Below are 64,489 nucleotides of genomic sequence, written 5' to 3' on the forward strand. Positions count from 1 at the left end.
TCTCAGGCATTAATTTCACTTTCTGTACTCCATCATCTGCCCTTCCTCACTGCTACCACTTAACGTATAAAATTTGAAATAATTAAAAATATTACTGAATAGTGATAAAAGTATTTGTTTAGTAACGTCATTGAGAAAAATTGTAATGCTCCTAAGTGAACACATTTCCATTATATACTGAAATCTGATCCATGTAGAGGAGCAAGAAACTTCATTGGCCTTACATGAGCATTTGAAAAGAAATACTTAGATGTGATTCATGAAAATAGTTGCTTTCTTCCCTCATTTCAGATACCCAGAGACAGAATGAAGTGTTTGGAAATCAGAAAAGTCGAGAATTAAACTTCAGGTAAGTTGTAATCATCAAAAAACAATGTGATAACCCATAAACGTTTAATTATCCAAAATGCATAATTTAAGCACTGGCCATATTTGAAACTGCTAACATGAATGGAAATTGTATGAGAGAAACTTGAGTATAATTTATTTCAAAATGTGCTTTTCTTCTAGGAAACTTAATGAGATGTCATTTGGGGAGAAGCATGATGCCTCTGCTGTACCTGGGAGCAGATGCCAATGTAAGGAAAATCAGAGTCAGCATGACAAGATACACACTGGTCACCAGTTTATTGAACACACTGGGAAAGAGAAAACTTCCTGCAGGAGGAAGACAGTTCTTCCATGTAAGGGGCTTTGTGTCAAGGACACCTGTCGTAAGCCACCTGTTCTTGTGGAAGCAGCTATGCAAGTTGAAGAGAAAACCTTCATTAAAAATCTCTACTTCAGTAAACATCAGCAAACACATTCAGCAGAGAAACAAAATGAGCATTGTAGGAGTGAAATATCTGTTACTTACAAAACAGATCTTAGAGTAAACCAGGTAATGCATTCATCAAAAAGCCACTACACATGTAGTTACTGCAACAAACTTTTCAGTTGGGAATCTTGCATCAAACACAGAACATACATAGGAGAAAATCTTGATGTATGCAATGAATGTACAAAAAGCATTTACCAGAAGACAAACCTCACTAGAAATCACATAATTCACACTGGAGAGAGAGCATATGAATGTAATGAACGTGGAAACACCTTTTGTAGAAATTCAGTCCTCCATACATATCAGATAGATCACCAAGGGAAGAAACCTTATGAATGCAACGTATGTGAAAAATCATTTTCCAGAAAGTCATTTCTGATTACACATCAGAGAATTCACACTGGGGAAAAACCATTTGAATGTAAAGTGTGTGGGAAAGCCTTTTCTCACAAATCAGCTTTCAATAGGCATCAGGGAATTCACACAGGGGTGAAATCTTACAAATGCAGTGAGTGTGGAAAAGCATTTCGCCAGAGTTCAAGTCTCATTGCACATCAGAGTATTCACACTGGGGAAAAGCCATTTAAATGTGAAGAGTGTGGGAAAACATTTTGCTGGCAATCACACCTAATCACACATCACAGAATTCACACCGGAGAGAAACCTTATAAATGTGAAGAGTGTGGGAAAGCCTTTTGTGACAAATCAACTCTTGTTACGCATCAGGCAATTCACACTGGGGAGAAACCTTATGCATGTAGTGACTGTGGAAAAGCATTCCGTCAAAGATCCAGTCTCATTACCCATCAGAGAATTCACACAGGGGAAAAGCCTTTTCAGTGTAGAGAGTGCGGAAAGGCCTTTTGTGACAAATCAACCCTTGTTAGACATCAGATAGTTCACACAGGACAGAAACCATATGAATGTGAACAGTGTGGAAAAGCCTTTTATGATAGGTCATCTCTTGTTAGACATCAGGCTATTCACACTGGGGAGAAACCTTTTGAGTGCAGTAAGTGTGGGAAAGCTTTTAGCCGGCAGTCAAACCTAATTACACATCAAAGAATTCATACAGGAGAAAAGCCTTATGAATGTAAAGAGTGTGGAAGAGCCTTTTATGATAAGTCATCTCATATTAGACATCAGGCAGTTCACACTGGAGAGAAACCTTTTGAGTGCAATAAATGTGGAAAGGCTTTTGGCAGGCAGTCAAACCTAATGACACATCAAAGAATTCACACAGGGGAAAAACCCTATGAGTGTAAAGAATGTGGGAAAGCCTTTTGTAACAAGTCATACCTCATTAAACATCAGGCAGTTCACACAGGAGAGAGACCTTATGAATGTAAAGAGTGCGGAAGAGCCTTCTATGATAAGTCATCTCTCATTGCACATCAGAGAATTCACACAGGGGAGAAACCTTTTCAGTGTAGAAAGTGTGGAAAAGGTTTTTGCCGGCAGTCAAACCTAGTGACACACGAAAGAATTCACACTGGGGAGAAACCTTACGAATGTCAAGAGTGTGGAAAGGCATTTTATGACAAGTCATCTCTCATTAGACATCAGGCAGTTCACACTGGAGAGAAACCTTTTGAGTGTAAGAAGTGTGGGAAAGCTTTTGGCCGGCAATCAAACCTAATCACGCATCAAAGAATTCATACAGGGGAAAAACCTTATGAATGTAAAGAGTGTGGGAAAACCTTCTGTAATAAGTCATATCTCATTAAACATCAAAGAATTCATACAGGAGAAATCCTATGAATTTCAGGAGTGTGAAAAGCGTTTTTGCAGAATTGACAGTTAATCAAGCACTTCAGAATTTGCACCAGAGAAACCTTACCATGTAGAGAGTTAGGAAAATTCTTTGCCAACAGACTGTCCTATGTATCGTAAGACAGATGTATCAAATACATCAGAAAGTAACCTTTAATGAGAAAATTCACTAATAAGCACCTTTCAAGTGCCGTAGATATATGGCAGAAACTGCCACAAGTGTCAATTCAAGAAACATTAACTACAGAAAGGAGAAATATCAGTGTATTGACTGAAAAAATCTTTCAGAAGTCAGTTTTGCACATTTTCTACTTCTGAGTAGAAAGGCATGTAAACATAGAAAAAACTATTATAAGCCTGCCTTCACTGTTATCAGAACAGCGAAAGAAGCAAGTATTACCGTAAGTATAACAGAAAACTAAAAGTATAATGAGTGTGGAATATTTTGAAAGTCGTATCTTGGCTACTTTTGAGGAAATCACACAAGAAATGATGGTGTATTGGAGTATGTGTTCTTAGTTTTTGCAGTGCAATCTGTGGTCTCTTGTGAGTGGAAAATGTAAATGAGCTCTGCTTTCATAATTAAATCTATTCTATCTCACGTGTTTGAAATGCCATCATTTTTATTTGCAGTTATTTATTGTAGCTGCTTTACAGTCTTATGGTTCTCCCACATTATTCTACTGCACTAGTATTGCAATCACAAGCGTACCAGCTGATGTATGTGACAGATACAACCCACAATTTTGAAGTGACATTTGGTTCAGAGTTGGGAGAAGACTTGCTTTACCTTGTGGAGGCCTTATGATTTTGCCCACATTACCATATGCCAGGATAGGTTGAAACGTAGTTAGTATGTTCTAGGGAAAATGTCCTGGGATTGAGCCTCTGCCAGTGTTCACAACTATTTTTCACCTACTAGTGTTACATAATTGGTTAAGCTGCCAGCACATTCCAGCATCCCTATAAGGCTACTTTTCAATTTTTAACTTCTCTAATTCTGATTACAGTTGTCTATTGAACCCAGGAATGTATCAGAAGATGGCCCATGTGATTTCCATGACACCACATAAGAGACCCAGAAGGAGTTTCATGGACTTTGACTTTGACCTGGTATGGTCCCCATTGTGGCTATTTGTGCTTAAAACACTTTGTAGAAGGTTACTTTTCTACATCTCTCATGGCCACTAATTCTTACTCTACTGTATGATCTGGGCACTGTTTTACTTGTAAAGCTTATTTCAAAGGTGAGGGAATCATAGAAACACTTTAAGCCATTTAGGTATGGGGAGGGCTACAAGGGGAAAAGTGAAAGACAAATATGTCTATGCCCTCTATCCTGTGTCTTCTGGAAAAGAGTCCCTTCACATTGCTGGACCACATATGTGCCTGGAAAGCAGAGTAGTCACTTGATAACTGCCCTCAGTTCTTTAGTGGGGGTGTATGTCTTGTGAGAGTATTGGGTGGGGGTTACATCAGCCAGAGCACAGTAGCTACCAAGCTGTGACCTTAAGCTACCTACATAACTGTCTTGGAGATTTCCTTAGTCCTGAAGGTTGCATCCATTACATACTTAGTTATTTCTTGCTGATTTGCCCATATGAGTTGCTATTGCCAGGTTCTGAAATCTCTGTCATCTAATGGATACCTCTCATGATCCAGAGTATTTCCAGTCAGTGCCAAAGTATATATTCCTTCCTTTAATATCACTGCTCTGAGCATTGACAATTGGGCATGGCCCGGTAATGGAACATGTATTCTGAGGTCAGATCTCACACTTACTGGCTCTAATTTGTGACATTGGAGATCCTGGCGTGTTTATGGACAATAAGACATGAGCATGCACTAACTGTAAATACACAGAGCTATTAGTGTCCCTCAGCAAGTGGGTGCTGTAGCATGGCACGCATTGCTCCAGCATGCTGACAATTGAGCCCCCTAAGTTGGCCACTCCTAACCTCAGTTCTTGTGCATGCTAGTGGATGCAACAGCTTGGCTTGGGGAAGCCTTTGGAACAAGCTCTTTGAGGCTCCCACTCCTGGCTCTCATACATGCTGGTTGGTACAGCTTCCTGGCCTGGAGAGTCCCAAGGGTTTTAGGCCCCCTCCCTAGCCATTGCCTTGCCCTGACTCTCTGAAAACAAGAGTGGGTATCATGACTGATATTGAGGCAAGTCAATTATTTGAGTGAGAAGCATGTTTCTCATCTATGACCCTTAACCAGTGCCACTACTTCATTGTTAAGATCCAGACCATATCAGGGCCCAAAAAGCTGAACATCAAGGGCAAGAGAGGCAACTTTTGCTGAAAAGTTATCCATTTAGCAATAATCCACACCTTATTTCACATGCAGAATGAGTTTTATGCATTCCTAAGTGCTTTTCCCCAGAACTCTCTTGTGAGCCTCCTCAATGGCCAGAGCTGAACCCATCCAAAGCCAGGACCCAGGAGCTTAATCCAGTGGTTGCGTGATCCCATGGTGTTGGCCATCCTCTTCTACTGCTTTCCCTGACCACAAGCAGGGAGCTGGATGGGAGCTGGAGCAGCTGAAACACAAACCAGCACCTGTAAGGGATCCTGATTGGTGCAAGGTGAGGATTTTAGACACTGAGCCATCACACCAGGCCCAGTTAATATTTGTAATTTGAAAGCCCTGACTATAAGATTCTGTGTAATTAAACAGCAGAGGAACACAGAGGTGTCTTAACCCACTGTTTGATTTCTCAATCCCAAGAAAATTTAAGATAGCCCACGCGAAGGCAAGAACTTAGGAATTCCTTGCCAATCCTCCTTTAAAGCACTTTACCCACAATTCATTCCTTCCCCCACCCCAGGCATATTATCAGGTAAATTAATCATGAGGTCTAATGACAGTATTACATGAATAACAGGTACTTTACCCATCGTGTACAAGTGTTGCCCAATCTTTGATTTTTTAAGCTTTTGTTTTAAACTGACACTGCTAACGTTCTTTAACAATGTTAATTTTTTTCAGGGTAAACAAATGTGTTTTAAAATTTAATCAGCATATATTATTGACCTGAAAACATTAAGCAAAAATTAGAAACCACATGACCTACCATATCTAGAAAACTGATCTTCCCAGTAGAGAACCAGATTTAAATTAGCCAGGAATGAAATTAATGGGCAAAAGTCTAATAAGCTGAAGCTGTGTGTTCTTCTCCAACAAAGTTTACACTGAGGATTATTGCCTAATCCCTTATAAACTCCACTCTTTCCTCTTGGCAGAGAATTAAAATATATATACATAGATATAAGACAAACAACAACATAGTGAGTAGGTAAGTAGAATTACATAAAGCTAAGAAAACTCTATAGCAAAGAAAACAGACAAGCAAGTGAAAAGGCAACTGACAAAAGTCAAATACTTAAGTAAAGAATACATCTGACAGAGTATTACTATCCAGAATACCTAAGGGGCTGAGGTAAGAAAAAAAGGTGACAAAATCAATGCAAGCAAGACACGAACACCCCAGCTGTAGGCAACTGCCTAGGTTGCATTGTACCTAGGTTACTATATTGCTGGGAGAAAAGCAACCAACAGCTTGCAGGCGTTCTGGGCCTGTTACATGCTAGATTCGTGATAACTATAGCAGTGTGCCACCATACTTGCCTGTATTTTTTTGACATGGCAGGGGAGAGGGGCGCAAATGCAGGCATGCCAGCAGGTGGTTGTGTGAACCCCAGCAGACGAGCAAGGTCCCTGGGTGGCATGAAACACCACCAGAGGACTGGACTTGGGGATCCACATACTTGCAGGCATGGTGGCTTGGATTATTCAGGGAAGGGAGTATAGGATATATGGGGGGATCATGCTGACAGAGAATGTGACAGGTGAGGAGTGACTTCTGGGGGACTTCCACCAACTGCACCTGCACATAAATGAGGAGGCTGAGTCCATGTGATTTGGAGGAGGAAAACCAGAGTACATTTCAGGGCCAAACTAATACAAATGCTGACATGGGAGACTTTAAGCTGGACCTGATATAAACCACTATCTTTTGGTGCACATGAAGCCATGGTTGGAAGGCATACCTGGCAGGGTTAATCCACAGTACCCACCAATGACTCTCAAGGCAGGCAGTGGTCCACAACATGACAGTAACATGTGAGACAAGTGTGGGAGCAGATTCTGTGGGACATTTGTGGACTCACCCCTATAGAAATGCCAACCTGTGGTTGCTTGAGGGCTAGGGGTGGTGATGGGTCGAGCTAAGCATGACCATTGAACTCACCAACACTCATGGGTACAGGGTTTCAGGAACAGGCACGATGGTCCAGGCTGTAACACCTGCAGGTGCACACAAGAATTGAGTGTGGGGTGGGCCAAGCTGCGACATCCACACTACACACTAAGGCTGAGAATGGGGAACAGATAGATAATGCTGGGTAAGGGCCTGCCACCCACTGGTACATGTGAGATTGGTATCTAAAAGTGGGCTGGGTAGAGGAACATGGGGAACTCCCGTGGTGGGCTGCCCAACCTGGCATGATGCACACTCTTGTTGTGGTCAGATTTGCCAGAGGGTGTGATATGAATTGGCCCTGCTTCATTCTCCCCCAACCACCAAATATATGCTGGTGGGTACCATTCTCTGGCCTGGTCTGAGCTGCTCCCTATTGTGGTTCTTGCACTCACCTACAGGGACTGTGTCCCAACAAAGGTGTTCCCCAAGATCCTCCATCAGAATCTCTTCCAATGCCAGATCTCACATGCTGGTGGGTCCATGGTCCAGCTCTACTTAGTCGACCTCCTGTCCTAGAAGGAACAGTGGCCTTTCCTGACTGACCCTCACCAATTCCAGTTCTTACCATTGGGTGTTACAGCCCAGCCAAGCCTGGAACACATCCAGCCACAGCTCACACATGGCTGAGCAGGGGCAGAGACCTAGCCTAGCCTGTCCTACACCCATCCTGGTTCTCACAAATACCAGTGCGTGCTAGAGTCTAGCCCAGTCTGGTACATTCCAGATCCAGCACACACTTATGCTGAGGGACACTTTAGCCATGTCTAGACTAGAACACAGCCCCCAGTCAGGCCCTCGCACTCACCAGTGGGAACCACAACCTAGCCAGGGCATCCCCTTTGCTCCCCAACCAGGCCTGTTCCCAGCCATAGATCTTGCACATGCCAGTGATTGCTCTGACTCAGCTTGGCATAGCCCCTCACCTGTCATGACCTTTGCCTTCAGATTCTGCAGCCTGGCCTGCCCCAAGTCCCAGATCTCACTGGCAAGTGCTAGAACTTGGCCCTGTTCAGTCTGCTCTCATCCCTGGCTCATGCAAACTAGTAGGTATGGCAGCTTCACCCAGCATGACCCAAGCAAAATCTGGTGTCTCTAATTTGTGCTATGGAGGAAATCATTTGCCATAGGATGCTAAGACCAGTCCGATGATATAGACTTAAAAACAGGACTGTTTTTAAGATGGCAATTTAAATTTTTTATGTTTTTTTTAAAGATTTATTTATTTTTATGGAAAGTCAGATACACAGAGAGGAGAAGAGACAGGGAGGAAGTACTTCTGTCCAATGATTCACTCCCCAAGTGGCTACAACACCTTCAGCTGAGCCAATCCGAAGCCAGTGGCCAGGAGCCAGGAGTTTCTTCCAAGTCTGCAGCGGCTGGAGCTGGGCCAATTTGAAACCAGGAGCCAGGAACTTCCTCCAGGTCTCCCACGCGGGTGCAGAGTACCAAAGCTTTGGGCCATCCTCGACTGCTTTCCCGGGCCACAAGTAGGGAGCTGGATGGGAAGCGGGGCTGCTGGGATTAGAACCGGCGCCCATATGGGATCCCGGGTGTGCAAGGCGAGGACCATAACCACTACATTATCGCCCCGGGCCCCCTTATGTTTGAATTTTAAAGTTTCAAAATAGGGGCCCGGCGTGCATGCAGGGGCATTGTGTGGGACAGTGTAGCAACAGGGTCGAGAGACCTGACACCCTGGTGATGAAACCTAATAATCATCAACTTGGTGGCTGGGATTTTATCCTCCATGAGACTCCCAAACATCATCAAGGACACCAGGTTAGACTCCCCAAGGTCATTCTCTTTCCTTCATACCATTTTCATTGAGAGCTGCAATAAACCAACACCTGCATTTTGCAGTGTGGGCTTCGTAACAGGTGCCACCAGAGCGGAGGTGAACCTCATTTACATAAAAAACTGCAATTATATTTGGAGAACAGTTATATACTGAGTTAATTCAACAGAATCCAGAAACAGATAGAAGCTGATAGAGAATTAAGCAAAATGATTTGGTCTAAGAGTAATTATACAATCAACTGGGTGACTGTGTACCAGCAAAAATTAAATAAAAACACATCCTTTTTTAAAAGATTTATTTTATTTTTATTGGAAAGTCATATATACAGAGATTAGGAGAGACAGAGTAGAAGATCTTCCATTTATTGACTCACTCCCCAAGTGGCCGCATTGGCTGGAGCTGAGCCAATCCGAAATCAGGAGCAAGGAGCCTCTTCCACGTCTCCCACATGTGTGCAGGATTCCAAGGTTTGGGGCCATTCTCTCATGCATTCCCTGGCCACAAGCAGTTAGGGAAGCAGGACCACCAGGATTAGAACTGGTGCAGATATGCGATTCCAGCATATGCAAGGCGAGGAATTTAGCTGCTAGGCTACTGCACCAGAAACACATCTTTTTAAAAGATGTTTTATATTTTATTTTTATTAGAAAATCATATTTACAGAGATAAGAAGAGACAGAGAAAGATCTCCCAGCTATTGATCACCCCTGTTACATTTTCTGACCACCAGTGAAAAGAAAACAGCAACGGATCGTTAAGAAAAAATACATAGAGGCTTTTATTTCAGATCCACCCTACAAACTAGAAACCAAATATCTGTAAGGGAAACAAAGACATATTAGTCTGTCAACAAATGTTCAAATATTATCTCCTTAGAATCATTTTGGAATACTTATTCATTTTCATTAAAAAGATAACCAGAAAGAAGGATAACTAGAAAAATCTTCAGTCCGCAAGCTCATTCCCCAAAATGGCTGCAATGGTCAAAGATGAGCCCAGCTGAAGCCAGGAGCCAGGAGTCTCTCCCAGATCTCCCAGTCAGGTAAAGTATTCCAAGGCTTTATGCCTTCTTGTGCTGCTTTCCCAGGCCACAAGCAGGGAGTAGGATGGGGAGTGGAGCAGCCAGGACACCCACTGGTGCTCGTATGGGATCCTGGTTCTTAGAATCAAGGGTTCATCCATTGAGCCATCATGTCGGTCTCCAATATTTTTTCAAATTCATATGCAAAATTTGAAGTGAACCAAAAGAAATGAAATCTAGGGAAACACACACACACACACACACACACACACACTCCGAGACTTTTAGCTCATGCAGAAAGATTTTCCAGCAGAATCCCAGGAGGGAAGACTGGCCTGCAGTTGCACCTGCAGTACTTGCCCCTCGGCACCTGCTGGGCAAGGCCGACCACAGCAGGGAGGGTTTCCGCAGCTCAGCCCCGCCTTCGGGCTCCACCCACTACCAGCCTTGCGCAAGCTCGGGACCGCCCCCATCCCAGAGGCGCTCCCGATTGGCTGCGTCCTCTGGGACGTGCTGGGCAAACCGGCCAATCAGAGGGGTCAGAGTAACGCCGTGCAATCCCGCGGGATCTTGTTTTGCCTCGTGGCCACCCTCATTTCCTGAGGTCCGGCCGCCGGCGAGTGTTCTAGAACGCCCACGCCGAGGGAGCCCTGAGCAGTTCCCCGGCCGCGCTGCAGTCCGACGGCGGTGAGTGTGTGTGTGGAGAGTCCCCTGCGGCCGGGAGGGCGCCGGCTGAGGGCAGAGTGCTGTGCGGGCAGCTGTGTGCGTGCGGTGCGTGTCCGCTCCGCCGGCGCGGGGAGGTTGGCGTGGCGGCGGGGCTTCCTGTGCGGTGTTCCTGCTCGGGGAAGCTGTGCGCTCTGGGTGCTCTGCGCCTCGGTTCCCGCAGGTGCAGGCGTGGCTGCGTCGGGCTGGGCCACGGGGCTCCCCAGGCAGCGCTCCCGGCACGGCGTGTCCGTGTGTGTGTGTCCCAGGGCGTGCGAGGGGCAGTGTTGCTGAGTTGTGTGTTCTTTCGGAGAAGGTTTTGTTTGGCTCTGGGCTTTGGGGAAGGTGGAGAAGCAGCATCTTGGTGTTGACCTTGTTGGCAGAGGTTATACAGGGACCCGCGCTCAAAGGAAGGGGGCGAAAGGGACACAAAAGAGGCTTCTTGGAATACCTCTCCCGCTCCCTGCAGCTGGCGCTTAACTCATTAACCACGTGAATTTTTTTTTAGCCTAATCACCTTTTGTAAGTTCTCACGTAGTCTCACCTTTTGTGGTTGTTTTTAAGATTTATGTCGTTTTTATTGGGAAGTCAGATATACAGAGAGGAGGAGAGACAGAGAGGAAGATCTTCCTTCTGATGATTCACTCCCCAAATGGCCGCAATGGTCAGAGCTGAGCTGGTCCAAAGCCAGGAACCAGGAGCTTCCTCCTGGTCTCCCAAGCGGGTTCAGGGTCCCAAGGCTTTGGGCCGTCCACAATTACTCTACCAGGCCACATGCAGGGAGCTGGATGGGAGGTGGAACAGCCAGGACACAAATTCTATAAGGATCCCAGTGAATGCAAGGTGAGGATTTAGCCAGTAGGCTATCACATGGGGCCCTTTTAGCTACCTCTTGTTAGTGGAGTCAAACATATTTGTCCTCCGTGTTGTAGTATTTGTCAGCATTTTCTCTTTTAGAGCTCAGGAATACTTCATCGTATATTGATATGCTTCAGATATTATTTGGGATAATTTCCAAATTGACCTCTGAACAGGAAACAAATTCTCTCTGCCTCTGGTGTTTAGAGATGAAATTTGGGGGAGGTGAGGTAAGCACAATTAGATGAGGTTATCAGGGTGGGTTCCTCAGGATTGATGTAGTGCCGGTGGCTTTATAAGAAGCTGGGAGGGCACGGAGGTGTTTGCCTGCTCTCTGCGTTGGCATTGGGTGCCCTGTACACTGTTCATCCTGTTACTGTCCAGGGTCTCACAGGTGTGGCCCCTAGGGATTACATTCAATATTAGTTAGAGTTTTACATTTATGCCAGTAATACACTAGATTTTCTTCTTATTTTCTTATTTTGAATTTTATGGCACAATTCCATAGGGTCTGGGATTTCTCTACCACCTCCCCAAATCCCCTCCCACCAACTGATTTACTCCGTATTGCTACAATATGGAGAAATAGACTCATAAGCTCTCCTAAGATCATCAATCTGTTATTTAAGTGTGTCCTGACACAGCTGGTACAGACAGCGCAACATCCGCTTGTCAAGATCTATCCAACAGTTTCACTGGGGGTCCCTCTTTGATTTGGAAGTAGAAATGCATACTGCGTTGTACCTTCTCTGGATATGATAGTCTCTATTATGCTGTCACTATACGTTCCCTTAAATGAGAGGCCATGAAACAAAGTCAAAAACAGGAATGGAGTTGAACAACAGTTTACACTACCATTGAGTTAAGTAACGTGCTACTTAATAATCAGGGGAAAAGAAAATACAAAAGGTTTTTCTGTTTCTCCAGCCTTGGCAGAAGTTCTTATAATCACACAGAGTATTTTAGTTGGTGTAAAGTGGTATTCCCGTGGACTCACCAGGATGTGCAAGATCTGGCAGAGGGAGAGGTTCTGATGAAGGAGCTTGGGAAAGTCCTCTGTCGGGACACAGTCCCTACAGGTGAACGCAAGAACCATGATAGGAAACAGCTCAGACCGGGCAATAGGAAGATACCCACCAGCATACATTTGGCATAGGTTAGGGGCAGATCCAGCTGAACCAGTTCACATCACCTGCAGGCGAATCTGAGAACCAGAACAGAGTGTGGGTCGGGCCGGGTTTGATTGCAACACATACCATTGCACATTATGGAAAACCAAGGTGAGGTGAGCCATACCTGCTGTGGCTGCAGAGCCCAAACAACACGCGTGAGAACCAAGGATTGAGAGGAGGGGGAATGTGGGCTCCCCTCCTGGACAGCCATGCCCACTGGAGAGGGTGAGCTGGGATGGGGGCAGACCAGACCAGGCAGGGCTACAACACCTGTGGGCCTCATGTGAGCCAGATCAGGGAAAAACCAGGCTGGGCTGACTGTTCCAACTGGTGCAAGCAAAAATTAGAGTGGGTGAGGGCTGGTTGGGCTTTGCCACATCCTCAGCTGGCAGAGGCTGGCACTGGGGGCAAATTCTATTAAGTTAAATGCCAGAACCACCTGGAGAGCACATAATCCAGAAGTTGGAGTGGTCTAGTAGGGAAATAGTGGGCACTCCTTGGTGGGTGACCACTCCCACTGGAGAGCACAAAAACCAGGACGGGGCAGGGGTGGCTAGACAGAAAGGCACCTGTCAGTATGTGTGTGGGCTGGATAGTAGGTTGGTTGGGTTGACTGTCCATTGAAAAGTACGAGAGCTAAATGGGATGTGGGACAGACTGAACAAGCCTGCGGTACATACTGGCATGCGTGGGAACCAGGGTAGAAAGCAGACCTGGTGGGGGTTATGGGGTGTCACCCCAACTAGGCTGCAGCTCCCACTGCTTTGTGTGAGGCCCAAATATGAAGTGGGTAGGATCGAGCTGGACTATAACACCCATTGGTTCAAGTGGAAGACAGGGTTGGAAACAGAACTGACCCAGCAATTGCAATGACCAGCATGTGCATGAGCTGATTGGTGTGACAGACTGTGCCAGACCCTGTACTGGCAAACTCACACAAGAATCAGGTTTGGGATCATCTCAGATGAAGTTTCTTTGGAGAACTTATAGTTTCTTATGAAGAACTACACTACAGTAGTAATATAAGGGAACTCGGGGGGGGGGGGACTTGCAGTAGAGGTAAGGGAAATCCCAGTGCTTATGGAATTGTATCATAAAATGATGATAATAACAAAATAAATAATTAATAGTCCAATGAATCTCACTGTTCTCATGAAAGGTCAGATGTATTAATTGAATAAATGCTTCTCGTGTTGTTGAGAAAAAGTGCCTACTAGGATTTCAATTTTGATTAAAAAAATTTTTTTTAAGATTTATTTATTTTTATTGGAAAGTCAGATATACAGAGAGAAGGAGAGACAGAGAAAAAGATCTTCCATCTGATGATTCACTCCCCAAGTGGCCGCAATGACCGGTACTACGCCAGTGCGAAGCCGGGAGCCAGGAGCTGCTCCAGGTCTCCCACGTGGGTGCAGGGTCCCAAAGTCTTGGGCCATCCTGGACTGCTTTCCTGGGCCGCCAGCAGGGAGCTGGATGGGAAGCGGGGCCGCAGGGATTAGAACTGGCAACCATACAGGATCCTGGCGTGTTCAAGGTGAGGACTTCAGCCGCTAGGCTACCACACCGGGCCCCAATTTTTTGATAAATTTCTTCAAACTTGTGTATGATCTACCATCTGGGCTGTTACAATGAGGACGGGGCGAGCAGTGACTGTGTCTACAGCTGCTTCAGCAGCAGCCTGTGTGACTGTGTGCACCTGAGGCCCCTACTGCAGAAAAGACCCAAACCAAATGAGAAGTACTGTCCTCTAGCATCTGGCAGCCCCACGTGCGAGGGGTCTGATTATAGAGCCCTGCGGCCTGCCTGAGCTGCATGTCAGGGACTGGATGCTCTTTAAGAACATGGGCACCTGCACCATGGCTGTGGCCTCCAACTCAAAGGCTTCCAGAGACTCACTATCTACTACATGATGTCAGGACCCCTGTGATAACTCATGTGGCGGATCCAGAGCTGCCATGACTTGCCCCCCCGAGGTTAGGGAGCACAGGTGCGCGGCTGTGAAATGCGACCGTGGGTTGAATTATAGGATGTGTGGGGACCATTTAACTTAATGACCGTCAGTTTTGAGATGTGTGTAAGAACAGGGCTGGCAGGGGTCCTTGCCTTAAACGTGCTCGGATCCCATCTGGGCGCCGGTTCTAATCCCGGTGGCCCCGCTTTCCATCCAGCTCCATGCCTGTAGACTGGGAAAGCAGTTGAGGACGGCCCAAGACTTTGGGACCCTGCACCAGCATGGGAGACCCAAAAGAGGCTCCTGGCTTCAGATTGGTTCAGCTCCAGCTGTTGCAGCCATTTGGGAAGTGAACCATCAGATGGAAGATCTTCCTCTCTATCTCACCTCTCTGTATATCCACCATTCCAATAAAAAATAAATAAATCTTAAAAAAAGAAATAGGACTGCAAGCAATATGGAAGGCTAAGCAGATGGAGCCACACTTACTAGTGTTCCTATGGAAATTAAATGTTTGCTTTATATGAATTTTATTCACTTTGCAAACATGCTACGACCCCCTGACTGCTAGACAAGCGTTTGTAGTTTGTGTGATAGGCCAGAAGCTCAGTGTTGGGACTTGCTTGTAAAATAAATCATCTTGAAATTAAAAGACCAAAACCAAAAAACCAAAAACAAAAATCGTTACATCTTTTTGACAGATCAACCCTCTTACTCCTTATAAAATGTCCTTTTTTGTCTCTTGTGACAATTTCTGATTTAAAATCTATTTTTTTTCTGAAATAAGAATCTGGCTACCTCTGCTCTGTTTCAGTATCATTTTCAGTGTCACATGTTTTTTTTTTTTTTAAAGATTTATTTTTATTATTCTTTCATTGGAAAGGCGGATATACAGAAAGGAAGATCTTCCATCCGATGATTCACTCCCCAAGTGAGCGCAAGGGCCGATGCTATGCCGATCCAAAGCCAGGAGCCTCTTCCGGGTCTCCCACGCGGGTGCAGGGTCCCAAAGCTTTGGGCTGTCCTCAACTGCTCTCCCGGGCCACAGGCAGGGAGCTGGAAGGGAAGCGGGGCTGCTGGGATTAGAACCTGCGCCCATATGGGATCCCAGGTGTGCAAGGCGAGGACCTTAACCACTTGCGCCACCGCGCCGGGCCCCACATATTTTTAATAACAGGGTCCCATCCACCTCACCTTACATGTTTAGGGAAGCGTGACTGTATCAGTTCTGGTTTTTTGTTGTTGTTGTTGTTGTTGTTTTCATTGCTTTGTAAACCAACCACGACACTCCGTGATTTAAAGCAGTAGCTACCTAATTAGTTAATTTGAAGACAATTGCAAAAGTAAGTGGAAATGGAATTAAAATATGAGCTTGTTTTGGTGCAAAATCTTTTGAAATCTCTGTGTCAGCTTTATGCATAAAACACACTTTCTGCAACCTTTTTGAAATTACATCAGACCTTCCGTTCGAGGCCTGGGCAGGGTTATTTCCTTTTTAGTCCCTGTGGGTGCTGTAGGCAGCTAGGGGGTCTGTTGATGGACTTACTGATCTGGCAGATGTCTGCAGTGGTCCAGGTAGAAGGTGACATGCGCATCACATCCCAGGTGCTGTGTTCAGGTTCCTCCACTTGGTGGTAGTATAGCACCACCTGAAGAGGTGCAGACCAAGTAACACTGAATAATTACCTTGCAAGTCTCTGTTTTTATAGTATTGCCTAATAATCTATTGATCAGAACAAGTTTTCTGACCAACCCAGATTAGAAAACTGGATAAATAGATTCCACTACTTAAATTTCTTATTTGAATTGAAGTGTGTGTATGTGTGTGTGTGTGTGTGAGAGAGAGAGAGAGAGAGAGAGAGATTTTTCACCTGCTGATTGATTCCCCAAGTGGCCAGAACATGCAGGTTCTGGTTAGGCTGAAGCTAGGAGCCAGGAACTCAATTTATGTCTGCCATATGCTTTGCAGTGCAGTCGGTAGACCTCAGCACCCGCACTTCAGTACGGGACACTGGCATTCCGATGGTGGTCTCACCTATGTGCCCCAAAGGTCGGTTGGTCTCATCAACTTTTCATGGAGAGAAAATGTGATCAATTTTGCAGTCTACAACCAAGGCACCTTTAACTGGTCCAAGTTAATTACCAAGCCTCTAATCACTGTGCTGTGTGGCCTAACGTTTGCCATAATACTAAAATTCACTTGGTCAATCTCTGGGGGAAAAATGAGTTTACTGCATTTCAAATACTCAATAGTATGTATAGCCTATTCATAGTTGAAAATGATTCTTTCTATTATATCATTAAAATTGTCTGACGAGGGCAGTGAGTTGCTTGAGACAATGGGAGAAGAAAGCTCACTCACAGGGCTATCTTGTAAACTATTCTCTAACCTGTGCCAACTAGAAAAGACCAAAGCAGAATGGTGAGTAACATTGTCAGATTAAAAAATGCCAGTGAAGCAGTCTGGATGGTTCCTCCCCTGGCATCCTGGCTTACATATTCTCGAAAGGACATTCAGGGAAAGAACAATGGGCTGTCTTCCTTTATTCCACTCCAATTTAATAAGCTTGTTCTTCACATCTTACTTGCACATGGCCATTTATACAACATTTAGCTTTGGTGAGCGCATTTAAGTTTCTAGAGCATAGAGAGTCTGGAATGTGTTATTCTCTCTATTTTAGAGATTCCGGAGACTTGTTCAGCTACCCAGCGACGCAGCTTGAGGCTGGGTCAAGTAAAGGGAGGGAGGAAAGAAATGAGCACAGCATTCAGAGAGTGTGATGCTATAAAACTCAGTGACGTCGATGGTACAGAGGGCAAAGGCTTGAGAAAAGACTAAGGGCTTGTTGTGTTTTCCTTGTTCAGGAGGTAGTTCCCCATGGGGGCAGGAGAAAACATAGAGATGAGTGCAAAAGTGCGATGCAGCAGGTGCAGGAGGTGGGGGAGGCGCAGCGGCACCTGAATGCTCAGACTCAGACTTTGAGCCACAGCAAAGCCTTATGTGACCCCAAACTCTGAATGTTTTTCAAAGGGAATACTAATGCTTGCAGAATGATCAGCTTTGTTACGATGATTTAGGGATGCATTTCCTACATGTAAATCAGGTATTCACATACATAAACAGGTCAATTGTATGTTGGTAGAGACAGCCTTGTTAAGAAACACAGGTAAGAATGGCAGACTGCACTTTACATCTCTGCAAGTGCAACAGGCAGTGCAAGGGAACAGTTTCACGTATTTAATTTATCATCCTTATTTTAGTGAACTGTCAATCCTGCCAATCCAATCACCATGAAATCTCTACCAAATCCATCAGCGGACAGTTTCCCCTTAGAGTCTCCATCGGCCCAGATCTTCACTGCCAACACTTGGTTGAAGTAGTTGATCAATTTGTCCTGTCCTTCGTCCTCTGCCTTGGTACCAGGTGTCCTCTGGAGGCTCCAGTGTACTGCCATATCCCCCATGTGCATTTGGCTATGCTGTGCACTGCTCTGTCTGAGCAACTGAGGACACCCAGCTCTGACACCTGTAAATCTCTCCATGGTGGGGCTCTGAGCCCAACAGTTCAGTTGGTAGGCAGTCTCCAAAGAAACCTCGTCTGAGGCCATCCCAGACCTGATTCTTGTGTGTTTTTGCCAACACAGTGTCTGGCACAGCTCATCACCTAAATCAGCCTACACACACACTGGTAGATGAAATTGCTGGGTCAGTTCTGTCTCCAGCCCCGTATTTTACGCAGACCAATAGGTGCTGGAGTCCAGCCCGATCCTGCCCACCACATACTCGGCCTTCACGCAGACCAGTGGGAGCTGCAGCCTACTCAGAGTGGCCCGCAATAAGTCCCACCAGTCCCACTCCATACCCTAGTTCCCATGCTTGCCAATATGCACAGCTGACTGGTCCCATCTGTCTCATATCCCATTCGTCTCTCATACAAGTCGATGGGCATTGAAGCCAAGTTCATCCCGACCAGTCCCACTATCCAGTCCACATTGGTGCCAGTGGGTGGCAACATCTGTCTAGTCATGTTTTTCTACAGTCCCTTAATAACAAAATAAACCAGCTGTGCTGTTCAGTGATGAATTCATCTGCTCTCTGGCTGGGAGTAAGGGAGGGGGGCGAGGATCCAGGAGTGATTATTGGCCAATAGAATGCTGAAGTACAGTAAAATCAAACTGCATGTGGGCCCTGCACGGTGCCCTATCGGCTAAAGTCCTTGCGTTGAAAGTGCTGGGATCCCATATGGGCCCTGGTTTTGATCCCAGCAGCCCCACTTCCCATCCAGCTTCGTGCTTGTGACGAAACAGTCGAGGACAGCCCAAAGCCTTGGAATCCTGCACCTGCGTGGGAGACCTGGAGGAAGTTCCTGGATCCTGGCTTTGGATTGGAGCAGCACCGGCCATTGCGGCCATTTGGGGAGTGAATTGTTGGATGGAAGATCTTGGGGAGTGGAGCAACTGGAATATGAATCAGCACCCATATGGGATCCCAGTACATGCAAAGTAAGGACATTAGTTGACCTAATGGCTACCATGCTGAGCCTTATTTTTTTTTTTTTCCCTGAAAGGCAAAATTAGAAGCAGTGGCAGAGAAATCTACCCAGTGTGTCCCCAAAATGGGCACAATGTCTGGGAACCAGGAACTTCTTCCGGGTCTCCCACATGGGTGAAGGGCCCAAGGACTTGAGTCACCTTCTGTTATTTTCCCACATGCATTACCAGGGAGCTGGATGGGAGTGGAGCAGCCTGACATTTGAACCAGGGTTGTTTAAAATGCTGCCACCACAGGCAGAGGCTTAACTTGCAATGCCACAGTGCCAGTGCCTAAAGCTCATCTTGGAATGATCGGGAATTACCACAGGACCTGGACAGAGGTATCCTGTGGTCATAGGACTTTCCTTATCAGAAAAGCACAAGAGAACTCAAACTCTCATCATAAGTTCACCTAGTGCCTGTGAAACCAGGCAAGAAGAATTCTCTGGAGAAAAAGGGTGGTTAACATGCTACGATAGTGTGGTACCTGAAAAGTGGCCACAAATGGAGAGAGGACATGCTACAGCGTGAGGTCGGTACATCTGAGGCCAAAAGACAGGACAGAACTGAGCATAGACTAATGTGGCTGGCAAATGGAAGGCAAGGAGAGAAGAGAGGCAGGGCAGACTGGGTAGAGGGGTCGTCAGCAAGGGACTTACTCTGAGCATGATTAGGACCACTGGCTTGTGTTAAGAAAAGATGTGGTTTGTTAGAGAAAGGAAGGATAGAAGGAAGAGCATTTGGATGTAGATAACAGCAAAGGGAGAATTCAAAAAATATGAGGGCATGGGATGGGTGATGTGTCGCTGCCTGCAGTGCCAGCATCCTATGTGAGCATCCACTTTGAATAGAGCCCCCTGCTAAATGCATCTAGGAGGGCGCCAAAAGATGAGGGTTTTAAGCGCTTGGCTTCACTCTGGTCCAATTCCATTTGAGGAATAAACCAGTAGATGCAAGATCTCTGTCTTTTCCTTTTCTCTCTATAATACTGCCTTTTCAGTAAATATCTCTCTGTCTCTCTGTCTCTCTCACACACACACAGTGCAAGAAGGGGCCAGAGGTGTGATACAGTACATTAATCTACAGCCTATGGTGCTGGAATTACATAAGGGAGCTGATTTGAGACCTGGCTGTGCCACTTCCCATCCGGCTCCCTGATCAGGTGTCTGGGAAAGCAGCAGAAGATGGCCCAAATGTTTGCATCCCTCCACCCACATAAGAGACCTGGAAGAAGCCCCTGGCTCTTAGCACTGACCCAGCTCTAGCAATTGCAACCACTTGGTGAGTGAACCAGCAGATGGGTGATCTGTCTCTCCTTTTCTCTGTTTCTCCATAACTCTGTCTTTTAAATAAATTAAGATAGATATTTTTAAAAGTCTTTTAAAAGGGAAGGAAGATAGGTGAGCAGAGTGGCAGTGAGTTTTCCAAGTGGATTATGCTTACAGACCTCTTAGAGATCTTGTTCAAATGCAGATTCTGATCAGGACATACAGACGGGGCCTGAAATGCTGTCTTGTCTTTTCTTTCCTGTTTCTTTTCCTCTTTCATTTTTAAGATTTGTTTATGTATTTGAAAGTCAGAGAGAGAACAGAGACCTTCGAGTGGTGGTTCATTGCACAGATGTCTGTCAGGTATTCAACTGGGCCAGCCTGAACCCAGTAGCTTCAACCTGATCTCCCACATGGGTGGCAGGGACCTAAACAGACCATCTTCCATTGCCTTTCCCAGGCCATCAATAAAGAACTGGATCAGAAGTAGAGTAGCTGGGACGTGAACTGGCACCCACATATGATGCTGGAGTAGTATGTAGCATCTCTACTTGCTGTGCCACAATGCCAGATCTAAGACATTGCGTTTCTAACAAACCCCCAGACAAACTGCTGGTGCCATTCTGACAATCATGTTTTGAGTTGCAGATTCTTTAAAAATTAAAGAACTAAACAGAACTGACCCAGCAATTGCAATGACCAGCATGTGCATAAGCTGATTGGGGTGACAGACTGTGCCAGACCCTGTACTGGCAAACTCACACAAGAATCAGGTCTGGGATCATCTCGGATGAAGTTTCTTTGGAGATCCCTCCAACTGAACTGCTGATCTCAGAACCCTAACCATGAAGAGACTATGTCAGCCAGGGGATTCTGAATAGGTTTCATTGCTATTGGAATGGCGAGATTGGCAGCAGTTCACACCTTTTGAACTATCAAAACTGCTTGAGCAGAACTCTTGCAGCGTGCTCACATCGGGAACCTGGGATGGGTGGGAGGCTGAGTGGCTTTTCCCTTTATTTCTCCCCTGACCCCAGATATAGGGGAAAAAATAATGTTAGTGTGGAGACAAAGGAGCTGGAAAGAATGAAGGCGTTGGGATGAATGTAATTAATTAGGTTCAAGCCTATCTCTTCAGGGTGCTATCAATTCTCTCCCATCTTCCTTGGGCATTTTTTGCAGCAAGGGCATTTGAAGGAGCTATTTTTCAGCTTTTTATTAAAAATGTTCCCCCTCTTCCCTGCATACAGTTGCTATCTGTTCTTTATCCCTAAAATCTAGCATTTCAAACAGATATGTCTTGAGTTTGATTTCAGCTTTTTTTTTTTTCCCCCTTCTGGCTTCTGGTAAATACACTAAGTTTTCACTTCTAACTCAGATCTCTTCAGGCCTAAGTAAACCTTGATTTTAAAAACTTTATTTGAGAGGCAGAGTGACAGGAAGATCTCACATCTGCTGCTTCCTGTCCCCAAATGTCCACAACAGCCAGGATTGAGCCACGTTGAAGGCAAGAGCCTAGAACAGCATCTGGGTCTCCCATGCGGGGTTCAGGAGCCCAAGGACATGGGCCAGCTTCTGATGCTTTCCCAGGTGTATAGCAGGGAGAAGGATCAGAAGTGGACAGAGATTGGATGGATCAGGTGGGACATGAACTGGCACCCACATAGGATGCTGACATGGCAGGCAATGACTAAATCCATTATGAATATGGCATCGAGGTGGGGGAGTTCTCTCTCATTATTGCTTTGATTATTGCTTCTAAAAGATTGGCTCTTTTGGAGAGTGGATGCTTATATTTTGCATCTTGTTGATGTTCTCCATTTCCATTAACTCCAACACTTGTTTTTGAATTCTTGAAATTTTTCCTCACATTTACCCTACATATTGCTGGTTTGCTCTTAGGGTAGCATCAAGTCTTCTTTTAACTCCTTCAACCATTGCTTTTATCTTTGTTACTGTGGTTTTGATTTCCTGTTAACGCTCCGTTTACCTCATCAGCCGATTATTTATGTATTCATTTATTCATTTATTTGAAGGTCAGAGTTAGAGATCTTTCATGTGTTGTTTCTCTCCCCACATGGCCGCAGTAGCCAAAGCTGTGTCAGGCCAAAGCCAGGAGCCAGGAGGTTCTTCAGGTCTTCCTGACAAGTTGGGCCATCTGCCACTGCTTTCCCCAAGCCAATAGCATGAATCAGAAGTGGAGCAGCTGGGACATGAATCAGCACCCATAGGAGATGCTGGCCTTGCAGTCAGTCAGTGGCTTTACTTGCTAAGCCACTCCTCAATACCTCAAGCCTGTTTTCTTTTTTTGTTTTTTTGTTTTGTTTTGTTTTGTTTTGTTGACAATTCAATAGACTGTTTTAGTCTGTAAATAGTTACAGGTCCCTGGGTCAGGAAGATCTCATGAAGTATAATAACATCCGGCCTGTTACTATAAATAGAAGTGCAGAGAAGGGCACAAGGGAGATGCAGGTACAACCCTGTTTCTTGAATCAAGAAATCTCCAGAATTAGAATTAGGCGTTTTCTAAAGTTGGGTTCTGCTTCATGGGCTTAATACATGTGGGATTACTTCAGGCGGTAATGCCTTTTTTTCCCCTTGCTTAACACTATTTCCCCTTGCTCTCCATTCCCTCTCCCCAGGGCTTTTAACTCTCTGATTGGATAATCGTTACTGAGGTCCACCAAGTCCAGAGTTAACAGCTTTGAAGATGCCAGGGTTGCCCAATGACAGCCTGGGGCATCTGCCCTCTTACTCTCCAGAAACCACAGAATGGTCCAGAGGCAGTGGCCAGACCATCTTCTGCCTCACGCTCTTAGCTTTTCTGTCACTCATCTGCTTCAGGATTCCATCTTTTTCAACATTTTATGTGTGGCTGTTTTTAAAGCCCGGGGTGTCTGTCTCCCTTTCTTGAAATCTTGATCTCTCGGTTCCAGCGATTGCTTTTGTGTATGTGTGTCCCAGTTACAGTATGTCCTGTGTCCAGGTTTGTATCCATCGTCCTAATCCGGCCTGTCTCTAGAGCATCATGGTCTTGCTCAAGGGTCTCAACCCCCATGTCTCTAAGCCCTTACTCGGCTTTATATCTCTTCATAGAATTTATCCCAGTTTGACTATACAATGTCTGTGTCTAGAAGATATATTTGTGAAAACACGCCCCCTGTGTCTAGAAGATACCTCCCGATCCTCTATTTCTGGTTTCTGATCTAGTCTGAAGGCCTCCTACAGTTTAGGCTACAGACCACATAGGCCCAATGCTCGCGCCTGCAGCCTGCGTTCCTCCTCACACCAAGTGAGGACACTCCTTGGATCTGTCAGGATGGAGTCTCGAACTCGCATCGCCCGGCTCTCTCAGATGCCCCGCCCCCGGCGAGTCCGCGCCCGACCACTCGCTCTCCCTCAGGGTCTCCACAGCCGCCTCACCCGCGGACGCACGTGACCGCGCCCTCCGGCGCCACCCCCGCAGTGCTCCGCCCTCAACTCGCCGCTTCCGCCAGCCCCGCCCCTCGCCGCGGGCAGCCAATGGGGGCGCACGCTTCTTGGCCCCGCCCCGGCGCCCTCCTCGGCGCGCGCCCCTCCCTCCGCCCGCCGGCCCGCCCGTCAGTCAGACAGGCAGTGGTTCCGAACGCCGCCGCCGCCGCGAGCTCTCGGCCTTCTGCTGAGCGGACGCGCTTCTGCCCCGTGTCCCGGTCCGCGGCAGCGGCTGCTGCGCGGGCGGCGACTCGGTCCTTCCGGGAGGCGCGGCGGGAGTGGAGCGGCGGCCGCGGAGCGACGAGCCCAGCGAGGCGGAGGCGGCCCGGCAGCCAACATGGTGGAGGCGGCGGGCGAGGGTGCCTACGGCATGGTGTGGTGAGTGTCGGCGCCCCGTCCGCAGGCCCGGCCCGCTGCACCACCCGGGGGCCGCAGCAGCCGCCCTGGTCCCGGGGTTCGGTCGCAGGTCGGCGTGCCCCGAAGCCCGAGGCCCGAGGTCTAGGTGCCGCTAACTGCTGCTGCTGCTGCTGCTGCTGCTGCTCGGGAGCTCGTCCCGGGCCGGTCCTCGCTGCCTGCTAAGGGAGAGGTTGCAGGGGGTGGAGGCTCAGGGTGCAGGGGATGCCTGCACTGGCTTGTTCTGGCTGGGTTTCAAGGCCAGACCCTCCCCAGTTCCCCATGCCCCTGCCCCGGGAAGGCAAAGGAAGCGTCCCTCACGCCCCAGTTTGCCAGCTTGGTCTTTGAGGTGTGGTGGTCGAACCGCACATTCCATTAGATGATCGCCTAGTGACGGCGGGTGTGCGGGGTTCCCCAGGATTAAGTCTCTGGCAGCCCCCTCCACCGCGACTGCTTTGATCCATTGTCTTGGAGAGGGTTGCTGGTGCTGCAGCACAGGTTTTCCAAAAAGCAATGTCAGCGACAGGGGGTGGGGAAATTGGGTGAAGGATTACTGTCTTGATGTTTTTTTGTTTTTTTGTTTTTTTCTGAAATTATGTAATTACATTTTTTAATGATGATAAACATTGTATTATGTGATACAGTTTTATAGGCACTAGGAATTCCCTCCACCCCTCCCACAACCCTCCCCCCATTGTGGATTCCTCCACCTTGCTGCATAACCACAGTTCAAGCTCAGTTGAGATTCCTTCATTGCAAGCATATACCTAGCATAAAGTCCAGCATCTTATTGTCCAGATAAGTTCAGTGGCCTCTTGGGGAGACCTTCTCTGGTCTGAAGGTAGAGCTAACGGTAAAGTTCCGGTCAGTTAAAAGCCCCAACAAAACATCAGCATCAATATACAATGTTATGGAATTAATTGACATAGTAATGAGTAAACAGTATGTTAAAAATAATGCAAGTTCAATTCTTCAAAACATCTGGGTTGAGACAGTATCAATGACCGGTTTAAAAAGTAACAAACAACCAAACAAAAATTACAGGTTAAATCAAGGCAAACATGTGGTATCTAACCTTTTGGGATTCGCTCATTTTCCTTAGAATTATAGTTTCCAGTTGGGCCCATTTAGCCACAAAGAACTGCATTTTGTTTTTTTTAATAGCTGAGTAGTATTCCATGGAGTAGATGAACCAAAGCTTTCTTATCCAATCTTCTGCTGATGGGCATTTCGATTGCTTCCATGTTTTTGCAATTACTGATTGTGCTGCTATGAACATAGGGATGCATGTTGGTTTGTCGTGAAACAGGTGGTGGTGCATGGCGATTCTTAGTTGGTGGAGCGATTTGTCTTGAGGTTTTTATTTATTTTGTTTTAATGGATGCAGTCAATCTAAGTGTGCGCGTTTCAGATAGATGCAGCAAGCATCCCTTTGGGTTTCTGAAAGATCTGCTTGGGATTGGGCCTCGTCCGACCCTCCCCCAATCTCAAGTGCGCTCTGTTCTCTTACCCAGTGTGAAGGCTGCCAAGGTGTTTTAGGCTAATGACGGTGCCTTTCCCCTCTTAGTGTTTTAGCGGTCAGTGTACTGCAGCTTTAGTGAAGTGATTTTTTTTTTTTGCCGTCACCTGCAGGCTCCCCTTCTGTTGATCCACATCCCCCTGAAACATTCATGGAGTGATGGTGATGATATCATTTTTGTTAGCTGTACGGGCCAACTACTGTTTGGTACTGAGGACTGGCAGGAGCGGATACTCTTCTGTCTGAGTCTTAGTATCTTTTCTGTTGAGGAAGTAAGCTCAGTTATGGAATGTTTCATGCTGAGTGCTCTGCTGCAAGCTGTGCTTTGATTTTGTTTGAACGGCCACCACGAGAGAGGAGAATATGGCCTTTGCCCTCTGTTAAGATGTGGAAGTGTTTCCAGGTGCAAGCCTTTTTTCCAAGGTGCCAGAGTGAAGGTGTGAGACTTGAGAGCGAGACCAAAGTTTGAGATCCTGTGTGCAACGCCCAGGCGCTGTTCATGACACCCTTCAACAGAGTCAGTGGTAACTCCAGCATTCGAATGCATTTGAGAGCCGTGTGCAAGTGTGTTTCAAGAATGCAAACAAATTTAGATGAAGGTGATTTTGGAAATGCCTTGAAGGGCATGTTTTACCAGTTACCGTAGCTCGGTAGGAATATAGAGTGCGTTTTTAGAAGACTGCTTGACTCCGTAAGGAGCAAATGCTCTCTCGGATACAGAATGACAGGTGTCCACAGCTTAGAAGCCAAAGGAGAACTTAAAAACTCAGGTCAGACTTGAAAGAAATCCGGCCTTCGGAGTAGCTGGGAGAAAGTCCTGCCAGGGTGTCCCTTCTCTGTCATCCCTCTCATGCTGTGGCACCCGTGCCAAGTCCACCAGAAGCTGGGTCTCCTTAGCAGAGGCTCAGGATTGCCTGTGTCCTCTGACCCCTGCCTTTTAAAAAGTAGAACTAAAATAGGAACTGAAGAAAAATCTTTTCAAGACAGATCAGTGGAAAGAATGCTTTTCCCTTAGCTGATAAGAAACTTGCTGAACCGATCTGAAAATGATGTAGATTAGGGAACTGTGTCTGTCACTGCTTATGGACTTATCTGACCTCCGTTCAAGTGCCGAGTACTCTGACTGCAATTTTCCCTTTCTAAATAAAATGTAAGAGATGTTTGAATCCTGGGAGTCCAGGTTATAACCTTTTCTCTTCAGGGTAATGGTGTGACCTCGTGTTGACTGGATCTTCTGTATGTCACATTCATTAGCATCTGATCAATAAGTGTTGGAGAATGAAGATTTGTGGTCAAAATACTAATATTTTGTATAGCAATATTTTAAACACTACTGTAAAGACTCAGAAGTTTGTTAATGTTTTACAAATTTTCTTTTCCAGTTTTTGAACAAGTTCCTCTGGATTTTGTTTTGGTCGGAGCCCCTTTCTAACCACTGTGTGGAAGGTGTAGAGATGAAGAGCGAGGCTTGAGCTGGGCCTGTAAGAGTGGGTGTGAGTTGGACAGGCAGATAATAGAAGCAAGTGACAGCTTGAGCTGTAGAATCTAATCCTGGAAAAGCACTTGGGTGGCGAACCCTCGGGGACTCTCCAAACCCCACATTTAGCAATGTGTGTGTGCTGTGGGGGAAGTAAGAATGTTTTTGAAAGGGGCAATCAGTTTGTCAGTTTTGAATTTTTGTAAAAGATGGCTTAAGTGGTGGGAACGACAGGAAGAACAGCGACTGGAGTGGTGGGGTCTTTGAGGCCGTGGTGGCCTGCCAGGGCTGAGGGGCTGTGTGGAGAATAGGCAGCAAGGGCCGTTGCTGGAAGAGTGGAGGGGGGAGGTCCCATCGTGGCAGGCAGGAGCAGGAATGGAGGATGAGGCAAAAATGTGAGACCTGGGAGAATGACAGAACGGGTATCTCCTCGATTTATTATTCTGGTTTATCAGAAAGGCTGGAAGAGAGACCCCTGAGGGCTTTCCTCCACTGACTGACTCCCCAAACTCCTGCAACAGCCAGGCCTGGTCCAGGCTGAAGCCAGGAGCCCGTGACTGCCACTGGGTCTCCCAGCTGGGATCACAAGCAGGGTAAGGCCTGAACCAGGCACCCGAATGAGGGGCGGTGGTCCTGAACGGCGTCCTCATTGCTCTGTCCACTCCTGCCCCTGGGATTGCTGTTTGCCTAAAAGGTTGCTTGTATTTGTAAGATGGATTTAGAGTGTTCTTGCATCTGTTGGTTCATTCCCCTCAAAGAGCTGGACTGATCTGAAGCCAGCAGCTTCATCCGGGTCTCCCCAGTGCCCAAGCAGTTGAACTGTCCTCCACTGCTTTCCCAAGTATCTTGGCTGGCCGGGAGCAGAATTGGGAGTGAAGCAGACAGCTAGAACCGGCCCCGCACACCCAATACAGCACTGACCAGCCCTTGGAGTCAGCATTAGAGGGGGATTTCTGAGTGGGAAGAGACAGGTTTCCCTGAGTGAGTGGGTGTGAGCACAGCCGTTCATCCAGGAAGCCTGGGAGGATGTGGTGGCTTTATCCAAACAAAGGAGGCTGTGGGCAGAGCAGGTTTGTCAGGGAGAAGTGGTAAGTACTGGTCTGGACTTGAATTTTTGATAGCCTAGAATATCAGGGAGGAGAACAACCCCCCTTTTTTTTTTCTGTCAAATGCCATTTGGATATTTGCGGCATCTTTCAAGGGCTGTGTGAAATTCTCAACTTAAAAATCAGCTTGTTGTAGGTTTATTGAATTTTTTTTATGTATTTATTTTTATTGGAAAGGCAGATTTTACACAGAGAAGGAGCGAAAGAGAGGAAGATCTTCTATCTGCTGATTGACTTCCCAAGTAGCTGCAGTGGCCAAAGCTGAGCTGATCCCAAGCCAGGAACCAGGAGCTTCCTCCAGCTCTTCCACGTGGGTCAGGGTCCCAAGGCTTTGGGCCATACTTGACTACTTTCCCAGGCCACAAACAGGAAGCTGGATGGGAAGTAGAGCAGCCAGGACACAAACTAAAACCCATACTGGATCTCAGGCGTGCAAGACAAGAATCTTAGCCACTAGGTGTCGTGACAGGCCCAGTTTATTGGAGTTCGAGTCCCATCTGTGTTTGCCATAGCAGAGTTAGGCCTTGTGGTTTGAGTGGGCATCTAGAGGTTTATAATGAACTGGAGATGAGAATGTGTATAAATGATTTATTTGTTTTTTAAACCTTGGAATAGGTGAACATAAGTACACTTGTATTGGGTCTTGGCAAGCATGTATTGTGGTTTTTTTGTTTGTTTGTTTTTTAAGATTTATTTATTTTTATTACAAAATCAGATGTACAGAGAGGAGGTGAGACAGGGAGGAAGATCTTCCGTCTGATGATTCATTCCCCAAGTGAGTGCAATGGCCGATGCTATGCCGATCCAAAGCCAGGATCTAGGAACTTCTTCCGGGTATCCCACATAGGTACAGGGTCCCAAGGCTTGGGGCCATCCCCTACTGCTTTCTTTTTTTTTTTTTTTTTTAAGATTTATTTTTATTATTTTTTATTGGAAAGGCGGATATACAGAGAGGAAGATCTTCCATCCGATGATTCACTCCCCAAGTGAGCGCAACGGCCGAAGCTATGCCGATACAAAGCCAGGAGCCTCTTCCCGGTCTCCCACGCGGGTGCAGGGTCCCAAAGCTTTGTGCCGTCCTCGACTGCTTTCCCGGGCCACAGGCAGGGAGCTGGAAGGGAAGCGGGGCTGCCGGGATTAGAACTGGCACCCATGTGGGATCCCGGGCATGCAAGGCGAGGACTTTAACCACTTGCGCTACCGCGCCGGACCCCTCCTACTGCTTTCTTAGGCCACAAGCAGGGACCTGGATGGGAAGTAGAACAGCTGGGATGTGAACCAGTGCCCATATGGGATTCTGGCACATGCAAGGCAAGAACTTTAGACACTAAGATACTGAGCCAAGTTCTAGAGTTATCTTTTTAATATGAATGAGTGATTTTTGTTAAGTTTCTTTCCTGCCTCCCTGAAGGAACCTGAGTCTAAATATCTTCTCTGTGTGCAGTCAAGCTTTGGGTCTGTTGTTACACTGGGACTGGTGACTGGGTATTTTCTTTCCATTTCTACATTCTGAAATAGCACTGGGCCCGCCTTCCCTTTAAACGTTAGAATTTCTGTTCTGGTGCAGTAGTTCAATGCCTATTTAGATCAGCTCAACTCTGGCCATTGTGGCCATTTGGGGAGTGAACCAGCAAATGGAAGAGCTGTCTTTCCCTCCCTGTATAAATCTGATCTGCCTCTCCAAGAGAAATAAGTAAATCTTTCAGTGTTACAGTCTCCCTCTGAAGCCCTGGGCCTGGCTGCTTTTGTGTTCTTTACACAACAGTCGGTCCTGCCTGCTGCTGTCACCCTGCTGCCCTGCCAGCTGTCGCTCTGAGCTCTTAGGCACCATTCAGCACCCCACCCCGGGTGTTCATTGCCTGTGTGTGCTGTGACACAGGACTGGGGGTTTTCACTGAGCTTAGGGTTTTATGTGGGGAAACCCTGCTGTATGTTTGTGTTAACTAGCTTCTTCCTCATGTACTTCTTGTATTTGAGGGCACGTGCTCTTATTCACTGCTCTGTGAGCGTCATTGTTCGTGTATGTCACCGTTTACCCAGCCTGGCATGCGTGGACAGGGGGTATTTACTGTTTGGGCACCTTTGTACCTGCTCCTGATACTCCGGGCAGCTCCCAGGTTGCCTCTGCAGAGGCCTGTGCTGTGTTCATGTCCATCTTGTGTGCTTTCTTCCTTGATACCTTAGGTTTCTTGGTGCCAGTGCACATGATGCCCCTTTGCTCTGTCGATTGCAGTTGGCTTTTTTTTTTTTAATATTTATGTATTTTTATTGGAAAAGCAGGAGTACGGAGAGGAGAGACAGAGAAAAATATCTTCATGTGCTGGTTCACTCCCCAAGTGGCTACAACGGTTGGAGCTGAGCCAATTTGAAATCTGAAGCCAGGAGCCCTCTCTGGGCCTCCAAATGGGTGCAGGGTCCCAAGGCCTTGGAGCATCCTCTGCTGCTCTCCCAGGCCACAAGCAGGGAGCTGGATGCAGTGCAGCAGTCAGAACATGAACTGGCAGTCATGTGGGATCCTGGTGTGTTCAAGGCAAGGACTTTAGCCACTAGGCCATCTCGCCGGGCCTATGTGTTTGGCTCCTATAAATTTACTGTTTATGTAGTAAACCTGCTATTTTCTGTAGTAATTGTTTGAATTATGTAGAACAGGCCAGGCCTGCCATCTGAAAATTGTGACCATTTAAATACATGATTTTTTCCATTTTGTACATGTTTCATACATACAGTTGTGCTGACCAGCCCTTCTTCCATTATAGAGTGGAAGAGCTGTGGTGATAGGTCATCTCAGATTTGTGATGTGAAAAGCTGTTAGATGGGCTGGGACTGTGCCACAGTGGGTTAAGCCTCTGCCAGTGTTGCCAGCATATTGTGAGAGCACTGCTTTGAGTCCTGGCCGCTCCAGTTCCAGTCTAGCTCCCTGCTTACATCCTGGGACTGCAGTAAAGGCCTCATGAGACACTCAGGTTATGTTCCTGGCTTTGGCTTTGTCGGGGCTGGTTGTGAGTGCCATTTGATGTGTGAACAGCAGGTGGAATGTCCCTGTCTCCTGCTACTCCTCCCCTTTCTGTCCCTATTCTCTGTAAGTCTGCTTTTCAAGTAAATAAATATTTTTTAAAATGAGCTTTCACTGAGTGACATTGGCTGTAGGTTTTCCATAAAATTTTCAGGTTCTTTCAATTTTTTTTTTTACTCTATATAGTTGAATTTCTACAAATGATTTTTTAAAATAAGAACATGGATTGTAATTTGTTTTTCATCTACTTAAGAGAGAAAGTGAGATCTCACGTCTGCTGGTTCACTTCCCAAAAGTCTGCAGCAGCCAGGGCTGAGCCAAGAGACTGAACTCAAGCTGGATCTCCCACATGGGTCACAAGGGCTGTCTGGGCTGTGGCCTTCCCTTGGGGTGCCTTAGCAGGGAGCTGGATTAAGGGCAGAGGAATCAGGACTGACCCAGTGCTCCAATCTGAGGTATGGGTATCTGAGGCAATACGATGCCCGTCCGCACAGATGGTTTTTTCTTTCGTTTACAGGAAGTTTCATGACGTTTTCCATTCCTTGGGTTAGAGCTAACTAATCACGATGAATGATCATTATCTATAATGGGATTTGGTTTGCTAATAAATGATCTTGATTTTCCTGTTGGTTTGTTGAGAGGATATGGAGGATGTGGTCCCAGCTGTTTCTATTGCAGGTTCTTGTCTGTGTCAGAGAGGGATTCATAAAGTGCAAGAACAAAAGCAGAATTTATTCAGAGAGATAGAAGGGGTGGTGGCACGCACTCTGCAGTGCATGTGGGCTGCCCGAGAGGGGGACTGCCTGCACCCCGATGTGGCTGGAGCCTGGGTTGGGTGGAGGCTGGTGCTCTAATTGAGTATCCAAATGGGGTGGGCTTTGGTTGTGGTGAGAACATGTGTGTTCCTCAGGGCATCTTCAGGATGGCGGCTCAAGTGCATCATGGGAAGGCAGGTGCGCTGAGTTGGCATGGAACAGGGAAGGGTTTTGTTTGTTTGTTTTCCTTTAGAGGTGCTGGGCTGTGGCACAGTGAGTGCTGGAGACCACAGGCCCTACAGTCACGAGTTCCCTGCCTGGCCCGGGTCAGTGTTGGTATGGAAGTTGGATAGGTCTTTGAACATGAGTTAGGAAGCACTCCTTCCTTTTTCCTATTCTGTTTCTCTGAAATTGGGGTTAGTGATCCCTGAAAAGTTTGGTCGAATTAGCCTGTGGGGTCTAGCATGATGGCTCAGTAGCTAAATCTGTTTGGAGAACTTTGCAGGAGGGTTTCCAGTGAGTGTGGGGTCACAAATTGGGAGATCCTGACCGAGAGTCAAATTTTCAGCTGCTTTCACAAGTAAAGCCTTAGCTGCTGTCCCTCAAAGGCAGGATGGTCATCTGGCTGCTACTGGAGCCAATGTCTTTGATAAATAAGCCATTGTCTGCCATGGCCCTGGGGTTTCAGTAAGAACTCCTTTAACTATCCCTTCATTTTCTGCCACAAACATTTGGAAAAGTTTGTGCAAATGAGGCAGTGCCAATGCACGTGCTGATATTAGGGCCTGTTTTCAGAGTCTTAAAGGTGGTTTGGGTTTTCTTTTAATATTCTTCGTCTGTGGAAGTGGCCTGGAGGCTGTCATCCACATACGGCAAAAGTGTTACCCCCTGGTGTTGTGCTCTATAGCTTATAAGTCACTGCTAAGATCCTCATCGAATAGGGTAAGGGTATGTTTAATCCTTGGGGCAATCGAGTCCAGGTCAGTTGGCCCAAGAAACCCACCTCAGGATATGCCCATTCAAAGGCAAAAATTGCATGGCTTACCTCCACCATGGGAAGACTGAAGGAAGCATCCTGTAAGTCCAAAACAGTGTACACCTGCCAGTCTGGAGGCAAGAGGCTTAACAGGGTATAAGGGTTAGGGACAGCTGGGCAGATAGTTTCTGCCCTCCTGTTCAGCTCTCGTAGGTCATGCACCAGCCTTTAGTCATTGGTTGCAGGCTTCTGAACCAGCAGCATGGAGTTTTCCATGGTGATTGGCAGGGTACCAGAATTCTGGCTTTCCCCATCGCTGAATATGCACCTCAGGGCCCTTCTTCGCCTCCAGGGCTTACTAGGTGCTGCCTTACTCATGCTGGGTAGCATGACTAGTTAACTGGACCACCACTGGTGGGTGCTGGCGGCCCTGTTGAATTAGTTTCAGCCCATACCCCAGGAATATTCTCTCAGAGCTTGCCAAGGAAAGGAGATGGCTTGTCCTTTTCCACCACAGACGCAGTAATGAGATACTCCTCCTGACATCACAGATGTTTGTCCTTCCACAGCAAGTGAAGTGTGGTCCTGGAAAGCAATGGCGGGTCGGGGTTTATATAAGAGGCCTCACCCCTGTAAGGGATAAGGGCAGTCAGGAATAACCAGGAAGGAAGGAGTTACCATTATCTTTCCCAAGTTGGTCACTCTGGCTTCAGTCCAGTGGTATTTCTGTCTTTCCTGTACCCCCCTGGATAGAAGTACTTTCTCGCAATAGAGGTCCAACTTTATAATTAAAACTGAGTAGGTTGCCCCAATGTCCACCATCAAATTAGCAGCCCCCCCCCCCACCACACACACACGCTTAATGATACCATGGGCTCTGGAGTGGGTTGGTCTGCTAGAACTGGGGTCTCATTAGTCTGAATTCATCAGTTCCAGGATCCTGGGGCCCTTATTCTTCCTTTGTGGGTACTCATTCTTCCAAGGACCGTTTTCCTTGCAGTAGGCTCACTGATCCCTGTCTGACGGAGTCCTTTGTCAGGCTCTTGGGTTTCACGCCTGATTTCTGACTTCCTTCTTTGGCTTTCTTTCTACTGAGTCCCTTAACCACTTGCGCCACCGCGCCGGGCCCTGTGCTGCCACTCCTGGTTTGTCTGTGCTCCTCGGAGTCTCTTATCATAAACCTTCCTGGCTATTTCAACCAGCTCAGACAGTAGTTTTCCTGAGTTCCTTCCTGTTTTTGTCATTTTCTTATCTCTGGAGTGGACTGTGATGTAAAGACAAGGTTGAAAGCCTGTTTGTTCTCTGGAGCCGTGCGGTCTTTGAGGTGTAAGTTCAGTAGGCCTCCGGTAGCTGCTCAAGAGACATGGCAGGTGACTCATGGGGCCCTGCATAGTTAAAGTGACCGGAGACATGTTAGTGGGCTTCCAGGTGGCTGCCTATGCCGACTAATAGAAAATGGCGATAATTGGTGAGAGCTACCTGCCCCCCTTTCTGAATTATACTTCCAGTCTGGGTGGGGGACGGGGGAGGCCTGTTCCAGTTGTGTTGGGTCATCAGATGGTGCCCCATGCGGACGCTGTACAGCCTTTTGATCCACCCCCTCCCACCGATGGTCTGTGACTCTGGCAAGCATAGCCCATCCGCTGTCTTGGCTTTTTGCTATCAAATGTGGTAGACTGGCCTGGACCAGCCCAGCCCAAGTCCAGTCCCAACTCTGACTGGTGGGTGCTGTAACCTAGCTCTAGCCAGCATGGTCTGCATTTCATTGTTTTGATTCAGAGAAGGCTCTTTCACTGTTTTGAATGAAAACTTAGTGAAAATCTGAGCCCATGTTTTTTTTTTTTTTAAAGATTTATTTTTATTATTTTTTTATTGGAAAGGCGGATATACAGAGAGGAGAGACAGAGAGGAATATCTTCCATCCAATGATTCACTCCCCAAGTGAGCGCAACGGGTCGATACTATGCCGATCCGAAGCCAGGAGCCTCTTCCGGGTCTCCCACGTGGGTGCAGGTTCCCAAAGCTTTGGGCTGTCCACGACTGCTTTCCCGGGCCACAGGCAGGGAGCTGGAAGGGAAGCGGGGCTGCTGGAATTAGAACCGGCGCCCATATGTGATCCCGGGCGTGCAAGGCGAGGCCCTTTAACCACTTGCGCCACCGCGCCGGGCCCGAGCCCATGTTTTGAAATGTAATTTCTTCGTTGCAGATCCACCTAATCACCGCCTGGAAGTGGTTGCTCTGTGGAAAGCTTCGTTTGCTTCCTACAAGTCCAGGCTTAGCCCAACCCCTAGGGGGTGTCTTGTAGTCTTTGTGGACATGTGTTTGTGGGTTGATCTGCTTTTATATACAAGGAACCTGTCTCAGCTCTTTAATGCGATGCTGAGGGCCCTATTAGTAGTCGGAAGAATTGCCCCGCCTTCCCCCAGTAAACCCAGTTGACGCTTGTAAGTACTTTGAGTTCTTTTTTGTAACACTAAATGTGTTATTTCCTTGCTGTCTAATAAATCAGAATTCAGAACCCTTAAAAATTTAAGAAAAAAAGTTAAAATGGAGATCAAATATCAGCTCTAGTGCAACACACAGCAAGGGAAGGTGTTAATATTCAATTCATGTGGAATATTTAAATTGCTGTTAGGATACTGAGTAGTACAGTCCACAACAACATGGTTGCACCAGTTTTAATTATGTCAAAATATGTAATTGTGTAAATCTTTGTACTTTTTATGCCATAGCCTAGTACCCTCAAGAAAATACTCATTTTTCTTTGTTTTCACTTGTTATCGTTTGCAAATAAAACTACTCTGTGCAATTAATTAATTAATTAAAAAAATCACTTGAACGAATGCTTTGCTGGCAGAGGAGACCTAAAGTGAGGATCCTATCTGTGCGTTGTCCAAACAACTGCTGTTTCTTCCATTCAGATTAATCAGGCTTCCAATGACTGGGACAGAAGTGCTGCATTAACTTTGAGAAGAAGAATAGGAGTGAGTTGAGGAGGATAGGCAAGGCCCTAGGAACTATTTTGATATCACATTTATTGATGTCCCATGGACTAGGCAAGTAAATTAGCAAAGCCATGTTATCATTGAAGGCTTGGGAACTCGAGGTGTCAGTTTGGACTATTAGTAGAAAGCTGTATATAATAAATATGTAATATATCCATTTTTCCTATACCAGTGTTGACAAAATTGCACTATGAAAGATGCCTGACTTCTACACAATTTTCAGTATATAAAGAGATATTCCATTCAAAGCCCTGATATGGAGTCCTGTACAGTACAACTGTGGAAATAGGGAAATGTATGATACCACCCAAGTATCTTTTGTTTAGATTTAATGACAGTATGATGCTCTTTCTATTGCTGTGTTGCAGTTTGAGCAGTTGTCTTTGAAATAAGAAGTCACTTCTTGGTAGTAACTTTTCCAAATAAGTAGTAAATAGATGTTTGCATTCACTTAGCTTGTGCTTAATTTCTTCCAATGGTTGAAATTATTACTCCTCCAAGGAGGTCTTCCCAGCCCTTGCCATCTGTAAAATACTATTCTTGCCCAGGGAAGCTGATTGTTTTTGCATCTATATCCTGTACAATTTCTGTCACAACACTGGGGCCTAGGAATAAGCAAGACCAGCCCTCCCCTAACTCCGTCCATTCACCTTCTCTTCCAGGTACCGCCCTGAGGGCCGCTCCATGTGTCCAAGGCCAGAGCCGGTGAACACACAGGCAGTAAGTTGTTTCTTCCTCAGCTTATCTCACATTGTATTTTAGAAGCTTTAAGAGGATGTTTTAATTACAGTGCAGAAACAGGTATACACTAAGCAAAATGGTCAAGACTAAGACCTCAGACCTATCCAATCTGATGGAAACCTGATTGTCTCCTGGTTTTCTGATGCCTTAACAAGACATGTAGTGCATGTTTCAAATTGGATCTTAGAATTTTTTATTCTTGTGTGGTGCTAGTTCTTATTGAATTTTATTTTTTCCTTTTTTTAATTGGAAAGTCAGCTACACAAAGAGGAGAGAGAGAGTAAGATTTTTCCATCTCATGATTCACTCCGCAAGTGGCCACAAAGGCTAGAGCTGCACCGATCTGAAGTCAGGAGTCAGGAGCCTCTTCCTGGTCTCCCACATGGGCGCAGGCTCCCAAGGCTTTGGGCCTTCCTCTGCTGCTTTCTCAGGCCACAAGCAGGGAGCTGGATGGGAAGTGGGGCTGCAGGGATACCAATCAGTGCCATTATGGGGTCCTAGAGCATACAAGGTGAGGACTTTGGTCACTAGGCTACCATGCCTGGCCCTCTTGTGTGATATTAACTCTGAAATCGTCTTTATTGGTGTTATATATGATATAATGGAAGTGGATTAATGCAAATTTCAAAATAAAGACTCAGCATTTTGCAGTGATAAGAATTACCTAATGTTAAACAAACAAAAAAAAAACCAATAATTTTAAGTTTTCAGTTTTTTGAAATTACTGAAATAGTGTGATTTCTAATGGCATTTGAAAGGCTATATTATACTCGTGAGCTCTGACAGGATTGTGTGGGGAACAGTATCTGCTATACATGTTTTAAAAGATTATTCATCGTTTCTTTCATTCGGCCATTTTAAAGGCTGAGTGACAGAAAGGAAAGGAGAGAGAGAGAGAGCAGACATGTCTTCCATCGGTGGCTTATTCTCCAAATGGTCAAAATGGTCCAATGTGGGTCCCAACAGTGTTCCACCAAGAGAAGGAGAGGAACCAGCTGTTTATTTTAAGCTCCCACAGAAGTTTCCCACCAATTTACTTGGCCATCTCCCACTGTTTTTTTTTTTTTTCTTTTTTTATTATCATGTTATGATACAGTTCCGTAGGCCCTGGGATTTCCCTTACTTTCTCCCCAAGTATTCACCACCCCACCCCACCCCCCACGCTCAACTAGCTACTTAATTCTCCCATATCATTACAACAGCATAATTCCTCATAAACAGACGTAAGTCCATCATTGCAGGCATGGACAGTGGCAGAGTCCAGCATCCCATTGTCAAGACACAACCAACACTTTCACTGAAAGCCCACCCTCAATTTGGGAGTAGTAATGCACAGAGCACGCATTTCCACTGTTTCCAAAATCACTGTTTTCTGATGAGAGACCATTAGTGGTTTTAATCATTTTTCATTTATATTTATATCTTGTATCCTAAGCAAATCTTAAAATATTTTTCACCATTTATTCACTATGTGAAAGTCGGTGTCACATAAAGGGGAAGAGAAAGTGTCTTTCCAACCAGTGGTTCACATGCCCAAAAGCACCAATGGCTGTAGCTGGGTGAGTGTGAATCCAGGAGCCAGGAGCTTCTTACAGGTTCCCCAAATGGGTAGTAGGGGCCAAGCACTTGGGACATTTTCTGCTGCTTTCCCCATCCATTAGCATGGAGCTGGATGAAAATGGAACAGTTGGACATGAACCAGGGCTCATATGAGATGTTTGTGATGCCAGCAGTGAATTTATTCATTATGCCACTATGCCAGCCCCATGATTTTACCTTGTTGTTTTTTTCTTTTTGTTTTTTTTGTTTCTTGTTTTTTTTTTAACTCTATCAGGCAGCTTTTACAAAGAGAGAAGACCAGAGAGAGGTTTTGCATCTGCTGGGTCACTTCTCACATGGCTGCAATGGCCGGAGCTGAACTGATCCAAAGCTAGGAGCCAGGAGCTTCTTCCATATTCCCACATGAATGCAGTGTCTCAAGGACTTGAGCCCATCCTCTGCTACTTTCCCAGGCCATAAGCAGGGAGCTGGATGAGAAGTGGAGCAGCCAAGTTGTGAACTGGTGCCCATGTGGGATGTCAAGCACAGGTGGAAGATTTTCCTTCTGCACTACTGCACTGGTCCTGATGATCTTACTTTGACTTATGGTTCAGTATATATTTTGTCATGGTTCCACAGTGGTGGATAAATGTTGTCACTTTATGTTTAGAATTAACTGATTTTTAGTCTCTTTTCTGTGACTATAAGATGAGTATATATTTTCTAACTTCTTTTTTCTTGTTGTTTCTTGTTTAATTGTGTGTACTTTTGTTTCATGTCTTATCAGCTTTTGTTTTTAGTTAACATTTCTGGTATATAATCTGTTCTGATGAATTATCTCTCTACCAGGCATATATGAATAAGTGTATGTGTAAATATACATGTATACGTATATTTGTATGCATAAAGTTTACAAATTTCACATGAAACAAAATACAAAGTTGAATGATACTTGTACTTTATCTCCTGCCTGTATTTCCTACCCACCCTCCTTGTTGTGTTGCTGTAGTTTTCAAGAGGATAAACTAAGGCCATGCACAATGATCAAATCCCAGAATGCAACTCTGACACATAGGAATTTGGTTTTGTTTGTTGTTGTTGTTGTTTTCTGTTTGTTTGTACAAAGACTTACTTATTATTATTGGAAAGCCAGATTTACAGAAAGGAGAGACAAAGATCTTCTGTCCGCTGATTCACTGCCTAACAGGAAGTGAATTTCATCTGCAACAGCTGGAACTGAGCTGATCCAAAACCAGGAGCCAGGAGCTTCTTCTGGGTCTCCCACATAGGTTACAGGGTCCCAAGGATTTGGACCATCCTCTGCTGCTTTCCCAGGACACAGGCAGGAATCTGGAAGGGAAGTGGAGCTGCCGGGACTCAATCCAGCACCCATATAGGATCTCAGAGTGTGCAACTTTTTATAATTGGCATTTGTAATAATGTGTGATTTGTTTACTTAGGAGATAGAAAAAGAAGGACTATGAAGTAGAGGTATTAGATATTCGCTTATTTCCCAGATTATTAATCAGTTGAGATTATCCGTTATAGTTTGAATGATCTGTGACTGCTTTAAAAAAATATATATGATTAAACCTCTTTTCATTTGATTGTTTTATACTCCTGTTATTCATGTTAACTACAGTAATTTCACTTTCTTATTCAACTCTCCACTTAGTGGAAAATAAAGATCTTGAGTATAATGCAAATTCAAAGCATGTTTTTTCAATTGCTTCAGAAAGCAGCCAGCTGTAAAAGGGAGGATGTAAAAGAAGTATATTCTGAAAATAGTGTGTATAAGCTATATAAATTGTTCTTTATTAAAATTAACAAGTAAATAAATGACTAGGAAAAACAAATACCAGGTCACTGTTTAATATCAAAGTGCTATCCAAATGTATACACAGAAAGGCCCAAACACGATAGTCTAGTGTCTCTTTATGTGCTGACATTCATATGGAATCTCGTTCATGAACTAACTGTCCACTTCCCATTTAATTCCCTGCTTTTTACCTGGGAAAGCAGCACAGGCGGACTAAAAACCCTGGGTCCCTCACCCACATGGGAGACATGGAAAAAGTTTTGGGTTCAGATCAGCTCAGCTGTGTCCATTGCAGCGACTTGGGGAGTGAACCAGCATATGGAAGATCTTTCTCCGTATATCCTTCTCTTCCTTATCTTTAAAACATACATACACACACGCACAAGAAGGATTTACTGTGTCTTTCCACTTGGTGATCTAGAGCTGAGGAGGAATGTTCTGTTACAGGTTTTGGTATCCTTTGAAGACCTGGTTGTGAACTTTACCCAGGAGGAATGGACTATCATGGACACTGCTCAGAGGACCCTGTACAGGGATGTGATGCTTGAGACCTATAGCAATCTGCTTTCCTTGGGTGAGTGAAATTCTGTCATGCACAAGCAGAATACCTGCTTCTCAGTTGACAAAAGAAAGAGCAGTTTATAAATCATAGTGCTTGAGGCAATAAAGAATGCGAGCCTCTGCCCTGCAAGAAACAATTCATAACAGCGTTTTTGTGTCATAGATCCTGGGACCAAGCTCTTATCCTGTAAGACCCTAGGCTGTTGATTTCACAAAGTCTGTCATCATTTCTGATTAACAGGATACCACATTATGAAGCCTGATGTGATCTTAAAGTTGGAACAAGGAGCAGTGCCATGGAGTGTGGAAAAGCCTGTGAAGCAACAACTTTCAGGTAGGTCAGCACATGCTGGGCAGAAAGGTTGATCCATTTTAGGACTCATCCCGAGGGACAGTTACTGCCGTGCATTCGACACGCACATTCTACAGCCTCCATGGAGTAGAGAGATAGTGTCATGGCTCAGACACCAGCATTCTACAGTCTGTGGAAGGAGCTATATCAGTATTACTGGAAAGGCAGATTCACAGAGAGAAGGAGGGACAAAAAGCAAGTTTACCCATCCATTGGCTCTTACTCAGGTAGTTAGAATAGCTGGGGCTGGGCTGGTCTAAATGCAGGAAGCAGAAACCAGAATCTTCTTCTGGATCTCCCAAATGGTGTGGAGTCCCCAGGCTTAATCTGCTGCAATCAGAGAGCTAGATGGGATGTGGAGCAGCTAGAACATAAATTGACCCCTGTATGGGACCCAGACACCTGCAAGGGGAGCATTAGGTAATTGAAGCATCATGCCAGGCCCAAGGCACGGAGTTCTTTCACGTGATGAATTGTACTTCTGCATTTGGTTAGCTACAATACTTGTTCTTATTGGAAAATTGAAGGAGCTCTCTTGTGTCATTATTGATCACTTCATTCTGCTTATCTCTGATGAAGTAGTAAGTAAAAGAAAAATTTAACCTTTGGAAACGTTTGAAAATTAATCCAACATGGGGTTGTATTTGTCTCTCTGGAAGGGTAAAATAAGGAAGAAAATGGAAAATCTCTGGGATAAAGCCTGTTTCAGAACATCAGAAATCATGATGTTAAGTGTGATACTGCGTTGGACTACTTAGTAAGTCATAGACTCACTAAGAGAATTAGCAGATTCTGCTTGCCAAACCCAAATGAACCTGGAGCCAGCAGTGTGGCATCAAAAGCTAAACCTCTGCTTGCAGTGTCAGTATCCTATATGGATGCTGGTTCGTGTTCCAAGGCCAGATACACCAAAGGAGTCACGTTGAATACATCGTTTTTTTTTAAGACCTCTGTGAAATTAGACGCAATTCATCCTCCAATACAGAAATCAACAGCTTTTAGGGTTCAGATTATTAAAATATTTGTGCACACTAGAAAGTCTAGGAGTATACAGGATTATGGATATCCCAAGGATTTAGAAAACACATTGCAAAAAGCTGAGTACAACCTGAGTTGCAGAGACCTTTTCTTTATACCAGTATGGACATCATACTCATGATGATGTATTGCGATATTATTTCTTAGGGTGCCGAGGTGTAAGGATATCAGGTTTTCTCAGGAAAATGCAGAAAGCTGTCAGTATAGAGTCTAGACAAAAGGAGGGGTTACACTTGAAAAATCCCAGAGAGCTATGGTCAAGCCCCTTGGAAGACTAAGGATGAGACATCTCTTTATCTATATTCTGCTTTTAATCTGTAGTCTTCAGTATCGTACAGACTCATGTCCCACTGCTCTACCTGTAACTAAATGCTACTGAGATTTTTTTTTCACTTGGGAGCTGAGAAATCTAGAGAACCACACATACACAATTTTATTACAAGAAAGTCCAGAAGGAGACTATGGGAGAAGATGACTATTGGAAAGCATTTAACTTACTGTTACAACCAATGAGTAAATATGCTTACTCAGTGTTGAAATGCTTGCTTATTTTCATTTAATTGAAAACCAGAGTAGAGGGAATAGAGTCATAAATTAAGAGTGGTGTCTTCCATTCACAGGTTTATTCTAATGCCTTCAGCAGTTAGACTTAGGCCAAGCAGAAATAAAAAATGGAACAGCACATTGTGCTTTCATGTGTGCCACAAGATGTCAAGCACCGTGATCAGCCTGCAAAATAGATTAGTGAGAAGTGACACGCTGAGCAAAATAGAGGGAACTCAAACTGGCACTGTTGGAAGCTGACAGGCATCTCAGGCATTAATTTCACTTTCTGTACTCCATCATTTGCCCTTCCTCACTGCCACCACTTATCGTATAAAATTTGAAATAATTAAAAATATTACTGGATAGGGCCCAGCAAGGTGGCACAAGTGGTTAAGGTCCATGCCTTGCACACCCGGGATCCCATATGGGCGCTGGTTCTATCCAGGCAGCCTTGCTTCACTTCTATCTCCCTGCCTGTGGCCCAAGAAAGCAGTCGTGGACGGCACAAAGCTTTGGGACCCTGCACCCGCGTGGGAGACCCGGAAGAGGCTCCTGGCTTCGGACCGGCATAGCATCGGCCATTGTGCTCACTTGGGGAGTGAATCATCGGACAGAAGATCTTCCTCTCTGTCTCTCCTCTCTGTATATCTGCCTTTCCAATAAAAAAAATAATAAAAATAAGTCTTTAAAAAATGAAAAATAATAACAAAAAATATTACTGGATAGTCATAAAAGTATTTGTTTACTAATGTTAATGAGAAAATTGTAATGCTCCTAAGTGAACACATTTCTGTTATATATTGAAATCTGATCCATTAGAGGAGCAAGATACTTCATTGGCCTTACATGAGCATTTGAAAAGAAATACTTAGATGTGATTCATGAAAATAGTTGCTTTCTTCCCTCATTTCAGATACCCAGAGACAGTATGAATTGCTTGGAAATCAGAAAAGTCGAGAATTAAACTTCAGGTAAGTAATAATCATCAAAAAACAATGTGAACCCATAAACGTTTAATTATCCAAAATGCATAATTTAAGCACTGGCCATATTTGAAACTGCTAACATGAATGGAAATTGTACGAGAGAAACTTGAATATAATTTATTTCCAAATGTGCTTTTCTTCTAGGAAACGTAATGAGATGTCATTTGGGGAGAAGCATGATGCCTCTGCTGTACCTGGGAGCAGATGCCAATGTAAGGAAAATCAGAGTCAGCATGACAAGATGTACACTGGTCACCAGTTTATTGAACACACTGGGAAAGAGAAAACTTCCTGCAGGAGGAAGACAGTTCTTCCATGTAAGGGGCTTTGTGTCAAGGACACCTGTCGTAAGCCACCTGTTCTTGTGGAAGCAGCCACTCAGGTTGAAAAGAAAACGTCCCATAAAAATCTCTATGAATGCAGTGTGTGTGAAAAATCCTTTGCCAGGAAGTCATTTCTGATTACACATCAGAGAATTCACACTGGGGAAAAACCATTTGAATGTAAAGTGTGTGGGAAAGCCTTTGCTCACAAGTCAGCTTTCAATAGGCATCAGGGAATTCACCCAGGGGTAAAATCTTACAAATCTTACAAATGCAGTGAGTGTGGAAAAGCATTTCGCCAGAGTTCAAGTCTCATTGCACATCAGAGATTTCACACTGGGGAAAAGCCATTTAAATGTGAAGAGTGTGGGAAAACATTTTGCTGGCCATCACAACTAATCAAACATCACAGAATTCACACCGGAGAGAAACCTCATAAATGTAAAGAGTGTGGGAAAGCCTTTTATGACAAATCAAATCTTCTTGCGCATCAGGCAGTTCACACTGGGGAGAAACCTTATGCATGTAGTGTCTGTGGAAAAGGATTTACCCAAAGATCCAGTCTCAATACACATCAGAGAATTCACACAGGGGAAAAGCCTTTTCAGTGCAGAGAGTGCGGAAAGGCCTTTTGTGACAAAGGAAGCTTTGTTAGACATCAGACAGTTCACACAGGACAGAAACCATATGAATGTGAACAGTGTGGAAAATCCTTTTGTGGTAGGTCATCCCTTGTTAGCCATCAGGCAATTCACACTGGGGAGAAGCGTTTTGAGTGCAGTAAGTGTGGGAAAGCTTTTAGCTGGCAGTCAAACCTAATTACACATCAAAGAATTCATACAGGAGAAAAGCCTTATGAATGTAAAGAGTGTGGAAGAGCCTTTTATGATAAGTCATCTCATATTAGACATCAAGCAGTTCACACCGGGGAGAAACCTTTTGAGTGCAATCAGTGTGGAAAGGCTTTTGGTTGGCAGGCAAACCTGAAGACACATCAAAAAGTTCACACACGGGAAAAACCCTATGAATGTAAAGAATGTGGGAAAGCCTTTTGTAACAAGTCATACCTCATTAAGCATCAAGCAGCTCACACAGCAGAGAGGCCTTATAAACGTAAAGAGTGGGAAAACCTTCTGTAATAAGTCATTTGATGAAACGTCAAGAATTCGTACAGGAGAAAGTCGCTTCTTGGCAGCTTTTGAGGAAATTACACAAGAAAAGATTGTGTATTGGAGTATGTGTTCTTAATGTTTTTGCGGTGCAATCTGTGGTCTCTTGTTACGGGAAAATGTAAATGAGCTCTGCCTTCATAATTAATAAATTCTACCTCACTTGTTTGAAATGCCATCATTTTTATTTGCAGTTACTTATTGTAGCTGTTTTACAGTCTTATGGTTCTCCCACATTATTCTACTGCACTAGTATTGCAATCACAGGCATATCAGCTGATGTATGTGACAGATACAACCCACAATTTTGAAGTGACATTTGGTTCAGAGTTGGGAGAAGACTTGCTTTACCTTGTGGAGGTCTTATGATTTTGCCCACATTACCATATGCCAGGATAGGTTGAAACATAGTTAGTATGTTCTAGGGAAAATGTCCTGGGATTGAGCCTCCGCCAGTGTTCACAACTATTTTTCACCTACTAGTGTTACATAATTGGTTAAGCTGCCAGCACATTCCAGCATCCCTATAAGGCTACTTTTCAATTTTTAACTTCTCTAATTCTGATTACAGTTGTCTATTGAACCCAGGAATGTATCAGAAGATGGCCCATGTGATTTCCATGACACCACATAAGAGACCCAGAAGGAGTTTCATGGACTTTGACTTTGACCTGGTATGGTCCCCATTGTGGCTATTTGTGCCTAAAACACTTTGTAGAAGGTTACTTTTCTACATCTCTCATGGCCACTAATTCTTACTCTACTGTATGATCTGGGCACTGTTTTACTTGTAAAGCTTAGTTCAAAGGTGAGGGAATCATAGAAACACTTTAAGCCATTTTCAGGTATGGGGAGGGCTAGAAGGGGAAAAGTGAAAGACAAATATGTCTATGCCCTCTATCCTGTGTCTTCTGGAAAAGAGTCCCTTCACATTGCTGGACCACATATGTGCCTGGAAAGCAGAGTAGTCACTTGATAACTGCCCTCAGTTCTTTAGTGGGGGTGTATGTCTTGTGAGAGTATTGGGTGGGGGTTACATCAGCCAGAGCACAGTAGCTACCAAGCTGTGACCTTAAGCTACCTACATAACTGTCTTGGAGATTTCCTTAGTCCTGAAGGTTGCATCCATCACATACTTAGTTATTTCTTGCTGATTTGCCCATATGAGTTGCTATTGCCAGGTTCTGAAATCTCTGTCATCTAATGGATACCTCTCATGAGCCAGAGTATTTCCAGTCAGTGCCAAAGTATGTATTCCTTCCTTTAATATCACTGCTCTGAGCATTGACAATTGGGCATGGTCCGGTAATTCTGAGGTCAGATCTCATACTTGCTCTAATGTGTGACATTGGAGATCCTGGCGTGTTTATGGGACAGTAAGACATGAGCATGCACTAACTATAAATACACAGAGCTATTAGTGTCCCTCAATAAGTGGGTGCTGTCGCATGGCACGCATTGCTCCAGCATGCTGACAATTGAGCCCCCTAAGCTGGCCACCCCTAACCTCAGTTCTTGTGCATGCTAGTGGATGCAACAGCTTGGCTTGGGGAAGCCTTTGGAACAAGCTCTTTGAGGCTCCCACTCCTGGCTCTCATACATGCTGGTTGGAACAGCTTCCTGGCCTGGAGAGTCCCAAGGGTTTTAGGCCCCCTCCCTGGCCATTGCCTCGCCCTGACTCTCTGAAAACAAGAGTGGGTATCATGACTGATATTGAGGCAAGTCAATTGTTTGAGTGAGAAGCATGTTTCTCATCTATGACCCTTAACCAGTGCCACTACTTCATTGTTAAGAACCATATCAAATCCGGCGCGGTGGCTCAAGTGGTTAAGTCCTCGCCTTGCACGCCTGGGATCCCATATGGGCGCCGGTTCTAATCCCGGCAGCCCCGCTTCCCTTCCAGCTCCCTGCCTGTGGCCTGGGAAGGCAGTTGAGGACGGCCCAAAGCTTTGGGACCCTGCACCCGCGTGGGAGACCCGGAAGAGGCTCCTGGCTTCGGATCGGCATAGTATCGACCCGTTGCGGCTCACTTGGGGAGTGAATCAACGGATGGAAGATCTTCCTCTCTGTATCTCCTCTCTGTATATCCGCCTTTCCAATAAAAAATAATAAAAATAAATCTTTAAAAAAAAAAAAAAAAAAGAACCATATCAGGGCCCAAAAAGCTGAACATCAAGGGCAAGAGAGGCAACTTTTGCTGAAAAGTTACCCATTTAGCAATAATCCACACCTTATTTCACATGCAGAATGAGTTTTATGTATTCCTAAGTGCTTTTCCCCAGAGCTCTCTTGTGAGCCTCCTCAATGGCCAGAGCTGAACCCATCCAAGCCAGGACCCAGGAGCTTAATCCAGTGGTTGCGTGATCCCATGGTGTTGGCCATCCTCTTCTACTGCTTTCCCTGACCACAAGCTGGGAGCTGGAGCAGCTGGAACACAAACCAGCACCTGTAAGGGATCCTGATTGGTGCAAGGTGAGGATTTAGACACTGAGCCATCACACCAGGCCCAGTTAATATTTGTAATTTGAAAGCCCTGACTATAAGATTCTGTGTAATTAAACAGCAGAGGAACACAGACATTTCCTAACCCACTGTTTGATTTCTCAATCCCAAGAAAATTTAAGATAGCCCATGCGAAGCCAAGAACTTAGGAATTCCTTGCAAATCCTCCTTCAAAGCTCTTTACCCACAATTCATTCCTCCCCCCACCACAGGCATATTATCAGGTAAATTAATCATGAGGTCTAATGACAGTATTACATGAATAAGAGGTACTTTACCCACGGTGTACAAGTGTTGCCCTCTAATCTTTGATTTTTAAACTTTGGTTTTAAACTAACAATGCTAACGTTACAAAATTCTCTCCCCCATTGGTGACCACACAAGTAAACCTGCTTTTGCATAATTTGGTGTTTCTAATCTGTGCTGTGTGGAAAATCATATGTGTTATGACCCTAAGACCAGTGTGATGCTATGGACTTAAAAGCAGGACTAGTTTTAAGATGGGAATTTAAATTTTTAAGTTTTAGTTTTTTAAGGATTTATTCTTTTTTTAATGATTTATTTTTATTGGAAAGTCAGATATACACAGAGGAGGAGACACAGAGAGGAAGATCTTCTGTCGGATGACTCACTCCCCAAGTGGCTGCAACGGCTCGAGCTGAGCCAATCTGAAGCCCGAAGCAATGAATTCTGCCAAGTCTCCCGCACAGGTGCAGAGTCCCAAGGCTTTGGGCCATCCTCAACTGCTTTCCTAGGCCACAAGCAGGGAGCTGAATGGGAAGTGGAGCTGCCGGGATTGGAACTGGCCCCCATATGGAATCCTAGGTGTACAAGGCAAGAACCTTAACCACTATGGTATCATGCCGGGCCCCCTTATGTTTTACTTTTAATCTTTCAAAATACATTAGACTTCTTTTTAAAGCAACGTGTTTGCAAAAGTTTACTTGTGTCTTTGTTGAGATGTTATATGAGAAAATTCAGAGGTCAGCTATGATTATGTCAGTTGTTGATTTATAGTTCTGAAATCATAGGCCATCTAATATTTCTTTTCAAATACCTAAATCTAATCCACTTATAATTGTAAATATTGTCACTACTTAGCAGAATCCTGAGGCTTCCCAAAAAGCCTTAGATCCTTCTTCAATTTGAGCACCAGCTGGGTTTTCTAATATACATTATTTGCTTTTGCATGTTTTTCATGAATTTCCATCTTTCATTATTTGTATTTAAAACCAAATTTCTAAGGCCCAGCACAGTGGCCCAGCAGCTAAAGTCTTTGAATGCACTAGGATCCCATATTTGCGTCGGGTCTAATCGCGGCACCCCTGCTTTCCCAGGCCACAAGCAGGGAATAGGATGGGAAGTGGAGCAGCCAGGACAAGAACTGGTGCTCCTATGGGATCCTAGCTCTCTTGGGACGCAAGGATTTATATATCGAGCCATCATGTCGGTCTCCAATATTTTTTCAAATCATATACAAAATTTGAAGTGAACCAAAAGAAATGAAATCTAGAGAAACACACACACACACTCCGAAACGTTTAGCTCATGCAGAAAGATTTTCCAGCAGAATCCCAGGAGGGGAGACTCGCCTGCAGTGGCACCTGCAGTACTTGCCCCTCGGCACCTGCTGGGCACGGCCGACCACAGAAAGAAGGGAGGGTTTCCGCAGCTCAGCCCCGCCTTCGGGCTCCACCCACTACCAGCCTAGCACCTGCCCGGGACCGCCCCCATCCCAGAGGCGCTCCCGATTGGCTGCGTCCTCTGGCGCTCCCGATTGGCTGAGTCCTCTGGGACGTGCTGGGCAAGCCGACCAATCAGAGGGGTCAGAGTAACGCCGTGCAATCCCGCGGGATCTTCTTTCTTCCTCGAGGTCACCCTGATTTCCTGAGGTCCGGCCGCCGGCGAGTGTTCTAGAACGCCCACGCCGAGGGCGTTCCTGAGCAGTTCCCCGGCCGCGCTGCAGTCCGACGGCGGTGAGTGTGTGTGTGGAGAGTCCCCTGCGGCCGGGAGGGCGCCGGCTGAGGGCAGAGTGCTGTGCGGGCAGCTGTGTGCGTGCGGTGCGTGTCCGCTCCGCCGGCGCGGGGAGGTTGGCGTGGCGGCGGGGCTTCCTGTGCGGTGTTCCTGCTCGGGGAAGCTGTGCGCTCTGGGTGCTCTGCGCCTCGGTTCCCGCAGGTGCAGGCGTGGCTGCGTCGGGCTGGGCCACGGGGCTCCCCAGGCAGCGCTCCCGGCACGGCGTGTCCGTGTGTGTGTGTCCCGGGGCGTGCGAGGGGCAGTGTTGCTGAGTTGTGTGTTCTTTCGGAGAAGGTTTTGTTTGGCTCGGGGCTTTGGGGAAGGTGGAGAAGCAGCATCTTGGTGTTGACCTTGTTGGCAGAGGTTATACAGGGACCCGCACTCCAAGGAAGGGGGCGAAGGGGACAAAAAAGAGGCTTCTTGGAATACCTCTCCCGCTCCCTGCAGCTGGCACTTAACTCGTTAACCACGTGAATTTTTTTTTAGCCTAATCACCTTTGGAAGTTCTCACCGAGTCTCAGCTGTTGTGTGCTTTTTGTTTTGTTTTGTTTTTTCGATTTATTTCGTTTTTATTGGGAAGTCAGATATACAGAGAGAAGGGAAGACAGAGAGGAAGATCTTCCTTCTGATGATTCACTCCCCAAGTGAGCGCAACAGCCAGTGCTGAGCTGGTCCGAAGCCAGGAGCCAGGAACTTCCTCCTGGTCTCCCAAGCGGGTTCAGGGTCCCAAGGCTTTGGCCTGCCCTCGACTGCTTTCCCAGGCCACAAGCAGGAAGCTGGATGGGAAGTGGATCTGCCCGGATTAGAACTGCTGTCCGTCCGGTGGGGTTCAGGGCGAGGACCGGACTTTAGTCGCTAGGCCACCCCTTAGGGCCCTGATATTGATTCTTTTTTGTTGATTTGTATCCTGAATGTTAATTCTTTTTTGTTGATTTGTATCCTGAATGTTAATTCGTTTGTCATTTCTGGTATTCTCGTGATGGAAGAGTCAGGTTACTCTATGGGCAAAGTTGGAATTACTTCTTTGTTATTCCGTTTCCTTTGATTTCTTTATCTTGATCATTTGCTTGGGATAACACAGTGCAATACTGAATGTGTATTTATGGTGCAATCCAGATCCTTGCTAATGTGCCTAGGAAAGGAATGGAAAATGGTATAGGTCCCTGGGCCCCTGTACCCATGTGGGAGGCTTGGAAGAAGTCTCGGGCTCCTGCTTTAAGACCAGTCCAGCTGTCAACCATTGTGCTTATTTTGGGAGTGAACCAGTGAATGGAAAAATCTCCCTCTCTCTCTTTCTCTGTCTCTCTCTCCCTTTCTTGGTACCTTATCCTTGTATTTCTGTAAGTCTGCATTCAAATAAAAATAAAGATTTTAATAAATTATGGAAAGCTGTTTAAGAACCTGCACCCAGAGCTGCCATACTGTATAGGTGCCAATTTGAGTAGTAATTGCTATACTTTGTCTTAAAATATTTATTGCTATTATTGTTATTATTTTTATTATTATTATGTCCCATGATACGGTTTTGTGGGTATGGGAATTACTCTTTCCACCATGCCTATCTGCTTTCCTATTTCCCCCTTAACCCTTTTTCTCTGTATTATCACAGTGCTATTGTCCTTTACCAACAGTTACAAGTTTTACTTTGTTATCTAAGTGCATGATGTCATTGGAGGTATAGACAAAGGTGTAACTTGTGGCATCATTCTGCCAGTGTATATTGCACTCTTTCATTGGGCGTTTCTCAAGAGTAGAAACATAGTTCAGTGTATCTTGACTTCCTGGTATGCTTGTCTCCATTATACAGTTCATCTGTGAGAATATGTACATATGCTTGATTACCTAGCTATTTATTTTCTGTTTTGCAATAATGCTGTCTTATCTCAGAGAAGATATATGCTAGTTGTCCTTTGGGGATTGCGTTGAGCATATAACATGCTTAATAGCATATTAAGCATAATAGTCTCCAGGTGGTACCATTTTGTTGGAAAGTAGGAATTCATTCTTTTTTTTTTTTTTTAAAGAAATTGTTTTTAACTCTGAATCTTATGATATAATGTATTAGGCTGTGGGAGTGCCTCCTGCAAAGTCCCACCCCACAACTGATTTTCACCGTGTTATTATACTCGTATAGTCCTTCATAAGGAGCTATGGTTCCATCAGTCTGTTATTTAAATGTGCCCCCAACATGGCTGGTACAGACAATGTCAAATAGTCTGTCATCCCATTGTCTAGATATGTCCAACACTTTCACAGGGAGTCCATCTTTGATTTGGAAGTAGGGATGCATGTTGCATTGTGTCTTCGTATCTGGATACGATAGTCTATTACTCCATCACTGTCCATTCTAATTTGCGTGATGGTTTCCTTATATTAGAACATGTGGTATTTATATCTGGAATTTATTTATTTCATTGAGCATAATGGTCTTTAGTTGGGGCTAACTAGTTGCAAATGATAGAATTTAATTCTTTTCCCTGTCTAAGTATTATTTCCTGAAGTAGTTGTACAACAGTTTCTTTAACCACTACTCTTGGACGGGCATCTGGATTGTCTCTCTGACTTTAGTGGTGTAGATTGTGCTGCTGTAAATATAGGATTAAAGATCCCTTTCTCATATGCAGTTTCATTTCCTTTGGTTATATTCCTAGGAGCTGGTTAGCTGGGTCATATGGCAGGTTTATTTGCAGTTCTCTAAGCACTCCCATACTGAATTCCATAGTGGTTGTACAAGCCTGCACTCCCACCAGCAGTGAAGGAGGGTGCCCTTTTCCCCACATCCATGTCAGCAGGTGTTGTTACTAGAGTTCTGATTGTAGGCCAGTCTCACTGGGGTTAGATGAATCTAAATGTGGTTTTCCTTTGTATCTTCCTCACGATTAGGCAGCCAGCCTGAGCATCTTTTCATGTCTGTTAGCCATTTGAATCTGTTCTTTGAAAAATGTCTGTTCATTTCCTTTGCCCATTTTTTCACAGTTTTGCTTTTGTTTTTTATTTTTGTCCCTAGCTTTCTGAAGCTCTTTGTACATCCTGGATATTAGTCCCTTTCGGTTGTGTAGTGGGCAAAAGTTTTCTCCCATTCTGTTGGTTGCTTCTTCACTGTGTTAATAGTTTCCTTGACTGTACAGAAGCTTTTTAGTTTGACGTAGTCCCATTTGTTCATTTTGGCTTTGAGTGCCTGTGCTTTTGGCGTCTATTCTAAGAAGACTTTCCGTATTCCTGTTTCATGGAGAGTCTTTCCTATTTTTTTTTTTAATAGTTTGATGGTTTCTGGGTGTAGACTTAGGTTGTTGAACCATTTAGAGCTGATTTTTGTATAATGTGACAGGTGTGGGTTTTGCTTCTTAATTCTGCAAGCTGCTATCCAGTTGTCCCAAGAGCATTTATTGAATAGACCTGGCTTTTTCCCTGAATTGTTTTCGGTTTTCTTGTCAACGATTAGTTGAGTATACATGTGTAGGCTCCCTTCTAGTATTTCTATTTGGTTGCACTAATCTTCTCTGTTTCTGTACCAGTACCAGACTGTTTTGATGACCACTACTCTGTAATATATGTCTTGAGGTCTGGAATTGTGATTCCTCCAGCTCAATTTCTTCTCCTTAGTGCAGATTTCTAAGATGTATTACGTACAGGTTTACCAATTTTTGTGTTTAATCAGTGTCCCAGGTTAGGAAGATACTAGCTGTCCCAAAACACTGGTCTGTCGGCACTGCTGATCGTCTCTGCGTGCTGGCCGTTGAGCTTCTGTGCCACCTGCAGTTACCCTGGAGGGAGTCTGTAGAGTGCCACCGTGTTTTTTCTGAGGAGCCCCTGCAATGCTCTACGCTGGAAGTGATTTCGTTCCCGGCCTAGCCGTTGCCCAGCCCAGCTGTCTTCCATTCATTCTGACAGTGCCTGGTCCCATGAAAATGACTTCTCAGTTTTACTGATTCAGTGCATGCGCAGGTTACCTCTGTTCTTCCTGATCTTTGAGCCCTTGGCTCTCTGGTGCAAGGGCGCCAACACAGATCCGAGGCTGTTGGCCATCAGATCCAGGGACCAATCTGACCCTGTAAGATGCCAGGCTGGGGCTGCTTTGTCCATGGATTCAGCTCAGTGCATCTGGTTAAAACCAAGCTCACTCCAGACCATCCCCTGAATTCCACCCCCTCTGCCCCGACACTCAAGCCGGTGCCCAGCAGGGCGCTGTTGGAGAATCAGGGCTGTTAGCTTTCAGACCCAGGGACCACTCAGACCCTGTGTGATGTGAAGCTGCTGCTGCTCTCCCCATGGGGTCAGCTCAGTGCAGTCAGCTAGAAACATACCCACTTGGGCTCCCCATCTCGTCCTTGTTGAGAGCTCTGTCCTGGCCACTGCTCTGCCCTCGGACTCCACTGCTCTTTCTCTGCTCGTTGCTGAGCCAAATTACTTGGCAGGATTGGCTGATCTCAGTCGGCCTTTGCCTCCCAGTCTCGCCACGCGAATCCAAGATCCCAGCTGGCTGCCGCAAGAGCCAACCCATGGGCACCATTGGATCCCTGCATCTATTGCTTAATTCCAAGGTCCCCTGAGGAATTAGGGGTGAAGGTTCTTAGAGAGACAGGTGAGGCTGTGAGATGTGTATGTGCAAGGTTCCTGATTGGAGAGGGATGCCATGATCTTTAGGGGATATACAATGGTCTAGGGGCAGGGAGAAGGGTGTTATTTCAATGTAGTTACAGGATTGCCTTCCAGATAATACTGACTGTTTAGATTCTTATCTATTGGAGAGCCAGATGACCCCTGAAGAGAGGCAGGCAAGGACATCTCACGCTGAGGGAGACAACCAAGGACACCTAGGGCCGGGGACAGAGGCCTGGGTCTGGGCGTGTTTTTACATTGTGGTGTGTTAGCATCACCAGCACTGCGCCAGGCAGAGGTCAGAGCCTAGAACTCCATCTGGATCTTGCACATGGATGTCAGGGACTCAAGTCCTGGAGCCACTGCTGACTGGATCCCAGGGTGTAATTGGCAGGAGACGAATCAGAAGCCGTGTTGATACTCAAACCCAGGTGTTCTGGTACGAAATAGAAACACCCTAAGCTGGCAGGATCTGAAGTGCTGAAGCAGTGAGCACCCGCATCATACCACATTACTCTGCCTCAGGCAGATTTCTCAATGCCTGCAGCCACGTGAGCTTCCTAGGTAAGACAGACAAGACTACTTAGGTCACATTGTCAAACTGGTGGAAGCACCTAAATGGAAGTTCTTTGAAATCATTAAATTATATGGTTATTTCTTACTGAGGCAGTAATTCCTTATATTCCCCATGACTATTTTTATGCTTTCTTCTTCATAGAGTTGTTCCTGACAGCAGCTTCAACAATCTCATGCTCACAGTTTGCCATATTCCAGGCCCCTAGTGCCAACTGCTATCTGAATAATTGCTTCCGTAACCGGGCTTACACAAGTGTGCATTGTCACTTGAGTTATTTATAACTGTTTCTCTGAGCTCCTCCTCCATAAGAGAATGAAAAATTAAGGATAAGTGAAGCTCAGCGTGGTAACCTAGTGGCTAAATCCTCGCCTTGCACACACCAGAATGCTATGTGGGTGCCGGTTCATGTCCCGGCTGCTCCACTTCCCTTCCAGTTCCCCCTTATGGCCTGGGAAAGCGATTGAGGACGGCCCAAAGCCTTGGGACCCTGCACCCACATGGGAGACCTGGAGGAAGCTCCTGGCTCCTGGCTTAGGGTTGACTCAGTTCCAGCCATTGCAGCCTCATGGGGAGTGAACTAATGGATGGAAGATCATCCTCTGTATCTCTTTCTCTCTTTAAAACTAGCTTTCCGGGCCCGGCGCGGTGGCGCAAGTGGTTAAAGGTCCTCACCTTGCACGCCCGGGATCCCATATGGGCGCCGGTTCTAATCCCGGCAGCCCCACTTCCCTTCCAGCTCCCTGCCTGTGGCCTGGGAAAGCAGTCGAGGACAGCCCAAAGCTTTGGGAACCTGCACCCGCGTGGGAGGCCCGGAAGAGGCTCCTGGCTTCGGATCGGCATAGTATCGGCCCGTTGCGCTCACTTGGGGAGTGAATCATCGGAAGGAAGATCTTCCTCTCTGTCTCTCCTCTCTGTATATCCGCCTTTCCAATAGAAAAATAATAAAAAAAAAAAAAAAAAAAAAAAACTAGCTTTCCATTAAAAGAAAAGAAAAAAACCTTTTAAAAATTTAAGGATAAGTGTTGTAGCACAGCGAGTTGATTTGCTGCTTGTAACACTTCTGAAGCTTTGGGATGCTGGTTCAGTTTCTAGCTGCACCTCCAACACATCTTCTGCAAATATGACTGGAAGATAGCAGGTGGTGGCCTGGGCATTCCTTAGGTGAAAAGTGACTGTGTGGGTGAAGAGCAAGCTCACATGCAGGACCAAGAAGTTAGATTCTCCAGGGACAGCAAATCAGGTAAAGAGAAGAATGCCAAGAACAAGAAAGGAGATCAGGGGTTGGGGGAGCTCCCAGCAACGTGGGGGCTGCTGGGGGAACCTGAGCCAGGTCGGACTCGACGCTTGGGGCCCTAGCCCAGTCACAACTGCCAAGCGGTGAGTCCTGGACTTGCCTAGACCCAAGAATGCTCTCCCTTCACCATAAGAAAATCTCTCGGGGAGCTAAGGTTGGTCCCTGGCTCCACCCACCCCCGCCTTCCTGGCAGGAGGAGCCAAAAGGAGTTTGATCTCAGGGTTTGGGTGGGCGGAGCTCCCAGCAGTGTGGGGGCTGCTGAGGTTACCTGAGGCAGGTCAGACTCAATTATTGGGGCCCTAACCCCAACAACCACTGCCAAGCAGTGAGCAAGTCCTGGGCTTGCCTTGGTCCAAGAGTTCTCTCCGTTCATAGTAAGCACACTGTGAAGGGATCTCTCAGGGGTGTTGTCCATCCCTGGCTCCACCCACCACTGCCATCTTGGGCTTGTGGGTGATGAGAGCGCCAAGCAGCTCCAGGCTGCGCCCTCTGGCTGCCCAGGGGCAAGATCTGGGTCCTTGGGATTGCACAATTACTGCCTAGGACATCCATGGGTAAGGCCACTGTGTAGGTGAGGAATGAATCTTGAGGGTCTCCCGACAGGGCCATTGTGTTATAAATAAGCAATGGGACAGAGACCTGGTGGTTTGCAGGGCCGAGACTGGAAGATCTGCATGGATCAGACTCGTGCACCAGCCCACATGGGAGTCCTGAGTTGGGCTTCTTAGCATGGAACATTTCTGATAAGCACACACTAGTCCACGTGAAAGCTAGGGCTGCGGGCCTGTCTAGCAGGACTAGATCCAAGTGTCTGAGTAACAGAACAGGGGATGGGTCACATTAGGCAGGGCCATGACACTAACCAGCACACACAAGAACCAGGTCTGGGGGTAGATTCTGGGGGATGGGAGTTGTGGGCCAAACCCTGTGGAAATACCAGTCCCAATGGTTATCTCAAGAGTTGGGGTGGTGATGGGCTGAGCTAGGAGTGACCATGGAACCTTCCAATACACCCCTAGTGGGTCATAGCGCCCACTGATGAGCACATGGTCCAGGCCTGGGGGGTCAGGCAGGCTGGGTAAAGTAACTACAACTGTTGGCAAATGTATGGGTTGGTTTTGGAAGCGGGCAGACCAGACAGAGCTGACCAAACCTTAGCTCACTGGCAAGGGCAGAAACCAGGGTGGAGCATGGGTCATGCCCAGCTAGGCTGTCACACCTACTGGTTTACATGGCCAAGGACTGGAACAGACGGAGCAGGGCCAGGTTCCAGATTCCCCCAGCAAGAGTTGGGACTTGGGGCAGGCCAGGTCAGGCCAGGCTGCAGCTTCCAAAGGCAAAGGCCATGACAGGGAAGGGACTATGCCAAGCTGAACCAGAGCAATCACTGGCACACGTGCAATCTATGGCTGGGAACAGGCCTGGTTGGGGAGCAAAGGGGACAGCCTGACTGGGTTGTGGTTCTCACTGGTGAGTGCGAGGGCCGAAGTGGGATCTGTGTTCTGGTCTGGACATGGCTGCAGTGTCCCTTGGCATAAGTATGGACTGGATCTGGGATGTGTTGGACTGTGCTAGACACCAGCACCCACGGGTGCTTGTGAGAACCAGGATGGGTGTAGGACAGGCTAGGTAGGCTAGGTCTCTGCCCCTGCTTACTCATGTGTGTGCTGTCTGAGTGTGGACCAGGCTTGGCTGGGCCGTAACACCCAACAGTAAAAACCAGAATAGATTGAAAGCCAGTCAGGAAAGGCCACTGTTCCTTCTAGGACAGGAGGTGGACTAAGTAGGACTGGCCCATGGATCCACCAGTGTGCGTGAGATCTGGCATTGGGAGAGGTTCTGATGGAGGAACGTAGGTAATTCTTTTGTCAGGACACAGTCCCTGCAGATGAGCACAAAAAACATAATAGGGAGCAGCCCAGACCAGGCCAGAGAATGGCACCCATGGGCATACATTTAGCACAGGTTGGGGGTGAACCACATCACCTGCTTGTGAAACCTAGCACCAGAATGGAGTGTAGGTTGGACCAGGTTTGGTCGCAACACAACCCAGTTCACATGAGGCCAGGACTGGGGGCCGGCTGGGCTGGGCTATTACCCCCACCAGCGTGAGTTGGAATTGGGAGTGGCTCAGGACCAGCCAGGCTACAGCACCCACTGGCAAATGCCAAGGTAAGGCAATTATGCCAGACTGGGCCACAGTACGCAACCAGCATATGTCGGATCCAGGGAATGGAAGGGAGGGATCCTTTAGGGGAGTTACATAGGGTTCCCCTCCTGGACCACCACTTCAACTGGAAAGCGTGAGTTGGCATGGGGGCAGACATAACAACTGTTGGCCTCATATGAGCTGAATCAGGGCAAAGCCAGACTGGGTCAGCTGTTTCTACTGGTGTGTGCATAGGCCAGAGTGGGTGTGGGTTGGTTGGGCTTTGCCGTAGCATCAGCTGCCAGATTCTGGCTCTAGGGGCTAAATGTGTCAAGTTAACTTGCAGAACCACCTGGAGAGTACAAGATCTGGGAGTAGGAATAAGCCCAGTAGGGAAAGAGTGAGCGCCTCCCTCTTGGTTACCACTCCATCTCATGAGCGTGAGAACCAGGACTGGGGCCAGCATGGCTAGACAGAGTGGCACACTCTGGCAAGTGTGTGAGCTGAATAGTAGAGCTGATTGGATTACACTAGGCTTCAGTGCCCACAGACGTGTATGAGAGCTGAATGGGATGCGGGACAGACAAGACCAGTCCGATGTACATACTGGCAGGTGTGGGAACCAGTGCAGGGTTTGGGCCTGAGGGAGTTACTGTGGGTCACTCCAGCTAGGCTTCAGATCCCACTGGTTTGCGTGAGGGCCAGATGTGTGGTGGGCAGGATCAGGCTGGGCTGCAACACCCATTGGTTTGCATAAAAGACAGGGCTAGAGACAGAACTGCCCCAGCAGTTGGAACCACCAGCATATGCATAAGTTGATTGGAGCTGCACCAATCTAAATCCAGGAGCCTGGAGCTCTTCTCGGTCTCCCAAGTGGGTGCAGGGTCCTAAGGCTTTGGACTGTCCTCGACTGCTTTCCCAGGTCACAAGCAGGGAGCTGGATGGGAAGTGGGGCTGCTGGGATTAGAACCTGTGCCCATATGGGATCCTGGAGCATTCAAGGCAAGGACTTTAGCTGCTAGGCCACTGCTGGGCCTAGTTATTTCAAATTATGTATGTAGTTATTTCAAATTCCGTTGTTCTACTGATGTTTCAAATAGATTAAAATAAAAATATTTGATGAGCTTCTAAAAATATTATGGGCCTAAGGCACTGTGCCTTCCCTGGAAAAGAGCTTTGTTTTCCATCCTATTGCCAAGGGGAATTTGGTATAAATGGTGAGGGCAACCTTGATTCTTTTGTCCCACGCGAAAATAGAATTTTCATGAAATCAATTTCAGTGATCCAAGCAAGATTTAGTAAGATCTGAAACCTCCTGCCACTGCCGCTAGAGGAGTGCTCCCAGAGAAGAGACACTCAGGTGTTTGTGAGGGTTTGGCAGTCAAATCAGTTATCATGTAAAAAAGAAGAAAACGGTTCAATTGGCAAGTTGGGAGGAAACTCGGCAAAAGAACGTAGTGGTGTGTGGCTCCCCGTTGGAAACAGAACGGCCTTCGGAAGGTGTGCCTGCCAGCCTGCTCCTCCCGCTTTCGGGATAAAACCCTCAGCTCTGTCCCCTTGCTCTGGCGGGAACACTGTGGCTCACAAATAAGGAGGCCGACATCCCGATCTGATCAGAGCAGCTTTGGGGAAGGCCCTTTGCCTTGGCTCAAAGACTTGGGACGTGGGATTCATATCCCAGTAGGGGTTGGACAGAACGTTCTGGTCTGGTCAAAGATAGTTTGGGGGTGACAGGCCTTTGTTTTCTTTCAAAGATACTTTCTGATTTTATATATTTTTATATATATATATATATACTTTTTTCTATTTTGTGATAAAACTGAAAATTCACAGAACTGGAATTCACATTCTATTTTTTAAAGATTTATTCATTTATCTTGCAAAGTCAGATATACAGAGAGGAGGAGAGACAGAGAGGAAGATCTTCCGTCCGATGATTCAGTCCCCAAGCGGCCGCAATAGCCAGTACTACACCAATTTGAAGCCAGAATCCAGGAGCTTCCTCCAGGTCTCCCACATGGGTACAGAATCCCAAGGCTTTGGGCGGTCCTCAACTGCTTTCCCAGGCCGTGTAATCACTTCCTTCCATACATGCTCAACTCTTTGCTTCCCCTCCCTTTCCATAACAGTCACATGGCCAAAGTTGATTGCTGCAACTTCTCCAATCTCGGCCATTATATGCAGGAATAAAACTGTCAGGGCTTCAGTCTGCGACTCTCACGTCATGCGTGCTGACTGGCATGTTTAGGATCTCCCTCCAACAGCTTTTTATGGTTTCCTCCAGCCTTCTGGTGACTCCCTGGCAATGGGTTTGTTTCTGCGTTCATGAGGAAAATGGAAGGCATTGGATGAGCATGTCTGTGTGCTTCCAGCAGCTGCAGGTCTGTGTCCACGTGCCTAGGATCACACAGAACCCGCCCGTGATCTTACCGCTTCTCACGTACGAGATCGCTGTCGGTTCTTCCCATTTTTTGAGTTTTTATTTTTTTAAAAAACATCTTTCTATTGAAATGCAGATCAGACTTAGGGAGAGAAGAAGAAACAAAAAGAGCATTCTCCATCCGCTGTTTCACTCCCTAAATGCCAGCCTGGCTGGGACTGAGCCTGTCCGACGCCAGGGTCCCGAGCTCCTGGGGCCCCAGTGCCAGTGCAGGATCCCAAGGACTTCGGCCAGCCTCTGCCCATCAGCAGGAGCTGAGTCAGACGTGGAGCAGCTCCTGGGATAAGAACCGGTGACCTGATGGGTGTCTGCCACTTGCAGGTAGGGGATTAGCCTGTTTAGCCACAGTGTCAGCCCCTGGAGTTTTTCAGTTAGTTAAATGTTGACACTGATTACAAAGGTGAGGACTTTGTGGATGCGCGAGCACCCCTAATTACGACGGAGAGCGTGGAGGTGGGCGGCAGATTCGGGCAGATGAATGTTTTGGTTTTTGCTGTAGTGTCCACAGGGGGGCGCTTGGTGTGGGAAGGGAGGTGCGTCAGGCCATGCTGTCGGTCTAATGAGCTCCTGGAGGAGACAGGCGTTTGAAGTTGCCTTGCCTACCCCCAGTGAGGGGAAGGATGCGCCGAGGTGTCACTTGAGTGGTGTTGTTGGGGTGACCTCAAGAAATTCCTGCAAGACCAGCCCCCAAACACAGCGTTCCTGATCGCTGGTAATGCTGCAGTCTAGCCTTGCCCAGTGTTCCCAGTCCCAGCTTCTGGGCCCACCACTGTGCCTTGGCTTGACACAGGGAGGCCCTCTGATTTGTCCCACGCAAGCCACCAAATTTCATCTTTCCTGACTACCTGCTGGTGTCGTAGCTCGTACGTGCAAGCCCCAGAAATCGCCCCAGTGACCCACATTGGAACGTGTCCCTGGACCTCCCTGGGCAATATGCAGCCTCACCGTGATGACGGACCCAGTTGGCATCACAGTGGTGCAGCAGGCTCCCCGTCACCACTTGTCCCAGGGTCATGATTCTCATGCCAGCCAAACACGAAGGCCTCCCATTTTAATTTTATCAGCAGTTTGCTTGCCTCTGAGTGAACTCTCATTCCTTCCTGGATAAATCACCAACATGTCTCAAACCATTGCTTTCTCCAGCTTCATTTTTTAAACAGTTATTTATTTTTTTAATTGGAAAGTCAGATCTACAGAGAGGAGGAGAGACAGATCTGTCTGTTGATTCATTCCCCAAGCTGCCACAATGACTGGAGCTGCACAGAACTGAAGCCAGGAGCCCAGAGCATATTCCAGGTCTCCCACATGGGCGCAGCATCCCAAAGATTTAGGCTGTCCTCGACTGCTTTCCCAGGCCATAAGCAGGGAGCTGGATGGGAAGCGGGGCTGCCGGGGTTAGAACAGGCAACCATATGGGATCCCGGTGCATGCAAGGCGAGGACTTTAGCTGCTAGACTACCTCGTTGGGCCCGGGTTCGGTAACTATTAGCTCATGAAGAAAGTTACTATCCAGCGAGATCACTGGCGGGAGGGAAGAAACTCCTGCAGTGGGACCTTCCTTCGGTGAGGATCGCCACCTGCTGGGCACGGCCGACCACAGCAGGGAGGGTTTCCGCAGCTCAGCCCCGCCTTCGGGCTCCACCCACTACCAGCCGTGCGCCAGCTCGGGACCGCCCCCATCCCAGAGGCGCTCCCGATTGGCTGCGTCCTCTGGGACGTGCTGGGCAAGCCGGCCAATCAGAGGGGTCAGAGTAACGCCGTGCAATCCCGCGGGATCTTGTTTTGCCTCGTGGTCACGCTCATTTCCTGAGGTCCGGCCGCCGGCGAGTGTTCTAGAACGCCCACGCCGAGGGAGCCCTGAGCAGTTCCCCGGCCGCGCTGCAGTCCGACGGCGGTGAGTGTGTGTGTGGAGAGTCCCCTGCGGCCGGGAGGGCGCCGGCTGAGGGCAGAGTGCTGTGCGGGCAGCTGTGTGCGTGCGGTGCGTGTCCGCTCCGCCGGCGCGGGGAGGTTGGCGTGGCGGCGGGGCTTCCTGTGCGGTGTTCCTGCTCGGGGAAGCTGTGCGCTCTGGGTGCTCTGCGCCTCGGTTCCCGCAGGTGCAGGCGTGGCTGCGTCGGGCTGGGCCACGGGGCTCCCCAGGCAGCGCTCCCGGCACGGCGTGTCCGTGTGTGTGTGTCCCGGGGCGTGCGAGGGGCAGTGTTGCTGAGTTGTGTGTTCTTTCGGAGAAGGTTTTGTTTGGCTCGGGGCTTTGGTGAAGGTGGGGAAGCAGCATCTTGGCGATGGCCTTGGCAGAGGCCGGAGTTGACACAGGGACCACACGGTCAAATAAAGGGCACGAAGGAAAGAGGAGGAGGCTTTGTTAAAATGCCCTCCACATCCCACACCCTGTCTCCCTGGGTCTGCCGTGATAGCCTAGTGGCTAACGTCCTCACTTTGAAGGTGCCAGGATCCCATATGGGTTTGGGATCATGTCCCATGTGCCCTGCTTCCCATCCAGCTCCCTGCTTGTGGCCTGGGAAAGCAGTTTAGGACGGCCCAAAGCCTGCGGACCCTGCATCCGCGTGGAACACATGGAAGATGTTTTTGGCTGCTAGTTACGAATAGGCTCAGCTCAGGCCACTGCGACTGCTTGGGTAGTGAATGAGTGGGTGAAGATCTCTCTCTCTGTATATCTGTCTTTCCAATAAAATTATATATATTATTTTTCAAAGATGTATTTCATTTTTTTGGAAAGAGGGATATACAGAGAGGAAGATCTTCCTTCTGATGATTCACTCCCCAAGCAGCCACAAAGGCTGGAGCTGAGCCCGTCTGAGGCCAGGAGCCTCCTCTGGGGTCTCCCACGTGGGTGCAGGGTCCCAAAGACCCGAGCTGTCCTCGACTGCTTTCCCAGGCCACAGGCAGGGAGCTGGACAGGAAGTAGAGCTGCTGGGATTAGAACCAGTGCCCATATGGGATCCCAGTGTGTGCAAGGCGAGGACCTTAACCACTGCACCAGCATGCCCAGCCCATAAATATATTTTTTAAATAAAAATAATCTTTAACCCCTATAAAGAGGAATCACTCTGCTGAACTGCACAGTAGACGTTTTTATAATGCTTCCCAGTTGTCAGTTACTAATAGCAGGTTTACATGTACATGGAGTGATAGATGTGGCAATTAGCCTGACTTCGCAACTCCAGAATATACACACTCAGTAAAATGGCAGAAATTTCCTATAAACACATCAAGTTTCTCAGTTGAAAATAAAATTGAACCCCAGTTGCAGGAAGCTGTTTTCGTTGCCTTGCTTCTGTAAGCACCTGTAGGCTGGGACAAAAGCGACCTGTAGCTGCTCAGCGTTCTGGTCCTGATTAACACCAAATTCGTGTTAGCTCCACCGCTATCCCAGCAGAGTTGCATATGTCCTCCCCCCCTTTTCCTCCCCCTTCCTTCCTTCCTCTCTTTTACTATGTAGCGAAAACTCCAGACCAGGACAGTCCACCCTGGCCTCTGGATGGAGAGGGCAGAGCAGATTTCCTGGGGAAGGTTCAGGGGATGTACTGGAGAGGGAGCAGCTGTGGGCATGTTTGATAGGGTAAGAATAATTTCTAGAGTCTTCCTTGGAGCCGGCCACTGCATTTGCAGGTAGGCACGAGAGCTGACATGTGGATTAGGCGGGGAGGGAGGGGGAGACCAGAAGGCATGTCTGGGTCAGGCCAGAGGCTGTGCTAAATAACGTTACCTACTGCTCACTGGTGCTTGCAAAAGCTGGGGCTGGGGAGGCCTGCCTTGCTGGTCTAGGCTGGGGTACCACCAGCCTGAGTGCTGGAATAGAGTGTGGGCCACTTCAGGCTGGACCTCAGTGTGCACCAGAACAAGAGAACTTGATCTGGGGTCAGATTCTGTAGGGGACTTGTGAACTCGCCTTTGTGGGACTGCATCGTCCACTGGTTTAGAGAGCTGGGAGTGGGGACAGGCCGAGCCA

General features: G+C 46.6%; 2 protein-coding genes across 2 annotated transcripts in view; both read left to right on the forward strand.

Moving 5' to 3' along the window:
- LOC121171769 (zinc finger protein 345-like) overlaps nt 1–3,194 on the forward strand; it is a 25,495-nt gene extending 22,301 nt beyond the window's left edge. Inside the window, 3 exon segments of the mRNA XM_041003482.1 lie at nt 292–349; nt 511–2,562; nt 2,564–3,194. Coding sequence (XP_040859416.1) covers nt 292–349; nt 511–2,562; nt 2,564–2,624 — 2,171 coding nt within the window. The 3' untranslated portion in view covers nt 2,625–3,194.
- Nucleotides 3,195–23,932: 20,738 nt separating this feature from the next.
- LOC121171850 (zinc finger protein OZF-like) lies at nt 23,933–45,124 on the forward strand. Its single transcript, XM_041003566.1, has 6 exons — nt 23,933–24,011; nt 36,540–36,597; nt 40,424–40,550; nt 40,779–40,871; nt 43,387–43,444; nt 43,604–45,124. Exons 1-6 carry the CDS (start codon nt 23,971–23,973, stop codon nt 44,919–44,921), a joined length of 1,695 nt encoding a protein of 564 aa, XP_040859500.1. The 5' UTR covers nt 23,933–23,970; the 3' UTR covers nt 44,922–45,124.
- The last annotated feature ends 19,365 nt before the right edge of the window (nt 45,125–64,489 follow it).

The sequence above is a fragment of the Ochotona curzoniae genome, unplaced genomic scaffold (genome assembly GCF_017591425.1).
Source record: "Ochotona curzoniae isolate NIBS_2020 unplaced genomic scaffold, NIBS_Ocur_1.0 scaffold_274, whole genome shotgun sequence".
NCBI lineage: Eukaryota > Metazoa > Chordata > Mammalia > Lagomorpha > Ochotonidae > Ochotona > Ochotona curzoniae.

What these genes read in the sequence shown, in the direction of transcription:
- LOC121171850 (XM_041003566.1), top strand. Translation starts at nt 23,971, where the DNA reads ATGGTGGAGGCGGCGGGCGAGGGTGCCTACGGCATGGTGTG. An exon ending in GGTGCCTACGGCATGGTGTG is followed by an intron (nt 24,012 to 36,539) that starts GTGAGTGTCGGC and finishes CTTCTCTTCCAG; the next exon opens with GTACCGCCCTGAGGGCCGCT. An exon ending in TGTGAAGCAACAACTTTCAG is followed by an intron (nt 40,872 to 43,386) that starts GTAGGTCAGCAC and finishes CCCTCATTTCAG; the next exon opens with ATACCCAGAGACAGTATGAA.